Source organism: Struthio camelus, chromosome 4, assembly GCF_040807025.1.
Source record: "Struthio camelus isolate bStrCam1 chromosome 4, bStrCam1.hap1, whole genome shotgun sequence".
Classification (NCBI taxonomy): Eukaryota; Metazoa; Chordata; class Aves; order Struthioniformes; family Struthionidae; genus Struthio; species Struthio camelus.
In genome coordinates this window covers 32,401,903-32,460,202 of record NC_090945.1, presented here as the reverse complement: position 1 = coordinate 32,460,202, position 58,300 = coordinate 32,401,903, and the positions used below count along the sequence as shown (strand labels likewise).

The window sequence follows — 58,300 nt, the reverse complement described above, 5'->3', positions numbered from 1 at the left end:
CTCTTGAAAGTAACACAAATTCAATCAAGGGCAAAATCCTGCTCCTGACAGGCTTGTTCCAGCATAGCATTGCTTCCGTACTCTCATCATATTAACTCCTACGAAATCATTGGTGTTACATCCCCACAATGCTCATGATCTGGATCAGGCTTCCCAGGGTTACCTTACTCTACAAGAAAAAGTAGCACAGCAATTTTAAGGGAAGGTGTGTGTTTGTGGGCGGGTGTGTTTCCCCTGTTCCTGCCCCCTTCCACTTGTTTGTATGTCACTAAGGCGAAATTATACAGGAGACAGAATGAGCTCAGAAAAGATAAGGATTACCCTTGCAAATAAAAGGACTCTTTATTTAATGTAAAATGTAAACTGCTTCAACAGGCTACAGCATGAATAAAATCGTGGGGTAGATAAGAAATGTCAGTAAGTTTGGGTTAAGCTGCTACTAGCCACGGGTCTTGTTAACACAGAAACCTTTAAGTGTGATAAACCTTGCACTTTGAGGAAACAATAAATCTGAAAACTGGTCATAAATCTGTAGGATCTGGAATTCTTCACACATGTAACTCTTTCCTTATCTTTCTATTTATGCCTGGCAACTAGAAATATGTGAAACCTATCATATCTGTAGACTTCAAATTAGGTCCCCTATCCCTGCAAGAATAATGACAGAAACTGGTGAGTCTTGCTTGTGTGCTCCAGCTTAAGTTGATCACTGGTCTAGGGTCAGCAAGGCTCTTCCTTCCTGCCCTCTGGGCAGGGGGTGGCTGTGGGAGAGAGGCACTGTCTACTCTGGCAAGTGCAAACACTGATCCACTTTCTAGAATCGGATTGATCACTTGATCAATGCCTTGCTGTAGCAGGGATCTAAAACCCTGGTGCTGTCCTCCTCTTTCTCTGGCACGCTTTCCTATGTTTTGTACAAAGTATTATAGGGCTTGGGAAAATATTTCGAGCTTGGGCTTGACATTTGCTACGTTGCTACCTGCTGTTGCCTGGGCCTGAACTAAAGATCTGTTCCAGCTATCAGGAGGATTTCAAAATAGCCTTCCTTATTTTGGATCTATTTTAGTCCCCTGCAGAAAGGCAGGGTAGACCAGGAACTGGTCTCCCAAACCTCGTACCTACTCTGTGCTGGGGACTGTGACCCAAAGAGGTGACGCTGTCCAGACTCTACCCTGCTTTTACCATTTCTGATGAAAACACCAGCAATAATCTTTGAGCTTTTGACTGTTTTACAAAGTAGTATTTTTTTTCTCATAAAGGTTTGGTTGCATCTTAGATACAGTCTTAGACAAAAGCAAGACGTTGAAGGGCTTCATAGTTACGGCAGTGAAGCGACTGCTTTTGGACAAACACATGCAACAAAGCATCCAACCCAAACCACCAGTTGGAAATTTCCTTACTCCTGGTGGAGACAGTCAGCTTCAATAATGTGTAAAGCAGCAGCCAGGAACACCCTTTGCAACAGGCTGATGATGAATATCTTATAATCCAATAGTTAGTTTTAGCAAGCACGTGGGTTGGATTTTGGGTTTGATTTCTACACGTTATCTACATTTATTTTGGCTAAGTTTATGCTTACAACTTCCCTGAAAATGCTGAGTTTATAGGTTTATAATCAAATTGTGACATGGTGTGTATCTGAGACAAAGCAGGACATCCGTTAGGAGAAAATTCAGGTCCCTTTTAAGTGCTTTCACCATGTGTCCCCCAGCCCCACTTCGCCTTTAGCCATATACAAAGCAAACTCTTCCATAATGCTTGGTTTCTTACAGATTCATGCCATGTATAGATCTTCCCTTGTCATCTTCCTCTCTGCAGTCCCAGCTGTAGCCCCTGTGGTCCCTGTGACCCTTTTGCTACTGCACCACGAGGCCTTCCTCATGTCCTCCAGTCCCATAGTGCCACCAGTTTTCCACTACGCTCCTACCCCTGCCCCCAAAAACCACAAATACCTTCATTTTTTGCAGGGGGAGGATAGGAGTTGGTTAGCTAAGAAACAGCATTGCTGTGGCTGGTACAGAGAGCTATGTGCATGACTAGATGTCAGGTGGCTGCTGTGGGTTGGAGTTAAAATAGCTGCTTTCTCTGGTGGGCGCACTGGTTAGGGCTCTCTCCTCTGCTCACATACTTGCTTTCCTGAAAGTTAGACGAACTTCATATTGCTGATATCTCTACCCTGTTATAAAATGGAGCTGAAATTAGAAAATAATTTCAAAGGGAAAAGAATGACAGAGACGGATGGAGGCACAGATAGCTAGGTCTCATGAAGCTTGTTTCCTTAGGCTAAAATGTGGCTTACTTTAGTAATACTGGAGAGCAAAAATGGGATGCTTTTCTACAACTGTTTAAGAATGTTATGGAGTCTATCGAAAGTTCAGATAAAAAACCCCAAACTGTGAAAACAAAGAACCATTTCCATTTTCATTTTAGAAATGATCAATACATTTTATTGTTGCTAGATTGCATCATTATTGCTCTATCTCCAGAGTTTTCAGGAAATAGTCTGTATGTCCTGTAAGTCTATCCTAAAAAGAGGAAAAACTATTTACACCTGTAGAATTACTGCTACTTCATTAATAATGATTTACAGAATGGACTGACTGACAGAAGGGTCGTGGGACCTTAACTCCCTTATTTTTTTTCTAGGTCATTTCTGGGTCATTTCTTCTGGGTCATACTTCTGGGTCTGAATCAGTATAATTTTCCCCTTTCATCTGAATGATCAAGGGTAGTAGGCTCAGCATATAGAATTAGATAGGCGACAATCTTTTGAGGACCAGTGTTTAAAAAGCAATGTGGACCACAGCTTTCTATATGCAAAGGGGGCAGAGCAGCATCTGTTGAACTACTGACCCCATGTTATTGCACAGCAGTATCCCAGCAGTAGCAGTTTTGAATTGACTGCAGATCTACCTCAGGAGTGGGGAAAAAGGACCAACCTTTTTTTTTTAGGATAGCTGCATCATTTATAAAACTTCAAAAATTATTCAGTTGAATTGATGCAAACCCTTTAGCGGTCTTTCTTTTTTTCTTTTTAAATAAATATTTTTCAGCTTAGCTTTCTAAGTAACTTAAACCAAAAAGAGGTGTTCTTAAGAGGAATACAGCTTTCCATATGAACAGTTAGTCTATTTTTTTTTCAAATGCCACTGTAATTATCTCAAATCTCTGCAGATAAGCACAGGTCTCTGCAGTTAGAGAGCACTCAGTGAGGTGCTGCTCACGGCCTCAGCTCAGCTCATTAGAAGACAAGGTGAGAAATGGAAGTCATGTAAAGAAATTAGATTAGGGGAAGCAGAAACCTCTTTACCTCAGCATCCAAGCTGAGTGTGGAGTGAAAGTGAGTAAAACAGAGGACGGACTGTGCCAGACGGTGAGAGAACAAACACCAGCATTACAGAAGATCACTTAAATGGCCACCTCTGGAGCACTTGCAAGCTGTGGGACCAGCCCAGTGACTCCATGAAGGAGCTACAGAGAAGGTTTGGTTTATGTGGGCTTTTGTTTGGTTGACAGTGGGCCTATGTTTTGAAAGGAGAAGGTGTCTGCTGCTGTTCTTCATGAAGAAGATCATAGCAAGAGGTTTTCTTTTTCTGAATATTAACGTGGACCCAAGCAAAGAAAAAAAACTGAAAGAGTGAATGCCACAAGTCAAAACTAGTTAAGCACCAGAGACGAAGCTGAGAGCAGTTAATTCCGTCAGGCTGCAGAACTGTATCAATGGCTCAGATTCCCACCCAGCTACTCTTTGTTCCAGTCTATAGTAAGGCAATTTCTGTCAGTCACACTCTAACCTTTTCCTCCCTATATAGTACCATGTTCTCAAATCATGCTTTCTTTTGCTGTAAATAGGCTTCATTTATTTTGCATTTTCAGCTACCATCTCTGATCTAACTCCAAGGCCTATAATAGGTGGACTTCCATCATCCACTCTCTACGGGATTTTAATTTTACATCCTTGTTGACACAGTTTGCATGCTTATCTTTCAAAACATTAAAAGGTCATGTACAAGCAATACTTATATACAAACAACACTGCAATGTACCAGCATTGGAAAGCATTCTATAATTTTTAGCAGCAATCTGGATTCCAATTAACAAATGTTAAGCTTTTTTCCACATAGTGTTTGATACTTCCTTTTAAAGATAGATAAAAGATCTGGAAGTGATATCTCTTATCTTTTAAAGAGCAGACAGATAAGCCAAATTGATATCGCTGAATGTATTCTTAGGAAATCCTGTAACTAGCGACATCCAAGTATACGCCATATTAAAAATCTAGTGGGCTTAGTGTGTGGTAAAACCTTAATTTTGTGAAGACAACATATACGCTATAAAGCGACTGCTAAGTTTATGCCTTGGTAGTGACCACTTATGTAAGAGACTGTGTTACAGATGGTGCCGCTAGCCCCATTTATTATTAACATTGCCTGACACAGTCTGGAAGGGAAGCATCTCTAGTGTTTCCACGCTGCAGGGCACTGACTTGATATTCGTAGGGCTGCCTTTATTGTCAGGGAAATGTTTGTGTCATCCCCAGGGAAAACAGCTGCCCCAGAAGATGGGTTATTTGTACATAGCCTGTAAAAGGAGGTCATGTTCTAAGGCCTAAAGACACCTGAAAGATCTTATTTCCTTAGGAAAGGAAGCTGCTGCCCCAAAGACGCACAGGAAAGAAACATCCTGTTCAAACACTTCATGAATGGTAGCCAGACCTGTTAGACTAACGGTTGGTAATATGCCCAAGGCAGAAACCGAGGACCGGAAGTTAGACTTGGTGGAGATGAGCAGGACTGTCAAGGGAGTGTTAGACCCGGTGGAAACTGAGATGAGGCAGAAGTGTGGTTTTGCACACCGCCGAAGGTGATGGGCACGTGCGGGTGACAGCGCGATGTGTGTGTCGCTGAGGAGCCCTGTGAGAAAGGGAGCGTGTCAGAGCTTCGCCATGCGCAGGCACAAGGGGGCCTGATTGTTTGTGCAGGACACGGTCGGTCCAGCGCTCCTTAGTGATGAGCAAGTGCCTTCGCAATGTGAAGAGTCTTCCCACCACTGTGTTTTCTGTCTGTAACGAAAATGTTGTGCCTCCTGTTCTGCTAAGGCTCTTCTGTTTATTACTGCGCCATGGAAAGAAGGGTATTTGTAACGCTTAAAGCCCTGTATGTGTAAAAGAGGGCACCGATTCTACCCTAAACCTCTCAGATAAGAGTAGATCGAGACAGTTACTCTTGGCAGGTACTTATTTGCGAGCAGACTCCGACAGTAACACATACTTCACTGCGAGGTGACAGGAGACGTCCCCGCAGCGGAGCCCCACAGGCCTTGTCGGGAGGTGGGGGAGGGTGTTTTCCCTCCCCCCCCAACCTCATTCCCCACATACAGCCAACTGACTTTTTTCAGCTCTTAGGAATGCTGCACGCGGCAACTAATACGAAGACCCGACGCACCTTATCACGAGGAAAGGGATGAGGGAGCTCAACGAGGGTGCCCGCACAGCACAGCTCCCCCCCCAACCCTGGCAGCCCCCAACGGTTGCCCCCAACGGTTGCCCCCAACGGTTGCCCCCAACGGTTGCCCCCAACCGCCCTCCTCCCCTCCCACCCTCCCGCGCGCGAAGCAACGGCTTCCCCCGCGCGCACGCGCCAGGCGGCCGCGCATGCCCACAGCGCCCCCGCGCGCCCGGCGGCGCGAGCATGTGCAGAGGCGGCGCAGCGCGGGGAGGGGGGGGGCGGGCAGGTTGCGCCGCGCACCCGCCCCTCCCGCCGCGGGGCGGCCCTGCCTCTGCCCGGGCGGCGCCCCCCGCCGCCGCCGCCGCCTCCTGCTGCGGGGCCGGGGCCGGGGCCGGCACGGGGGCACGGTAAGGGCGCGGCGGCCCGCGCGGGGGCTGACAGGCGGGCGGGGGGCGCGGCGGCGGCAGCAGCCCCGTCCCACACTTTCGGTTTCGTGCGCGGCGCCGGGCGGCGGCCGTTGGGCTCCCCCCCCCCCCCCCCCCCCCCGCCGGCGCTCCGTGGCCGCGGCGTCGGCGGGCGGCTCCCGGCCGCTGTCAGTGTAAACACGGCCCCGCGGCCTGCCGGGCTGAGCCGAGCCGGGCCGCGCCGGGGCCGGGCAGCGGCTTGTTTACGCGGGGCGAAGATGGCAGCGCGGCGCGGTGGTGCGCGGTGTCACGCGTGCCCGCCCCGCGCTGGCGGCGGGTGAGCGGGTCGGCGCCGGGCCGGGCCGGGCCGGGCCTGCCGCCGCCGTCCTGCCGCCCGGTGCCTGGGCTTTATTTCTGTGCCCGGCTGCGTGTCCTGACGTTACTGCCCGCGCCGCTCTCGCAGCGCCCTTGGTAAATAACTCGGGAATCTGGCGTGTTTTTAATCCTGCCGCTGTGAAGTATTGTACTTTGGTAATTCTGGTGTTTGTGTCTTGTCTGCTGCCTTTTGGTAGATGATCTCTGTCGCTCTTCTTTTTTTTTTTTTTTTTTCTGTTTCTCTCCTCAGTTAAATGATTCAGGTTTTCGTTCTGCTTATTCCCTCCTTTACGGCTAGTCACTGCCAGGTTCCCTGTGACTTTTTTTTTTTTAGCCGTTTAATTTATTTGCAAAGACTGTTAAAGCTCACCTGCTATCGATTTAAAAACAGCAGTTTGTGAGGAGCCTTTCATATCTGCTGAGTTCGCCTCTCATTGTGCTCTAAAGTTGTCTTTACTCTCTATGTATGGATAATTATTCCCCTCTGCTGCAATTTAGTCATAAACCTGTTTGGTACTTTCTGAATAATGTATGTGCATCAAACTTTGAGAGCTTCCCAATTAGTCAAGACAAATGCTATGAAATGAAGGTAAGGGTAGGTGTAAGAGTATAAGCGTTAGAGAGTTCTCAAGACTCGTAAAAACAATATTCTAACAAAATTGCAGCAATTTTGGACCACTTTACATAAATATCTGTTACCAAAATAAGTTGAAAACTCCCCTGTTCATTATTTCTCATTCCAAACAAGAAGTCATTTATTCTGTTGAGTAATACAGTCACAGAGCCAGATCTTTCTCTTCTGTTACCACAAAAATTAACTTCATTTCAAGGATCTTAAATTAAATAGAAAACTATGAATCTGGGTATAATGGGTCTGATTCAAGGTCCACTTCCTCCCTCTTCCCCTGCTCCATCTCTGATAGTGGGCAGTGCCAGTTGCTTTCGGAAAGACTTGGGGAACAGGATGTGTACGTTGCATGATACCTCCATTAGCGTACTCTTTCCATCTCGGATTTCAATAATATCTGGTTCAGAAAGTCCCTAAACTTCAGCCTGTGTATATGCATCTTTGTGTTTAATAGTCGTTGAAGCTATCGAGGAGCTTTACCTTCATTAAGTTTTCTAATTTAAATCTTCCAAGTTATGCTGCTAAGTTCAAAAAAAAAAATCCTATGACATGAGTTGCATAGTTTGATTGTGTGCTTCTTCCTTTTGTTTGTTTTTAAACCAGCATCCTCACCATTTTATTTCATCTGCCTCTGGCTCTTTTATTATGTAAAACGATGAATAATTGCTCCCTGCTCTGGCTTGTGGGGGAGTGGAAATGGATGTTAAGGACCAACAGTTGACGTAGTGGGAGGGGCTGTGCTGGTAAGAAGTAGGGGGGTGCTTGTGAGACTTCTCTCAGAGGGAAGACAACGTTTCAGGGAATCTTTACATAGAGAGCCCTGGGAACAGTAGGATGAGATATGGGGAGATCCAGAAGAATGCCACTGAAACCGTGAAGCTTCTTGCAAAAAGTTAATAGTTCTTAAGTGATTACAAGCTTGTGTGTTTTGGGGCTTACCCGCTTTAGCTACTTGAGATTTCAGAGCCAACTTTGGATGTTTGGGTTATCTAATTAAATGTGTGGAAGGAGTTCCTGCAGTTTTCTCTGAGGTTTCTGTTAGTATTGTTGTCTAGTTACTGGACTGGATACATCGTTAGTTTGATCCAATGTAATAATTCCTGTGCATTCAGTAGTACAGTTATTGTCTTGTTATATGGAAACTGCTGGTGTCTGAAGTATGTCCTGGCTAGGACTACTTACCTTGACCGTTCCAAATTTTGATTTCTTTCCCTGTAACATGTAGTGATTCGTATAATTTGAAGTGTTATAAATTGCATGGATTATCTGTCTTGTTTTTCTGAACTTGGAGATACAAATATTTTCTTTATATCACCTTTCTGAGCAGACCCAGTGATTCTTGGGCTGTCTATGAGTTTAAATCTTTTTGCTCCAAGTCAATTCTTGCAGTAAGGTAATTTTTCAGTTTGTAGACTTGTTCCAACTTTCACAAAACTAAATTGGTACTTATAAAAAGGTAAATGAAATTTGCTTCTGCAAAATGCCAGTGTGAATCAGTGTGAAGTATTTTGGGGGAAAATGCCTTATGAAAGAACTTTCAGTGGGTGTAAAATTGTTTTTACAAAGCATGCTGTAGTTTACACGCATCAGAGTGATAGTGATGTATATACTGGTATACTTAAGGTGCTGCCTGTGAAAGAGGACCTTTGCACCCTTAGGAAATCTTTTTACAGTTAATGGGATTCTGCAGTGATCTTGGTGGTGTATTTCTGCATCTGTCACCAATTTTATTCTTAAGTTGACCTTGTTAACTTTTTTGTTAAACTGAAGGAAGTTTAACTTTTTCGTTAAACTGCTACCTTGAAAAAAGTTGTATAGGATGCTACTGCTGGTTGCAGTCCTGCTCTTGCAGTTGCATTTATGTAGGTATCCACGTAAATCCGTCCCCAGAGTTTTGGATGCCAACTGTATAAAAGGGGACATTGTTCCAAGTACTCTTAAGTTCTTCTGACTGCTGTGGGAGCAGCTGCCTCTGAGTGCTGCTGCCCAGTGTTCTGGGTGGTGTTCTTGTTTTCATGTGTGGGTACGTGTATGTGCCCTTTTCTTTTCTTTTTTTAACCCCTTTCAAGCTTTGATTTTTGTTTATAGTTTAAATAAAACTCCACTAAAGCTACTTACAGATATAGAGTTTTGTTTTGAAGCCAATCTTAAATAGTTTTGAGTCTGACCTACTACATGTTATACTCTCTTTCATCCTTTTCAGACTGTTTCTTCAATTATTATTTTTTTAATTCTGTTGAACTGCATGTTAGGTGCTCTGTTAACTTGATAGGTGACTATGCACGGAGGGAATAACTTAAGGTTCTGGTTTTTGTGTGACCACTGGGTATTGGTAGCTGTGATTTGCAGTGTTTTTGACCTTCTCTGGTATTTGTTGAAAATATAATAGGGCTATTTGGCTTTCTTGTGGGCAGACTTTGATACATAATGTATGTCATATAAATATAGTATTAAATATGTGAATAAAATGTTTAGTTTATTCACCTGTAGCCCCTGAAGGCCTATATGCTGTAACTAGATTTCTTGGCATGTGAAAAAAATGTCAAAGACTTGAGGGTTTTTTTTGTGTTAGTGGAGCAGTAAACAGTTAAACTTCTTGCTGTTCAGTCAAAGTACATGGATTCAAGACTATCCTTTTTTGGGGGGGGGGAAGGGAAGCACCTAGACTTATTTTTATGACTTCTATTTTCCCACAAGATATGCATGTATAAATATTAACCGATGATCTTGCAAAAAATTCCTGCTATAAAGACTATTTTAAGTGTTTGGGAACCACTTTCTCTTTGCATTTTCCATGAACAGGAGGAACAGGAGTGGATGTCAGATCTATACTAAAAGGATTTCATCTTTTTCTGGAAATATCTTTTTTCTTTGATGTTATTCCACATTTAGCTTTCGTGTGAATATTGTCTAGAGAATAAGTAAGTTTTTGGCTTTTTTTTTTTTTTTAACCGTTCAGCTGCAAATCAAAAATAGCCTTACCTTGAACCAACTTCTATGCTGGCTAATTGTGTCATGAGGGAGAACTTGGTTTCTTACAAACCTGAATCTTCTCTTATTTGAAGAATCTGAGTAGTTGTGCTCTGGCCGATTTGTCTCATTTAGCCTTGGGAAATGTGAATCTTGGAACTGATCTTTGACAGTAGCTAGGCAGTCTTTCCCTTTTACAGAAGTCAGATTAGTTTGCGGATTGCTAGGGAGAAGAAGAGAAGGAGGGGAATAGACTCAGTATTCTACTGAAATTCAAGGGAGAAATGAAAAGCCTTCTACAAGGACATACTGCTTAATGACAACGAAGAGGGCAAAAACTTAGCTGGTTCATTCAAAAAGGGGTGCGTCAGTGAGAATCTAACATACTCTCAGGTGTATGGGTGGCTTTGTATTGTTATTTTGGTTTGGGTTTTGTTTGTTTGTTTTAACTTGCAGTCTGCTAAACCATGTTGAACTATTGGTCAGCCTGACTGGAACTCCTAATTTCTGCTTGCTGGCAGGTGGGCGCTTGTCCTGCTTGTTTCCCGCCCCCCCCCTTTTTTTTTTTTTTTTATACTTTTATCCTGTCAGGTTGTTGAAGAGGTTACTGAATGATAAAACTGTTAGTATGAAGTTCAGATCTTGCTGTTTAAAGGGTCTTTTATTTGTTCCTTGTCTGGACTGTTCTGTCCTATCAAGTCTAAATATACTAAAGATACTAAATCTTGGCTTTCATTAAAAGAGTATCTTAGTGATTCTCCTGTATATTTTTTTTCCTATAAGGGTCATACTCATTATGAATTTCTGTTGGAACTGGAAAATAAGAATATCTAACAGCATTTATATTTCTGTGTTGTCCTAACTGCACTTCTGTAGGGACGTGATAATTCATATAGAGAGAAATCTCTAGGAGGCTGAGGAATACCATTTGGTTTTAACATACTCTAATTTCCTACACCAAGTTAAGTGTTTTCTGTTGCTATAACTTGGCAGCTGTTTAGCCACCTGTCTGGAATTACAGTACGTTAAGTATGAATATGCAGTATACATGACCTGTTGTATGATTATTTGTATTAATATGCTGCTTAAGAACCAAATTAGATTTATGGTATTCTTAAGCTATGCAGAGGAGCTACCTGAAGCACTGTGTGTTCCTGCATAGATGCAGATCTGAGTCACAGAAATAATGATGTTTTAAAATGATCGAAGGTTATGTTCTCAACTAAAATACAATTTCCATTCCGTGGACTTCACTTTTGGGTTATGACTGCATGGAGGCGTTTTTGATGTGGGTGTACATGGAAGAAGAAATTGGTCTGATTCTAGTAAATGTGATTTTTCTTTTTCCCCTGATTGATTGTTTTAGTGTATTCCTATACAGCCATTTTTCCACTTCATGCATTTCTGAATTTTTATGGCTTCTGAACTAATGTAGGAAGTGATAGCCAGGTAAGGAATAGTGTGTGTGATTTTATTTTATTTTATTTTATTTTTTTTTTAATGGTAAAAGCCTGAAGCAGGACAGGTATATATGGCTCCAAAGATGCTTGTTGGAGACTTTCCAGTTTGAATCTTGTTTAGGGAGGGGAGGAGGTCTGTCAAAATTTACTGCTAACTGTGTAATGAAATCATGGAGAAAAAATAGTAATACTGTATTGGAATTTTTAGTGTTGCAAGTGAAAGATTTTGAGGTATGAATCAAGTTTGTTTGTTTTTTTTATTACAATTTGATTGCCTACCTAAGTGAAAATTTCACATTTTTTTTCTCAATTGCATATATTTTCCTCTCTATTGGATATAATTTGTGCTTAATTCTGATGTTATTGTAACGATGAATAAAGAACAGGAGATAACCTTTAAGTTTTATTTCAAACATTAGGATCTGTTGCATAGAAAATTGCTATCGGAATTTATTCTCCTTTCTGTGTGCAAGATGAAAAATGTGAACGTCTTATTCTGTGGTGTAGGTGTGAGAGTAGGTTTTGTTTGTCCTTTTTTGCAGTAACCTGGCACGGTGTGGTTGCTGATACTTTGTGCTAAATTAATATGGCAACACAAATGAGACTTTTCTGAAAACGCTCTGCGTGCCACACGTGTACATTCACACACAATGCTGAAGGGTCCTCAGTACCTTGAGACATGAAACTTTGTAAACAGTTCTTATATAGTATTGTTTTCTTGACTTTGTTGCTGTGGAGTTGACCTCTGATTGTTGAGAGCAGTGTTAGTAAGATTCATTAGTGTATCTAAGCTATTGTGCCTGTATAGTTTTCCATGTCCAGAGGAAGCCCTGTTAATTGGACTCTAGATAAATTTGAGCTAGCTTATCCCTATGCAGGATTGATTTAATTTAAGCTGGCTGCCCACTATTGAAAGTCAGACTTATTTAGTTTACCAGTTGGGTATTAGTTACAAAAATTTTTTCTTTAGTATGTGTGTCGGGAGATCCCTTTGCACACAGCAAAATCTAGAACGTATTGTTCTACTGCGTTTTCCTGCAGTTCTCCAATTGTGCCAGCTTTCTCAATGTATGGCTTTTATTAAAAAAAGATTGGGTTAAATTCTGACTTCTGTTATAATGCATTGATCTCAGTTGAGTTACTTGAAAGAGTAATTGGTATCATATTGGGTTCTTGTCTCATGTGGAATACGTGCTTTCTGTCGTACAACTAAGAAGCCAAACTTTGCATCTTGAAGTAGTAAAGGACTCCTGACAACCCAGGGTTTATAAGTGCACATTATTTGTCCCTTGGAAAGACAGGATATGAACAATAATATTTATATGGAATAAACAAAATAGCAGCTGTTTAGAAACAACGCTCTGCTAATCTAGCTTGGAAAAAATCACAGAAATGGCGGTTATGTATCTTTGTAAGCTCAGTGAATCCATGGTATACCCCAGTTAAACCAATGGAACTACTTTTTCTTTCTTTTTTTTTTTTTTTTAATCACAAACATTTCCTCTGTAGAAGAAAGGGTGGGACTGCCATAATGCTTCTTATTTCCAAGAGAACTGTAGATAAGAAATTAGGTATGTATTTCTGAGATGTGTGTTTTTATGTATGTGTTGCTTAGGCAGTATGTGTGAAAGCTTTATTTATATTATGAAACTAGTGCTATAAAGAAAAGAGTAATTAAAAAAAACCCTCCTGAGCTGATAGGTTTTTTTAAAGTCACTTTTTTTCCTAACTTGAATGTATATACGTCCGAGAAGTGAATTGGTATTTGACTGCAGTGAGGAATTCATGTTCTTGGACAATGGAAATGATCTAAAGATATTATGTATTTTTAAAATAATGTATGAAATGTAAAAAATTGCAAAGAACCAAAATGAAATTTTATTATCTTAGTATTAAAGGCTGGCATGAGGTTTGTGGTTTATGGCAGTATTTATTGTTAACTTAGGAAGGTCAGCCCGTTCTGTCACATCTGTTGTGCTCGCTGATGCCCTCTTTTGATACAGAAGATGTGGCACAGAGCAGCTTTCTTAAAAGTTGGAAGACTTTTGGGTGTAAACTATGTAAATAACTTAAAATTATTTTGTGTTTCAGCCACCTCTGCCTAGCTGTTTAAGCGGAGCGGATTGTGAATTTGAGCCTTTAACTTCAGGCTGTCAGCATTACTGTCTTTGGGATAGATAACAGCTCTCAAAGCCTCTTCAGGGAATGCACCATGACATCAGCAATGGTTGACACTGGAGGCCCTGGCTTGGAGTTCGACAACAATGGAATAAAAATTCAGAAGGTTAGAAAAATAAATAGTATTTATTAATCAATAAACTTGTTAGCTTTTGTCTTAATTTAAAAGAAAAAGTCACTTTAAACTTACTGTGTAAAATGGGCTGGAGATTGTTGTGTGGGGAGGAAAAGAGTAGCAGATTTGTCAAGGTTTTTTTAATTAGAATCTTTATTATTACAGAGAGGTGGAAGTAGTAGGTTTTGAAGTCTGCAGTACAACTGTAGACTGCGTTTACAAAATTAAATTCTGTATTAAGTATGTCTTCAAAGCTCTCATATGTGTCTTGAGGGAGCATGAGATGAGCAAAACAATAGAAGGGCCTTTTTCAAAGTGCTACTTAATTATTCATATTTTGCGTTATTAACAAAAAAAAATACTACTCTGCTGTAGCTTGTGGTAAACTGAATCTGGCAGGATTCCACTTCTTCAACACTAACAGATTAAATATGCTGTTACAAAAATGTTAATCTTTACCTATGTAGAGATAGACAGATGGGCTTTGAAGTAGCTATTTCTTTTGTGATGGCTTGTGTACTTAATCCAAAACACGAGTGTTCGTAAGATAACAGGTCAGATGTAGGTACACTGCTTACATTGTGTTGATTACATTTCAAGGAGTAGAAGGAGAAAAAATACTTTCTATAGCTGAAAGCCTTAACTAGAAGCTTTGTTCTTTCCAGTATCTTAAAACTGTCCGATGCCTTAAATTTAGACTGTTTAAAGCCAGAAAAATATCTTTGGGATTCAGGAAAGTCCTTTTCGTAGGTGATAAGCTATCTTTTGTTAATTTAATTTTTTTAAACTCTTGCTTTAGGAGAAGAAAATTTCCTTTATTCTTAGTTATTATTATTATTCCATAAAATATATAAGAAAATAAAAGGAAAAGATTGATTTAACCTTCAACAGTGCAATATTTAGAGCTTTTTTTCTTTCTATAGGAAAATGAGCCAATCTCTGAATTCCCAGCAGTGATTGTGGAGCCAGTTCCTAGTGCCAGACTAGAACAGGGTTACGCTGCTCAGGTCCTGGTTTATGATGACGAGACTTACCTGATGCAAGATGTAGCAGAGGAACAAGAAATTGAGACTGAAACTGTGGAAACAGGTAGACTGACTTTAATGTTTTTTCCATGAGGGTTTCTGCACCACTTACTGTTGGAACTCCCTAAGGAATGTGACTTTATATTTACCCACAAGGTAGAGATCCTGACCTGGGATCACATCTTTTCCATCTAAAATCAGCTTTTCTTAGCTTTGGTGGCAACAGGTTTGGGGCCCTGGCAGGAAAAAAATGTCTCCTTAGGTTTAGGATGCTGTGTCACAACCCCTGTGTGCCCTCATGAGTAGAGGAATCTTTGTTTATGTGCTTGTTGCTATATATGCAAGAAGTTAACTACAGTCTAAACATGGAGTTTTTAAAAATCAGATGAGCCAGGAAGCTGGTTAGAATTTGGCTGAGACACATTGTAAAACTAAATAACTGTGGGGCAGCTGGCAGTATAGAATGGGCTGCTCTACTTACCCTATCTTCCAACTCTTTCCCCCCTACCCTCCACCTTGAGCATAATACCCCTTATTATGCGCTCCTGCCTTTTTGGTCTAAGAGAGGTTTTATTGCTGGTTTAGTAGCAGGCCTGCGTGGCTGGGGGAATGGAGTCGAACTGTCCTTTTATGGGCATAAAGCACAAAGGGTTGAAATCAACTCAGCTGTATGGCAAAATCACAATTGACAAAGGAAATGTGGCAGGAAAGCAGGTGTTGAGCTTAGGTGTTGAAGCAGCTGACCCAGTTAGAAATAAGCATGTATCTTTCTGCTCAATTCTCTCCAAATTATATGATTGTGAGTTCTGAACTTTCTGATGAGGACCAAAGTCTGTTTAAATTGTGTTAAGAAACAAAAACTTTGCTCCCATGGGGCCCAAACGACAGCTGACTGCCAGGCTGCTGCTGTGCTGCCGTTGCTGTTGTCCTTCCTGCCTGCTCTCCTGTGCTACTTCTCATGCTTGTTGAATTGTTTTTAACCATTTCAGTATGCTAATTTTGAGGAGGAGAAGCCAGAGAAGCCTTCAACTGTTCAGTATTTTTATTGGGTTAACTTTCTATTGGGTTATCGTGCTGATACAGCTCAGCAAAGGACCTGATGAGCGCCGAGTCTGGGAGTATGTAGACCTGCAGCCAACGGGAGGACGGGTTATCTTGGGAACTCAGTAGTAAAGCGGTGAGACCGCTTGACTAGAACGCCGATTGCTTACGTTTGTATCCGAGGGCTGCATAATCCAGCACAGGAATTCAAGTTCACGATGTCAAGCAGGCAAAAAAGCCTGACCAACTGTTCTTTTCTCTCAACTGTTTAACTTTGTAGTGCAGTAAATATCTAGTTGCATTCCCCTAAGATTATATGAGTTTAAGTTCAAGTTTCTCCCTAAACAGTGGGTGCAATTGTTCATATATTGTAGTCAATCTGGATTTTAATCTCCTCGGTCACTTCATGAAATATGTGCATCAACTTTGTAAGGTATGCACAAACCAATAGTTCAAGTTTTTGGAGAACACCTGCAATTCCAGTTTACTGAAATGTGTTTTGAATTAAGTAAGCTAACTATGAGTTTGACAAACATCATGTAAAGGAAAAACATGAAATGTGTATTTTGCCTTTTTTATATTTATGGTAGTAAAACTTTTAAGTGAGAAGTGAGGGTGTTCTTCCCAAGAAGTTGAGTTTTTGTTTGAAAACTGTAGTGCTCATGCTTTGAAGACTGTTGCATTGAAAAGTGTCAGTTTTTAAACATCAACTGTACCGTTTCTCATGAGTAAGATTTTGATAGCTAAATGACTAACAGAACAACTGTCTTAGAATAAAGAGCTAATGCAAATGAACTCCATATTTTGTAAGGTGTCATTTCTGGCCACAATAACTGGGTAGAAATTACAATTACAAACCTGTAGTTCCTTTATAGGATTTTTTTTTTTTTTTAACTATTGCTCAGAGAAAGAAACATGGCTGCTGAGAAGTCTGGATATTTGAAAATGCCCTCTTAAAAATTGTAAGCCAGTTTATATGATAACCTTAATATTATGAGTTTGGGGCAAGGCATGTTAAGGGATGTCTTGACTGTAGATGGAATTTTGTAAAGATTTTTATGATAACATTCACTTTATGTTCTTAAAAATTTAGTATAGCAACACTTGAAAGATTTGCAAAATTTGACCACATTTAAAACTTTGTCTTAATAGTTTTGATATAAAAACCTCGATGAAAAGATGATCTGTACTCAAAAGCCAGTTTGTAGGAGTGTAGATGAGGCATCTAATCTAATGAAGATTTTTAGGAACTGTTAATGAACATTAGGATTTGCGATTCCAAAAGGTCTCTGGGGAAAGATGCAATCTCCCATTGCCCATCTTTTCCTATACAAATAACAATTAAAAGATGGGAGTATAGCATGTACGCTATTAATCCAGTGCAGTTTTCATACCATAATTTTACCCTACAGTGAAAGATGGTTATGCATAGTATCTGTAACGACTATAGATAAAAGTTGTGCTTGGGTTAGACTGCTCTGATGGAGGCGTCTTCTGGGGGCATGTGTTTTGACCTAGAAGTTCTTGTACTGCCAAGAGTCTTTCTGGATTAATTGCTCTTACAGAGAGGTAAAACAGGTGGTGAGGGAGTATAAAGGCCTCAGGAAGCATTGACTGGTGATGTGCCATTATTAGCAATGAGCTGCAGAAGTGTGAATCTAAGTGTTTTTTGTTTTTTTAATTTTTATTTTTGTAATTAAAAGGAAAAGATGCTGGGCTCTGAGTAGGAAGCAATTTGGTGTTGGAGAGGTGGTGAAAGAGACCATAGTAAATGTTAATCAGAAAGCAGACTAAAAGAGAAACAAGAAGTGCACTAAGTTATTTTCGAAGGAAATGCTGTATAATAATGCTCATTTTAAGAGCTTTTCAAGAAGCTCGTTTTAAGATCCTCATTTAAGATGCTCACTTTTAAGAAGTACATGCCTTAATTATACTAGTGGAACCCTATTTTAATTACATGCAAAAAACTGATTTATATGTTTCTTAGGAAAAGAAATTGTGTTATTATGTTGGTCTCTCAACCGACTTCTGCTTCATAAGTATCAGAATAAAATTTTTCATGTTACTTGATAAATATATAGCTCTTACACCAAGAATGAGGAGAAAGAATATGCTTTGTAGGTGCAGACTCAGTGTATAGTATTGTGGGTTTTAAAAATACATCATGAAGAATCATTGTCAGTATTTGAAATGACACACGTTTACATATCATAATACAGGTATAGTTGTCAGTGTCTCTGCTGTTGGCTGTGGACCTGGTTTTATTTATTTATTTTTTTCTTGTGACAACCTATTTGCAGTTCCACTGATTACTCATCTACATGCTTTATAACTTTTACAAAATATATATTCCAAGAGCCCTGAGCTACTTTACAGCTAGTCTAATTTCGTGTGACGTAGTAAAATGCAACATTTCTAGCCTTCAGAAATGTGGATCAGTACGCTTTGTGATAAACATAATGGGCTAACCCTGATCTGGTAAAAATTTGCTTATGACATTGAAGAGGTAACCTGTACCGTGCGTTGAGCGGTTCTGTTTGTGGTTTGCTATTCTGTGATTGGATTTGAGCCTGTGCATTGCAAGGACTCTGTCAGTGCAGATCCAAGGGCAGAATCAGGGCCTATAATATAGTTTTGTACTAAAAGAGCATATATATTTAAAAACTTTTCATGGTTTCGAAATCATGTTTCAAATAAAATATGCTATATAATCCTTATAAATAACCATATTTATAAATAGTGGTAGAATTCTTAGTTAATTCTAGTGGAGTATGTTTTTTACTTAACAGAATCCTTCTAGCCTGTCTCCCACTGATCTGTCCTGATTCATTCACTGGGGATTATTAATTATAATCAATTATAATGTTTATGATTATAATTAATACAATAATATCCTATTATAATTGTTACAAATAATATGATGATATAATTACTGTAATAATTACAATTCATTATAATAAACCATTTATTAACTATAAAAGTAAAACCTGAGACTCTTCTTCAACAAACGATAAAGTCTTAACAGATCAAGTTATGATTTATCTATTCCATTTCAAAAAAAGCTACCTGTATGCTTGGAGTAGAAAAAATCTTTACCAAGGAGTTTTCTAGGGAAAATGAAATGTAAGAATTCGATCTTGTCAGGTGTCCATATGATGTCCTCAGTGGAAGCAAATAGTGCCCCTTGTAATGTTTTAAAGGCAGAGAATAAACGTTAGATGGGAGTAGTGTTTACACTTTTTTTCCTTTCTCTGTGATAATCGCTCTTAGGAGTGATACCTGTAAACTGCTGGGGACTAAGTTACTGTCTTAACATAAATCAATGTTGCAGTAAAATTTTTATATTGTAAACAATTCATCCCTCTTAATTGGTTTGTGATATCCAAATTTTGTCAGTTTCTATTTCCAGAGTAGTTACCTGCTCTCAAAGTAATTAGCCCTCCAATTTTAGGCTTTATACAGCAAAATATTTGTAGCTCATATAACAGCAAGAAGCTGCTGCCTTTATAGAAGCAACCACCAAAATTAACAGTTTATATTTGTACTGTTTTCCTGTCATGACACGTAATCCTTAACATTGGTGCATATGCTGGCTAATCCAGTCTTTGGGTTTATCAGTCATGCAGTGCTGAAGGTACGCTTGTGATCTGATCTGCTGGTCTTCCACATAAGTGATGCCTAGTTTCTTAGTCAAACAAGGCATTAGATGAATATTTAAGAAGTAGAATAATGCTGTTTTTAAAATGCCACAAGTTATGTGGAGCTACATCATTAAAATTGATCAGTACTTTCTGAACTCCCTTTATGCTGATTTTAAGCTGCTGCCACAGTGCTATTTTTCTTCTGTGTTCTCATACATGATAAATATTCAAAACTAGTGTTATGTGTTGTTGCACACTAGACAGCTATTAAGTAAATGGTGTTATAAGTAAACTTAGTCCCTCTGAGAAGTACACCAAAATTGTGTTGACAATATATACCCTGCTTTAATTGCTTCAGTGAATCTAACTTCCCATATCAATAGCGTTTCTCCCCCCCCCCCTTTTTTTTAATTAATCATCAAAACAGCAAGTACAAGTTTGGGAATATTTTTTCACAACATTAAAATCAAAGAAGAGGAAACAAAAGTACTGCTTTAGAGAAGTTGAGATATCATTCGACTTGTGAACTGTCACCACATTTTTGAATTTTGTGTTCCATCAGAAATCCTCCCTGTGGTGCAAGCTGAAAGTCTGTTTTAATTCTAAAAATGCTATTACCACGGGGGTAGAAGACCTGCATGACAAAATGGGGATCTGAAAATGAGCCCCTCCAGGATTACGATCTGATGGAAAAATATTGAGCTACAAAGACAGCAATGCTGGTATGTTTATCTATAATCTCTTAAGATTTTTTTCCACCAATTGAAACTATCATGTAGACTGATAGCTCTCCTTAAGGAGGGAGGAGATGAATAAACAATGAGATGAGACTTAACTCCTCCCCTAATTTAAACAAATGCATGAAAAAATGTATAATTTAAGGCTCCTTTTCTTTTACAGGCAACATTTTACTACTTGCACTACTACCACTGTGAAAACCAGTTTTGTACATCTGCTTGAAGTTTGTAGTTATTACCTGTTCTTGTTTTGCTTTTATACACCTTCTTTCATTATGATTAAAATTGGTTCCTTTTGACTTTTTTTTATCTGAAATTGGGCCTGTGAACTCTTTTATTTATCTAAGATAAGTTTGCATGAGTTGTTAAGTATTGTATACTTAAAATTCAGTATTGGTTATGGTTAAAACTTTGCATTTGATATGGCATGTGTACATAGGGAATAAACAAAGCAGTATTACCCTTCATTCTGTCCAGACGTTATTTGATTAAACTGCCTCTTGCAAAAAAAATGAGTGAACATCTGGTGTACGTTTTGGTAGCGCTGATGTATCCCATTGATTGAACTTCATTTCCTGACACTGGCAGCTTGATAGCAATTGTAAAAGTGGAGAGCAGATTGTTGTGGAAGACTGTGCTGGCTAGAAACAAGAGTTTGGACAGTCCATAAACTTGCTTAAACTTTCGGCTTAAGTTCGCTCTACCTTCATCAAAGATCCAATATGAAGCCAATTTGCTAGAGGAAAGAAAAAAACCAAAACTATTGCAGAAGCTTGGAGTACTTGCCTTAGTATGAGAATCAGATGCCTGTAACGCATTGGTGGGTTAAGAGTTTGTCCTCTGAATGTGAATTAACTTTATCTTTGACACTATGCTGCAACTGCACTGATGTGAGAGTTCTCTGCCAAGAGCCTCCAATTGCATATGACACTCCTATGCCATTCAGAGCAGTTATGCTAAGGGTATGTACATCTGTTCTCAGTAACATTCTTAATTCAGAAAGAGGATTCAACTGCAACTTAAATTTTGTGTCATCTTTGCTAGCTTGTAAGCACAGGTGTTTCCTTTTCTGAGAAACTAAAGAGAAGAGCCTGTGCAGGTGGTCTATTAATGATGATGTTTTTACCTAGCAGAAATAGCCTGGTTGTGGTGTCCAGCTCTTTCTAGATTTCAGGTTTCTGCTTTGCTGCTTTCAGTGCCACATTTGTGCTGAAAGAACATTGCAAGACTAAGTACTTGGTAATAAAAGCTAATTTAACATGCACTTTTTTTCAGGCCTAACTTTTATTTTCTAAGGCTGTTGTGAAGCTAATTGAATGCCTTGCCAGTATCGGGCATTATGGGTTAGACTTTAATTGGACAGACTTGCAGTCGTCTTTCAGCTCCCAACTTCAGTTCCAACTGGCAGTGGGAAATAGTAGTATGTTACTATGAAGAGTCAGCAACAGCTTTTTCCTAATGTAAGTTGAAATATTTTTTTAGCTTGTATCTTGAAGTTAGAATGCAATAGAGCCTTCTGTCAGAGCCACGTTGGTTTGACTACACAGGGGTTGGTAGTCTTGAGTGATCAAAAACTTGTGACAAACTTGTAAGTAATAATCAATTTTTTTTTAAAGGTGATCGGCCTATTAAGACTGTAGCTGTGATTAACAAATTCTAGGATCACAGTAAAGCTTTGTATATTTGTAAGGACTAAACTTCCTGCTCAAAGCTTCGATGCACTTAAAGAATAGACATTTGTTGTTATCCCAGAAGAATTCTTAAGGAGTTGTAAACGTTAGGTCTTGAACAGGAAAAATACTTAACTGCGATTTAGTTAGAGGTCAGTCTGTTACCGGTCTCACATGCTGCAGATTGTAAGATCAGATAATGTGCTCTGGAAATACCTGATTTATAAAGGTATGCTAGACTATCGTGAAGTTGAAGAACTTCATTATAAGGTGGGGAAGTGCGTATAGATATGTATTTTTGACACAGTTAAGTCTTTCTTGTTCTGCATTCACAAGTAATAATGCTGAAATTTAGACTCCTGCTATTTAGTCTGAATAGCTCCTTTCCTCAGAACGTGCTTTTCTGTGTGGAACTACTGATTGCTGTATGAATGGGGACACCAGGAGACTGAGTCTGCCTAAAGGTGTGGATTGTGACAGACTTGTGGTTTTGGTGGTATTAGACTTTATATGGTGTAATCAAGGCGATAATCTTATGACCCGGCCACCCTTTCCCAGTTTTTCCGTTTTTTCCCCTGCTTCTACCAGGGACGCTTTGTGCTCAGTTTGTTATTACTTTTGCAATTTTCTACTGTAGAATCTGCAGTAGATGCTAATGATTGTGCTGATGTACTGATACAAGAGGCTGCTGCATCCTCTTGGGCATTTTTGGAATATAGCTGTTAAAAAATGCTTCTCTGTATCTTTACCCTTGCAATGCCGTAGTAATTATCAACAGTGTGATAGCCTGCTGTTGAGGACAGCAACTCTTTCCATAATTGCTAGATGTGAGTTTCTTCAGGATCCTGGGGAAAATTGAGTTTTCTGTAACTATTTAAAGTTTGTAGGCAATGTATGTGCTCAGGACAGGCTATCCCTGGAATTCTGAAGTTACTTGAAACTTTTTTGGTGTTCCAGCATAGTCCCTCCGTCATTTCATCTTTTGCAGTTTTTCAAACTTATAAACTTTCATGTGACTGCAGATAATACTCTCTAACAGATTGTTATATGCATTTGGCTACTTAGTTAGCCGAAGTCAAACCACTCGCCTCGGTAACAATAACTGCTTTGTGATACTTGTCTTTTCTGAGGGTAGCGTTGTCATACGAAAATACAACGGGAAACCTCTACGGCTAAAAATAATGAAATACGCATTCTCTTTTCTGGTTCAGAGTTTTCTGTCAGTGATGGGCAGGGAAGGAAAAAAGTGCCCTTGGAAAGTTGTACTTTTAGGTTCTGGAGTTGCAAAGCTTGTAAAACAGCTCTCCGAGGAAAATTAAAATCTGTTACCAGATAGTAAGTTTTCAAGGCATTTGTCAGAATGATTTTGGGAGAGGAAACTTTGCTCAGGAAATTATGGGAGAGGGAACTGACTATTCCTCTCTTGCCACCGAATGCCATATCAGTCTTGAATACCGTGAAGAAAATATCAGAACTCTTTACTTTAGCATGAAACGATACTGACTTCTCCAAATTTCAGCAGTCTTTTGCATGCTTCTAATAGTCTTTCCTCAATATTTCTTGGAATGTATTGCCCTTTAAACTGGAATAAATAAGTATCTTCTTTATTTAAAAGTGCCTCAACAACAATTGTCTTTGAGGCTTTTTTTTCTGATTTACAAATCACTGTTCAAGGAAGTGCCTAAGATGCTTGATGATTCTTCTCCTGCTTACTTCTCAAATCTGCTGAAATCTTCCCCTTTTTCATATTCTGAATTTCTGCGTTAGCTGTCTTGCATGCAGTTAATCACATCCTGCTTCCTCTCTTGAGTTGTCTTTCACTTTTTTTTGGGAATAATCAGTATGAATTTTAACTGGTGCATATTTCAGAGAAAAAGTGAAATTTATTTCCTTTAATGTGAACAAAGTTTTCTGTACTCCTTATCCTGAGGGGGACCTTATCGCATATGAGTTGATAGATATTTTGCTCCTCTGCCTATCCATGTAGGGGGACATAATTTACTCGGGTGTTTCTGTTGTCCAAGTTCCTTCGCTACCGAAGACTCTGACCTGCACAGACCCTGACCTGCACAGGGTCTGTGCCAGCTAAAATGCACTTGCTTTGTATTGTCTTGAAATTACATACAGCCTCTCACTTAACTGCGTTCATGTGTGTCAAAAGCGTAGTTGTGGATAATGGCTTTCCAGCATAATAGAGCGTGTTATATTTTTTTGTTTTCTCTTTTGGGAGGGGGCAGCTAGTAGATTCAGCATGCGATGAGCACATAGGTCTACCTGAAAGAAACCCAACTGTCTTGCCAGCTGAGTCTCTGTGTAGTCTAACATTAAAAAAAGACAGTAGGCTAATAAATATTTTCCTGCCTGACGATAAACTTGCTGGTCAGGGATCGTTCTGTGTTTCTATATAATGTTTTTCTTTTTAATCACACAGAGAAACAGAAGTTAATTTGCAATTTCATGTGGTCCTGTTACATCATAGTAAGTCGTCTTTGGCTCTCTGGGTCTCCCTCCACTCTTTTTCAAAGTCAGTATTGTACCTCTCTTTGGTAGCCTTCTGCCTCAAAAAGGAGGCTTTAAAAGGGAGATTTTAAAAAGTTAAGTGCACCTTTACTCTCTGCCCTATTGACTATGTTTTTTCCTGAAGTTGTAAGATTTTATTAGCATTACAAATCAATTAATGTTCAGCATAAGAGTGGAAATCGTACAGTTTAAACACATGGAAATACAGAACTCCTGGGGAAAATCACATTCCTCCTTAAAGACAGTGTAATATGCTTTAATATTGTACTTTGACAATACTTGTATAATAAGTTGGCTATAGGACAAAATATGATCACTCCACAGATTTATTGCAATTGTTTAGATTGCAGTCTTTAAAGTGCATAGGCTTTAACTTTTTTCAACTGACTGGAGTCCTTTGGGAGTCCAGTGACGATACTCTCTGTCTGATCAGACAGTGAAGAATTACAATAATGCATGCAGCTGTTCCAGTCTGTTCCATGCAAATTGGCAAACATAAAGACTGTGCTAGCAATAGTAAATTAATGCCAGTTAGGAAGGTGGTGTTTAAACCTGCAGCTTGACATTTTATACTTTCTTCTTTAATCCTTTTGGACACACACTCTTGGTCAAAAATTACCTACACAAACAATTTTAAAACAGCTGTTCTGAAAGTCCACATCTCTTAGGCAAAAACTCAGTCTGCTTGCAGGTAGTAAAGGGAACAACTTGGATATGAGTCAAAGGCTTGCTGTTGGCAACTGTGAAAGTTGCAGTCAGTAAACCTCCTCACTGAATTACATGCCTAAGAGTAAGGCAACCAACTATGAGTGCATCTTTTGCAGAGTACAGGAACGTGAACTCTTATTGACACAGGCCCAGATCTTCAAAGGTGTTTAGTGTTTCAGTGCACCCTTTGATCTGGACCTATTCTGCCAAACCATTTTACGTGTATCTTACTGCTGTGGACCTAACCACTCGAAGAGAAGCGTGGGTAAATGTTCGTGCACAAGAATAATTCTAATTGTTAGCAACAGCAGGCACTCAAGGCTAATAGTGACATAATACATACCCAGTACTGAAATAATTTAATGTATGTAAGCTGAATCTGCAGCATTGTTCTCCCCAAATTTACTCTGTGAGGCTTCCATTTCAACTTGAGTTTTTCTTTTTCTTTTAAATAAACTACTATGATGTTTCAGTGCGCATTTAAGAATGTGCCCATTCCAAATGTCTTTGCTTGTCCTTGGGCTTGTCTCCACTAGAAGAATTTCTGCTGGAGAATACAGCAGAGTCCCCTAGTGGAAATATGCTGACGGAAGGAATTTTTCCAACATCCCTATTCCACCTCTCGGAATAACATAAGCTGACAGGAGCGCTCTGCTGTTGGCAAAGCTGTATCTACACGAGAGCCGTTTGCCGTCACAGTTGGCTAGAGAGCGCCTTTTTTGTCCATGCTCCTGGCTGCAAAGAGCTCTGCTGGCAAAACTTTAGCACAGACCTAGCCTTAGATATCACAGCTTGAATGTGAAAATGAACAATCTCCCTTGCAGGTCTCATTCATAATCTGATGAGATAATGAACAGCTGTTACTCCTTAGAGCGAGAAATAAATGAGTGCAGTCTATGCGAGTTATCTAAGTGTATATAAATGTTGTCATTAAGTTGCTGTTGAAAAGCTTGAGAGTTGTGGTGGGAATATGATCTGTCAAAAGTATTTGAGGTACTGAGTTTACTGGTTCAGGTGATTTTGTGATTTCTATGCTGGGGGGTGGGGAGATGCTTCTAACTACTACTTCTCTAGAGCCTAGGACTACTAAAATTGAGGGTGGAAGAGGGACCCCTTTTTATTGGAGTGATGCATCTTTGGTGCCCTCACTCCACTCTGGTGTGGCGTGCGGACACTGCTGCGTGCAGGGGCATCTCACTTTTGGAACACAAAGGGGCTGCTCGATCTGTCTAAGGCCCAGGATGATTTAAAAAGACAGGTCATGTCAGGTGTGTGGGGCATTAATGAAGGCGTCTCGAGGTGTGATCTCTATGCCTAGCTCCGTTCATGATGTACTTTGCTGCTCTTGGTGTCTCAGCTGCTTGCGTGCAGCTATCCAGGTTTCCCCCGGAGCAGTGCAGGGACGCGACCGGCCGGAGAGAGCAGTGCGTTTCCCTGAGGAGCGGCTGTGCGTGGCTGCTGCTGGGCTCTGCAGGCGCAGGAAGCGCCGTTACTGGAGCAGGTTGTCCTTCAGAGGCGAGGGAGCACAAGGATAATCCGTTCCTTCAAAAAACCAAAGTGACCCCCGCCAAAATCCGCCCGAGGCTAGACGTGGCGAGCGCTGGGGCCTCTTGCTAATTGGCAAGAGGCAGCGAGCGGTCCCCTGCGGGGGCGGCGGCTGGACGGCGCTCGGAGGAGCCGGGAGGTTTCTCCCAGGCCCGCGGCGGGAGCGGGCAGCGCCAGCGCCGCCGCCGAGCAAACTTCTCGGCGCGCCCCGGCGGCGGCGGGGGGGCCCGGCGGCTCCCGGCCCGCGGGCGGCCCCGCGCGGCGGCGGCGGCGGCGGCGCGGCACTTCCTGTCTGGGGCCGGCGGCGGAAGGATCGCGCGCGCCGCCCCGCAGGAAGCGCTCCCGCCGCCGCGCCGCGCCGTGCCGTGGCGCTGCCGGTGCTGCTGCCGCTGCCGCCCGCGGGAGCGCGCCCCGCCGCGCGCCCCCGCCCGCCCGCCGGCCCCGCGCGCGCGGCGCGCCCCCGCCGCTCAATGTGAAGCCGCTCCGGCCGCGTAAACATGGCGACCTCCGTGCATGAGGGGCCCACCAACCAGCTCGACCTGCTCATCCGCGCCGGTAAGCCAAGCCGCCGCCGCGCAGCCGCCCCGCCCCGCGCCGCGGGCACCGCCGCCCGCCCGCCGCCGCGCACGCCTGGCTGCGGCGGCGGCGGCCGGGAAGTAATGGAGGGCGATCAGGAAGTGATCGCCGGCGGCGCGGCGCGGCGGGCCCGGGCACCTGCCCCCTGCCCCGGCGGCGCGGGAAGTAGCGGCGGGGCGGGCGGGCAACCAGGAAGTGCGCGTGGCGGTGGTGGCGGCGGCTGTCTGGCTGTCCGCCCGTCCCGACCCGACCCGACCCGACCCTCTCCTCCCGCCGCCGCCGCCACGCTGTCCGCGCAGGCAGGCCCCGCACCGCCGCGCCGGGGCGCTGCAGCCCCTCCCCCACCCGGTGCCCTTTTAAACTCCCCGGTGGCGGCGGGGGGCGGGGCGGCGGCGGGGCCGCGGCCCACGTGTGCGGCGGGGGGGGGGCGGCGCGGCGCCCCTCCCCCACCCGCGCGCCGTAGCGGAAGCGCCGCGCTCCCCCGGGGCGGCGGGCGCGGGGGAGTGACGGGCGCCGCGCGCCAATGAGCGGGCGCCGCCGGCGGGAGCCGGGGCGCGGGGCGGGGCGGCGGCGGGCGGCGGCCAATGGGCGCGCGGCGGGCGGGCGGCTCGGCGCGGGCGCGGGCGCGGCGCTGGCAGCGGCGCGTAAACACGGAAGCGGCGGCGCGGCGCGGTGGCGCCCCACGTGGGCGGGGCGGGGCGGCCCACGTGGGCGGGGCGGGGCCGCCCCACGCGCCCGCCGGTGGTGCTCACTGGGTTTTCCTTAAGCGCGGCACTTGCCCGGGTTAATTATTGACAACGTTATACTGCTCTCAAACGCAAGGAGAGGCAACGCAAAATCTGGAGTCCGGCACAAAAGCCTTTATTGGCCGTGATTTTTTGTCTCTGCAGCACGGGTCTGCTTTTTTTTTTAAGCGGTCGTTGGAGTCATACGTAGAAGTACAGTCTGTAGTATTGAAGGTAGCAAATTGCACACCTGATGTGTACAGGCTAGCAAATTGAATGTATACCTTAGTTTTAGTTTTGTATTATGTTTGATGGCTACATGATGTTAGCTTCACATGGGTGCGAATTGTAGAAACGTGCTCCGGAACTGAAAACGCAGAATACGTCATGAGCGTTCAACGTTCTTCTGTGCGCAGTGAAAAAGAGAGTTTAACTTCATCAGTAGAACTCGCTTGCTACCCACCAAAATATTCTGTGTAAAACGGTCATCTGAAATCTCTGATTTCTGTAGGTCTTGTTGCTGCAGGAGGTTTCAGTTAGTCAGTTTTTACTTTTGATTGTCAATGGGTAGAGAACTTCGAAGTAGTTGGTTGTTGTCTCAACCGCTCCTTAAGTCGCTCTAACGAGACTGCTTGTGGTCATCTGAGCCAACTCTTAGATAAGTAAGAACTGACCTTTGTATTGCTTTTTCTAATGTCCTTAGCCTGGCTAACTTAATGGTATTTCCTTTTCTTTTGATATTTGCATTCCAGTGTGGGATATGGATACTTACACGCATCTACTATTCCCATCATCATACTGTCAGGACACCATATCTGTTTACTTACTTGTGTATGTATGTAGATGGTATTGTGTGGGTTTAAGAGAGGAATCCTTTATCCTGAGGGATTGCGCTGAATATGCCTTGTTTCTTTCTATATCTCATGGCCTCAATGTTGAGAAAACTTCAGTGTTTGATAGCTATGGGAGGAAAGCTGGGGGGGCAAAGTTGTTCCCACTTAAGGTTGTCTTAATTCCTGGTTGTAAAAGCAACTCTTATGTGACTTTAAAAAGATAGGCTTTTAAAAAATAATAATTCAAAAAATCTCTCAATATTGGCCTGATAACGTGAAGCACAGCAGGAAGCAGGTATTTTAAGATAACTGCTCTTGTCTTTGTTATCAGTTGCCGGTATGCAGTGGGATTATTTATCACCCTTACAGTCTCTTTGCCTGAAAATCTTTGGAACTAGCAAAGCCTGACGAGGGACTTCAGAGTATTCACAAAACCAAGGAATTGCCCTTCAGCTGCTGAGCGAATCAGTGGGCTAAAAATATGCCCTTTTCCAGTGACTTGCTGTGTATAGAAGGATTCTAGGTATTACATGTAGTGGCAATTAAAATAAGACTTAAGCACTGGTACTGCCTTACGCTACTGCTTATTGTGGTCTTTAAAATGCTGAGCTAAAGCAAGCATGTGAACGCCAGCAAACTTCAAAGAAGTGTGTTAGAAGTGTGTAATGTATAGTTATTCTTGACTGACTTCCATGCTTGGAATTGTGAATTCTTCGTTACAGCATTGCTCTAGTTGCCTGATAGTATTAAAGGCTAAGCTATTGTAAATCAGGTGCCACAGTTAAGTGTTGACCTTGTAAATGCAGGCGGTCATAGCCCTTCAGATAAAGACAGGGGGCTGTACTGCAGTTTTGAAAAGTAACGCTGACAATTTCAGTCCATTTTTCCACTCTCTGATGGCTCCCTTTAGTTGGTTTTGTTACTCTTCTTTCATGTTAAAACTAGGAGCATTGTTACAAAATTGATACAATGCCAGTATTCTGTTCTGTAGTGCTGAAGTACAGCCCTGTCAGACTTAATTACCAAGTTTGGTATTTTGTAACAGCTGTTGAGAGCCTTGAATAATCTACTGTACACACTTTGTTTAGAAAGATGGAAGTGGAGCTAGAAGACATTAGGTCAACACTGAAGAGAGACATCGGCTAGCCTAGTAAACTGCCTGCTTTTTAGAAGTCAAAATTATTTTCTTTTCCAGTGGAAAGATGCTTTTTTATAAGGTGGTCCTTAAGTTTTCTGCACAAAACAGATTAGAAGGCTTAAGAGTTTTTATAAACTGTTTTAAGAAATGCCGAAGAATCAGATTGCTTCATAAAAGGAGCAAAGCAAGATTAAATTTTAGGGTTAAAAGACCCGAAAGGGAAAAAGTGGTCATGTTAGCTCTAAAGTGTTCTGGATTGGTAAGCTTCAGTTCTCATCCTCCTCAGTTACCAAAGTTTGGAAAACTTAACTGTCATTTAGTGACCTATTTTGCTTGTTTTGGGCAAGCAGTAGTTCTTCCTATCTTCCTAAATTGTCTCTGTAAGGCAAGAGAGTTAAATCTGAAGTTGTTTACTCAAGCAATAGAATTGTTTTTAGTTTTGGGAGTCTTTAATGTGTACACAGTGGTGCCGTGGTTCACAGTGTAAAGGTAATAGAAAATTTCTGAATCAGACGTTTTTGAGGTAATGGTCACAATATGTAATGATAACGTAATGATAAACCTTATTTCTTGGTTTAAAAAATTGTTGCCCACTATGAAACTGTGCTTGAGTATCACAACCTTGGATGTGCTGAAAGATGATGAAGATTGCTGTGATGATACAAGCTTGTACAATGAAAGGCACTGCATAGCAAATACCATTTAATGATTTTCCGCAGTGGAGTCTTTTAACTGAAGCTAGCTTTTTTATTGAAGAACCCTGCTCGTTTGGTTTTCCTTCTTCCCTTGTGATTATCTTGAGCAGTACTGCAAATTGTCATGATACAAGTGCAATGTAATTGATGTTACTTCTTTATCTAACTGATGATGCTTCTTTATCTAGTTGTCTTCAAGAACAGCCTACTGGATTTTGCTTGTCCATCCGCTGTTTCAGAGAACGCTTCTGGCTTGTTCCCCCTTTCCTTCACGATCTTCTTCTAGCTCTGTTTTTCCACCACTATGTATAGCTTGTGAATGGGCACTTGGACTTGCTATGCTCCACTGCTTAGACGTTTTCTAGAGTGGCGAAATGACATTTTCTGTAAAATTTCATATTGAGAGATGAATTTACACTCTTCTTTTCCAAATGTGTTGGTGCAGTAATGTTGCCGCAGCACAACTGAAAACTGTCGCCATGCTGACTGGGTAGACTAATGCTTCTAAGACCAAAACCCTGGAATGGCTACAGAGCAGGCGTAACTAGTTGGGAAGACTTCAAATTTGGTGATAGCCCTCATTTTAACGAGTGCTTTAATAGATGTCTTTCTGGCAACATTAGGTTAGTTTAACTGTTGTGATCGACAGACAGCATGTGTTTTGTTCCAGCCAAAGCAGAAGTGTTGTTATCTCTTTTTCTTTCGTGTTTTTTAAATGGCAATTTTAGTGGGGTCTGAAGTATAAAATGTTGAAAAAGCATCTGTGCAGTTCATATTTGCATGTGTCAGAAGGTATCTGAAGAACGGGTAATTCTTTTTTTCTCAGAGGTGGCATGGTTACGTTGATCAAAGATCAGGTGGCTCCTTTGCACGCTCGCTCCGTTGGAAAGGAGTCGCAGCCGCCTTTGATGCTGGGGGGTTGCGTCTCCTTGCAGCCTGCTCTGGCTCCTAATCAGGACAGCATAACGTTGGAAAGATACAAAGCTGACTTTAAACCATCGTTTTGCCTTCTTCCTGCTCTGTGCCAAGTACCTCTTATTTGTGGTGCAGCATCTAGACTGTTCCATACAGGAAATGCTTTACAACCTTGGATGTGAGGTAGAAAAGTTGTGCATGTTTATAAGCAGTTAGGTGTGGATGGCTTTGGTAAGCTAATTCAGTAATTTATTACTTGAATTCCTCAACAGTTGTTTCGGTTTCTTTACAGAAGTCGTTTATATGCAGAACGTGATATTTTCAAGGAAACAAGCTAACTAGTTATGCCCAAAATGGTAACCAGCAGAAACAAAACGGAAAATTGTACAGCTCTCCATTAAGGATGGTGAGGGGGAAAGGCTTTGTTGAGCCTCTTTAAATCTTTTTTATACTCTAGTTCAATAACGCGCTTAATGCTGACTTGGGATTTCTGGTTTCAGTATTGGTGCAGAAATAACGTATTTATAAAGGCTAACTGAATATCGTTTCTGTATTCTGATGATCAGTGGAAAGTTTCATGTGGTAGATGAGGGGAAACTTTGTCAGCGACTTCTGTACAGCTGAAGCTCCCCTTTAGAAAGGAGAATGTTTAGGTGGAGGATTTGCTGCAAGGCCGTCGGCTTCAGTGGAGGCGTTGGGTGCCTGGCTCGGCCCGGCCCCGAATGGGCGTAGGGGCAGCACCCCGGAGCTGCCGCTGGGGCAGGGGGTCTTGGGGGCAGAAGACTCTTCTACCGAGTGCCACCGCTTGCCTGGGAAGGGAGCCTGGAATAGAGACCCAGCCTTTTAGCACGGTTCTCTATGCTCAGATAGGCTTTTATTCTTCCCCGCTGCAGCAGGAAAGCGGTGGTGGGATGTCAGCGTTATCAGGCCTCTGCTGTCCCGCAAGATAAAGCCCCTCAATGGTGTCCGAGAGCAGGGCTGAGGCAGAAGCCTCAGCAGCCAGCTGGTGGGCAGCTGGGCTGTTTCAGCCAGGCGTCTCGTTCACCCAGGATTTTGCATTTGTGTGTCGTCTTGATTTTGTTCGCTTTTGCCTTCTGGTGTATGTGTTTAGTTTACTGGCTAGTAGGTTTTTGGTAATTTTTAATCCTTGCTTTTCGACAGGATTAAACTGGAATATGGTAGAGAGACTTTTTCCCCTGCATACCCACATGTCTCTTGTGTTTTCTTCTGGCAAAAAACTAATGCTTAGTACTATTTTCTCTGCTTTTTGCTAAAGAAATGTCAGGTTATTTCTTAGACGTTTTCAGTAACAGGATAGGTGCCTTGAAGTTCCCGTAGAGAATTATACTGAATCCTCTTTAGTGCAGTGACGCCGGAGATAGGTGACCCTGCTTACGCTAAAGATAGATTTACTCAGATGTTGGCTGCCTTGCTGGAACAGTTCAGCTTTGAGCAGATTGCCATAAATGGAAAGAGCAACTGGAGAGAGACGAGTACCTTGGGGAGAGTGTACATGATGTGCAACAGGTGTTCCTGGAGTCGCCGGTTCTGAAAACCTTTTCAAGGGTGAGGACTGTAGAGTTGGCCTTGAATAGGATTATAGTTTTAATTGAAAATTTGGATTTTTTTTTTTTTTAATGCTCCCACTGTGTACAAGTTGCTGTAATCTGCCCTCTAACAAAATTTAAATGTGTTCTTTTCTCGAGGTTATTTTCAATTATTTTTGAGTCATAACTTGGTTTTTTTAAACTTTCAGAACTTAAAAGAATCCAGAGGATTTTGCGTTCTTTCCTCAGCTATCGCTTAAAAAGTCTCTGCATAGTGTGGTGAATGCTTTGCGTTTTGTTTTCAACAAACAAGCCTCCTAAACCCAACTTGCAGATATATTTAATGTCAGGAAATGAGACCGGATATCTCTAGTTTGCAAGCTAATCTTGTATTTATATTTTTCTATCCAAATAGACTGAAAATCTGAAGAGAGGTGACCTTTAGATTTCAATGGGATATTACTTGGAGATGGGACTACTTCTCTCCACCACTGTGTTAATTTTTAGCCATCTTCATTATAATCTCGTTTGTTCTTGTTAAAGTGAAGGCAGAAGACAAGTCCCCAAAGTGTGCTTCCATAAGCTCTTGATCACTAGGAGAAGTGGGGAGCTCGGATGCAAACCAGAAATCTAGCCTACAAAATGGTGGTGTTGGTTCTGCTTGTCGTGTCTGTCTGTACCCTCCTGTCAACAGAAACGTTTAAGGTGTAAAGACACGAGTCAGTTTTGGGGTCTTGATGTTTAAGATTGGCTAGTGCTGTTGTACAGCAGTACCTGTGGACTTTGTTATATAAATAATCTGGTCTCCTTATATTTTGTATTATTTTACAGTGGAAGCATCAGTCCATGGAAGTAATGTACACTGCACAGATAAGACAATTGAAGCTGCAGAGGCCTTGCTTCATATGGAGTCTCCTACCTGCCTGAGAGATGCCAGGAGTCCTGGTACGTCAAGCACAGTTCCTGCTCCATGAGCAGTTTCTCCCTCCACCAGTTTGTACAACAAGTGAATGGGAAACCTTCTTGTGTATAGAGCTGTATGTGATTTAAAACATTTGCTTGCTTATTCCGAAGCTGCTGGTCCGCTTGAATTTTGTGTGAATGCCTCATCCTGTAACAAGCATACTTTAGATGATTTCATTTCTCTGAGAGAGGTTGTTGGATATAAGTACTTGAACTATTATTACACATCTGAAATGGACTCATTATTTTATATTGCTAAAACAAACAGTTAATTTAAGGAAAAATGGTATCTCTATCTGTTTTTCTATTTTAGTGCATTTAAATATTCTCTCAATGTTGCAAAGTATTATGAGTTTAAAAAATGAAAATTAATATTGATGATTCCTTTAACTTGCTGTTGCTTTTGAAGTTACTTAACTTACGTTGGCTAGAATAACGTTCAAACTGTAACTTGAAAGCCACAAAATAGGAAATGGAGGTTGAAGTGGATTCCATTCAGTTGTTTGGTCATTTAGGATCAGAGATTGAGCTCTAATTTGTTTAATTTAAAGTTGAGTTTAATTCTAAAGAATACTGCTCTATGATACCTGTTTGTCCTATTCCTAACAATACTCACGGGTATGTGCATGTTTTGGATGTGGATTGATTTTCTAGGTGACAGATTGTTAGTACTGAGTCTTGCTAGGCTGTTTAATATGCTTTATTTAAAATAATTTCATGTAAGTATGATAAAATAGTTAGGTAGAAACTTTGTCATATACTCTTATTTGGTTTTTTTCCCCCTCCCCCACATAGTGGAAGTTTTTGTCCCTCCTTGTGTGTCAACCCCAGAATTTATCCATGCTGCCATGAGACCTGATGTGATCACAGAAACTGTGGTAGAGGTATCAACAGAGGAATCTGAACCGATGGATGCATCTCCTGTTCCGACATCCCCTGATATCCATGAACCAATGAAAAAGAAAAAAGGTATACGTGGCTCTTCGTAGCAGCAATCTCAAAATCTATTTCTGATGTGCCCCGCTGTGGATGGTGCGGTTGATACTGGTGCAGATAGGTTAGATTATCTGATTTTTCTACTCCTATAATAATGCAACGTAAATGAACTCTGAAATGGGAGCTCTTAGAGAATGAATGTGCAACAAAACAGAGAAAACGACAAGCAGAAGGATGCGGTTCACCAAACCATAAAGGAAAAGGGTTTTTTTGTGTTGTTTTTCTGTTTGTTTTTATTAAGCAAGATTTGGGGAATGGAGGGAAGGTAAAGAAGGCTTCAAAGAGGACGTGGGGGAGGGAAGTAAGTGTTTGTTTCCTGAAAAATGAATATATTTGTAGAGGGGGTGGTCTCAGGGATTTTTTTTTTTTTTTTGAGGAAAAGGCAGGATTTCATCCTGCCTTTGGATGTCCTTTGGACATTTGGATCTTGCTAATAGGCACGAACAATTACTCCTGGATCATCTTATGTCTTACGTCCAATTTCAAGTATTTCAAATGCTAGAAGTCCAGGCAACTATGAGAAGAAATAACATCTGCTGAGAACATCAGAAGTTATGTAGGGGGTAAGAACTGTAATATGTGTATTATCAGGAGGTGCTTCACTGAATGGTGTTTGTGGTGGGACCCTGGAGTCGTAGCAAGAAACACCAGACCTCTTCTCTTCCTTGGGCCGAAGTTCTCAGCTTATGTCATTTTTCTAAGATGCTACAACCAAACTGGTGGTAGCTTCCCCATACTGGTTTTATTAACTAATGGTTTTCTGCAGTGAATATATTTTATAGAATGTTCTTAACTACTGCAGCCTTGAGGAGAAAAAGCATTTTGTGAGAGCCAGTTCTACAATAAATTCTGCATATGCCACAATAGTTATACTTCAATTACTTTATTGCTATCCAGTAGCAAATGAAAAGTCAAATCTAGAACACTCTGCATATTACACCTTCATTGTCCAAATGTCAGCATTGTCGAAGCTAAGTTGTGTTCTTTAAGCTGCCTTTGCCAGCTCACAGGATTACGAGGCAGAGGGATTTTGCGTGTGTATGTGCATGCACGTGCTGATTACTTGAATGGGTTGGGTGGCTGTTAATGGAAAAAACCTTGAATAACCTTGAGGCAGTCGACAGTGGTTGTACACGCTTTGGGATTTTCTGCTTATGGAACGTCTCTTCCTGCTTTCAGTTTTGCCAGCTTTGTTGCCCCGTTTCTCTATGCATTTGATGATTTAGCTGTTGCCTTCTGCAAAGTAACTAAGCAAGCTGTGGTGTCCACAGTGGTGTTTTTAAGATAGGAGCTTGAAAGTACTTCAAGGAATCCCTGCTTTTGCCTAGGGGGATGCTGCTATGTTCTTACAGCATTCTGAAAACTTCTAAAGTCCCTTACTGCCCCAGCTGAGGGAGAGCTTCAGTGTCAGCAGGCTATTTTTATTTTTTTTTTATTTTTTTTTGGAGGTGGGGGAATTTGATAGTAATGGGGTAGCGTTTATCGCAGTGTTTTTCTTTGACTGTGACTAAACAGCCAGTGATACTCCCCCAGTGTGTGACTCTTGTAGTTACTCTAGAAGTAAGTAACTTTTGGACTCTACAAGAAGCTTTTGGACAGTAAATACTCACTGTGAACTATAACTCCATTTTCTTACTGCAATTGTTAATTAATCTGCAGCTTTATAAATGTTAACTTACAAACCCATAAATCAGTTTACAAGATAAACACAGTATCTTCCTGGTAAGAGAGGTATCTTATTTGTCTGATTGGCATGTTTTGAAGGACAAACTATTCAGAGCAGTGCTTGAGATCTAAGTGTTGAGCAGCCAAATGAGATTGCTGTTAAAGGCTGGCAGCGGCTGAGGTTTCTCTCTGGTCTAGCAGCCTTTTTAAAGGCACCAATATAATTCCCATAACCCTAGGAATATTGTTTTATGAGAGCTTCCAGACATGCAACGATGGAGTATTTGCTTGTAATTTAGGAAAAAAAATGCAAGGTAGTGGCAAAACAGTGTAAATCTAAGCTCTACTAGGATTCGATTTCAAATGAACCCGTATAAAAATGGATATGCAGACTCGGATACCCAGACAACTGTAGCTCTACTGCAAATGACATTAGGCAAGAACATCACGATGAAAAAGTTGTAGTGGCTGTGGGCATGCGCTGGATTAAACTATTTGTTTGTTTTTCCACTCCCTGCTTGAATGGTCATCGCTGGCAGGTTATGTTACAGGGCTGTGCTCACCATGTTCTGAAATGTTGTGAAGGATATTTTGTATGTATTTTTTTTCCCATTACAGAGGGTCCAAATGCCTGCTTTTTAAGTATAAAAGGTCATTCAGCCATAGTTATGGAGCCATAACTTTAGTCTTTGTAACTAATGACTGTTAAAATCCAGTATTTAATGAAGAGTGTTGTTCATCAGGCAAAATTAGTGCTCTTATGCCTGAGGCAGGAGAGTTAAATCGTTGCTGTTTTCCCTTAACTGCAAGCAGGAGCACGGACTGTTTACAGTCAGCTGCCGAGGGGTGTGATCCTCTTCCCTGCTTGGGCCTGTTTACCTTGAGGTCACCGAAGTGTAAAAGGATCAAGAAGCCGCAGGTCCTGCCGGGAGAGGATTTCCCTGGCACAGGAGCTCAGGCAGCTCAAAGCCTGCCTCTGGGGAGTCTCCCTCCTAAGCCGCCTTGCAGGAGGGCAGGGGGCAGGAGGCGTGCGGGAGCTGCCTGGCGGGAGGCGTGCGGCGGGCAGGAGGCGTGCGGAGGCCCCAGCAGTGCGCGGGGGTCCGGGCGGGCCTGCGCTCAGCGGGCAGCGTAGCTGAAATGAACAGATGCAGTGTTTGTGGTTAGCTTCAAGTGATACTTAGGTTTACATCACATAAAGGAGTGTTTGATGCATTGGCGATTTCAGAATAGTTTCTACTCTGAAAACGTATTTTCCTCGTTACTTGCTTCGTAATGAAAGGACGGTGATCCTGTCAGTAGGATATGTTCACAAGGGGACACATGGGTAGAGTTTTTTTTTTTTTTAAAGACTGTTTTTCCTATACGTGCAAAAAAGTACAGTTTTGGTTGTAAATTTTCTTAGGAAAACTGGTGCTTAGATTAACACACACATACTAGAATATCAAAAACAAAGCAGGAGGAGTAATACATTCCATAGTAAAACAGACACTGAAGTGAAAGCGTGCAAATATGTTTGGCGATTACATCACCTAACGTTAGCTCATCTGAAACGGAACTAAATCTGCTTATGAAATAAGCAAACAAATGAGGAATTACGTTGAATATATAGTAGTAGTAATCTAGGAATTTAAATTTATCCATTCCCTTAGCAAGGAAGTGGCAAAAAAAAATTGTATGATCTGCTTCTTTCAGGAGAGTCAAACTGTGAAATACTTTGATTCTGTGTATGTTTAATACTTTTTATATTTTCTTTTTATGTGCAGCTGGCCGTAAACCAAAGACCCAACAATCAGCTATTTCCGATGGGTCTCCGGATCTGGGTATAAAGAAGAAACCTAGAGAAGGCAAAGGTATATTGTTCTCTTTATTGAATCTTGAAGCTTATGCAGTGTATTTATATTGTATATGTTACTGGAAAAATACAGATCTTGGAAAGTTTGGGGGCTGAGTTCCCGCTGACTTTGTTAGAGCTTTAATTTTATTTCAAGTCTTCAGACTTGGTTATACAGGATGTAGCACAAGGTTGTGCGCAACCACTCTATAAGTGCCTGATAATGCACTCTGCAGTTAGTAAGCTTTCTGCATTCTCATCTTCATTGGAGTTATATTTATTGGGTCATGCTGTCTCTTGTGGTGCATGTCAGCTTGTTGCTAGATACATAATTTGTTAAGCTGCCACTGAAAGGCCTGTTGTCAAGTAGAAGCAGCTTATAAACGTTTTTAATGATGGTGGCTGAAAACATATTTTCTTAATTGATTCACAAACTTCAGTTGGAATATGTTGCTTGACTAATAGATTCAGTTTGGCATAAAGGGAAACAAAAATGATGGTCTGCTTCTTTAGTGATTGAGTGAGGAGCTTTTGCAGGAGGGCTATACTTTCCTGATGTTTCTTTTGATGAATAGTCTGTCCTTTTTTGGTCTCCAAGCTGCTGCCCTTCACACAGCAGACAGCCCAGTGCTTGTAAACCTTTGCTCACAGGTTGCCGTTGAAGTGGAGTACAGTGTATCAGCTCTTCCTCTGGTCATCAGTGAAGAACGTGGATCTCTTTTTCCCTTTACTGCACAAAAAGCTGTTTGGTGATGTTCCTACATCTAGGCGAGACACCGTTTTGGTGACTTTTAGGACCAGCCTAACGGCTGAGGGAGTGTGCAGTTGTCAGCCTGAGCACTACTATTTTGGGATTCATCGGAAACCAAGACTTTTGTTGTTTACATAATTCTTCATCAGGGTATAGCTCTTGAGTCATCATGTTTGTGTGTAGGCCAAGGAAGAATGAGACTGACATTGTGCAGGTGTTAGCTTATGAAAATGAATACAAAAAGTAACTGTAAACTTCTCTGTATCGGCCACTATTACTTCTTCGGTTTTGGGTGTAGCAGTGGACCTTAATGATGATCACAGATCTCTACATCTGGTGTGCTTAAAAGTACATCTGGTTTGATTTTCTTTTTTCTTTTTTTCTTTTTTTTCAGTATTCTTAAAGGCTTCTTAGCCATCTTCCTAACTGGTTTCATGATTACAGCTTTCCGTTATCTGAAGAGTACTTGCGAAATGTGCTAGTTCCTAGTTTGCTGCACCGTGATTCTTAAAAAGGAGGCCTGCATTTCTCTCATCTAGTTTTTGTCTCTTATTAGCAATTTCTCTCTGTAGCTATTTGGTTTATGAGGTAGGAGATGTTACTGACTTTTTTAAACTTCTGCTGGCCATTTAAATGATCTGTTTATGTCTCTTGTCCTCACAAGGTATCTCATTACATATTTTAAACTACAGCTAGCATAAAGCAGATTTTTTTTTCTTAATGTAGGCTAGCTTAATGTCCTACAAAATGTCTTATAACTGGATTTCTTTTTCTGTTGTTTATTTTAAAAATTACTTGCAAATATAAGCTACTTTTCCAAAAAGGATGCTGCATGTAAAAACAGGAACTATTCCTAGAGCGCAGTACCATCAGTGGAGTTAAGTCATGGGGGAGAGACATGACAGCTGATTGTGCACCTTTGGGAAGGGGATTGCTCTTTGTCCTTGTGGATACTCATTCCCAGGTGCATCCCTGATGCTTTCTGGTGCAAAGAAAGCAGCTGTAAATCTGATGTAGTTGGCCTCTTGCGTTCCTTATGCAAGAGGAACTGAGTATGTATCGTTACTATTAAGTGGAATAGAAGTACTGTCATTGCTTCCAGCACAGAGGAATAGCAGTTTAGGCTTGGTTTCTTTTTCCGTATTGTTTTTTCCTGCTTTGCTTTAATACTGCTTTGCTTTAATACTGGAGGCAGATAGCATAAAGCTGCCGGGGATTTTCCCTTCAGTTGGAGGGAGCAAAGTTGGCCTTAAGCCTCTCCGCATAGATGCTGGTACCAATGTGACAGATTGTTGACACGCAGAGTACCTTGTATCATTCACATACTTTCTGGCCGTTAATCCTTCTATTTTGAGACTGCAGCTAACATTCTTAAATAGCTGGCAGTTGTAATGATCAACTAACCACCAAAATTGTGTTTCTATGTGCGCAATCTATTCTGTATTGAAGCTAAAATAGGTAATAATCATGTCTAGCTCCTCAGTGCCGGCTTACAGCAATCAGTTAGCTTGAGACCTTTCAGAGAGGAGATGACAACTGTATATTATTAAAGAAGACTTCTGTCTTCCTAGCAAGGTGCAATGCATGTTTATGTCTACCAGACTGGACTTTCTAACGCTTAAGGGTGGCATGAACGTAAATCTGTTCAGATAATATGTTTTACAACCATGTCTTTTTCTTCCTCAGGTGCCTGTATGCTTGGGTTCATTGAATTAGGAAAGTTTGTGTTTTTAGGAGAAAGGATTTTGAAAATGATTCAAAATTGTATTAAGCATTTCTAAAATCAGCTTTGTGTTAATGCATGGTAGCTACAGCTGGCTGGCACAGCAGTATAACGGTAATATCATTGGGTCTTCTGGCATGGTACGTGGTTTCTAAGTAGTCTAGCTATTCCCCACTCCTCCTGTGGAAAAAACCTGCTATTTGGGTCAATGTAGACTACGATGGAAAAGGAAGAACTGTTGAGTCAGCAGCACTGTTCCTGCAGAAGAGTGAAGCACTTTAGGGAATGTTTTTTTCTTGAAGTTCCTGTTCACTTCCTGATGCTGAAGTTCACTTTTAATTCTGCAGAGAATCTGTTGCAGATCTATAGCATTTGGCAGTGAACCCAGAAGTTCTATTTCTGATGAGCTAAAGAAAAAAACAAACTGGATTACTTCCAAGGAATACTCTGCAAATTAATATTTTTTCTGTGGTAAACGTCTTACTGATCTGAGAACTTACTGATCTTTTTGTCAGGTGCAGTTACGAGGAGTTGTAACACTTAGCATGCAACAAACAGTACATTGAGCCAGGAAGCGTAAGCTTATTCTGACTTGAGAAATGAAATGAGAGGAATGATATTAAAAAGTTGCAAGAGTATATTTTGTCAAAATTATCCTTTCCTTCCTTAAGATACAGAGTTGAGATTATCTAGGATGATTCCTGGGTTCTCTTCTTGACTATTTCCTCATATAGGTCAAAATCAAATGTCTCTGAAATCCACTGGAAGGTGGATTTTTGGTAGCTCTTGGGTTAGTACCTACTGTTTATTGGACCACTTAGTAAAATACGTTTATTCTCTCTATATGAGGTGGTCTTCCGGAAGATGGAAACTCTTAACTTGTCTCTTTTGAGGCTTTTCAAGAACAGCTGACTTCTTGGAGTGTGTGACAGCACTCTTTAACCTGTCTTAATATATTTGTAATTGTCTTCATCATGGCTTAACAAATGCTGTGCTGGGCCACCATATCTCAGGAATTAATGATCTTCTTGCACTTTTTTATTTAGACCTCGGCATCCAATGGGTTTGGAAGCATGGTCAAGTGAAGAATGGGGAGTAAAATTTTGAGGTTATTTTAACTCTTTTAGCTGTGTCTCCGTTCTTCCTTCTCAGATCTCTTTAGGAATCCTTTCTAACGATACAAATTGGAATGTGATGGGGTTTGTTTGTTTGTTTTTGTTTTTTCCTGCATCTCTACCCCTCTTCCTAGATGCAGATGGTATAGCCATAGTCCAAACATCCTCCCTCTTGTTTTGTTTCATGTCATCCTGCTATTCATCACCATAAATCTCATCTCGAGACTCCTCTGGTGGAAATGGTGTACCTCTGGAGTATCTGAGAAGCACATTGAATTCTTCTCTAGGCCGACTTCATTCTGCACTGTTATGTCCCTTGTTACAGAAAGGTCCTTGGCATTTTTACCATAGGAACGCTTGTAGGATGTAATTGGAATGGCTTGGCACCTGGAAGAGCGCTGGTCACTCTGCGACATCTATTTGGGAAGGGTCAGAACAGGGAGGGTGTCACCAAAAAATGTGAGAGTCTCTGATACTGATGTCCTGTCAAAGTAAGCGGGAGGTTATCGTACAGTGCAAGGAGCCTTATCACAGTTTGAGATGGTTTGTTGTTGACGGTAGTATGTACTATTAAATATTTTTAACCCCCTGTCCTTCACCATCTTAAAATGCACTGGCATTTCAATTCCCTGATAAGAGAACATGAGAAATTTTTTTCTGAGTTCCTATCTTGTCCCTGCTGAGGAGCTGTAGGTTGTAGTGACTTGGTGCTCCCTTCCACACTTTATTTGAAGAACTGAGAGTGGGCGCTGTGTTGAAGAGGCTCCTGTGCTATACAGCCGAACACTTGGATTATCTTCTTTCAGAATGTAAATATTTATGGAAGTTTTACGCAACTTTTATCAGAACGCATACTTGCCCGTTGCTTTAAATACCATCCTCTGTGTAGCATTTGCTTTTAATATAGGTCATTCAGCGTTACTTATGTATGGAGAGTTTGCTGGTAGTAAAAGTAGATTTCTAATATCTAAATGCTTTCTAATTGTCAGGAAATACAACGTACTTATGGGAATTTCTTCTGGACCTTCTCCAGGACAAAAATACTTGTCCTCGATATATTAAATGGACTCAGCGAGAGAAGGGCATCTTTAAACTTGTGGACTCAAAAGCTGTCTCCAAACTATGGGGAAAACACAAAAACAAACCTGACATGAACTATGAGACTATGGGAAGAGCCCTGAGGTAAGCTCCATTAATACTTAAATTGTCTACTGTAATTTTAAATCTAATTCTTATTGTTACCTGTAGAAATAATAAAATGTCTGAGATTTTAAAATTTTATATACTTGCTGACTTGGCTGTTTATGAGGCATCAGAGCGTTGCAGTTCCTCTTGCTTTTTATGTCACCAGTTAATTTGCTATTTAAAATTGCAAGTCCGTGTTTAAAAAGTCAGAGGTTTTTTTCAGCTAGATGCTTGAAATACTTTGCCAATATGTTCTGACAGCTTCTTTCCACTGCTTCTCATATTGTAGGTATTACTGTGGTTACTTTGGATTTTCTTGTTAGCGTAGAAAGAGTTTTTCTTTAAAAACTATCACTGTGTCAGTTACTACTTATTTGTACTTGCAGATATTACTATCAAAGAGGAATCCTTGCAAAAGTTGAGGGACAGAGGCTTGTTTATCAGTTTAAGGAGATGCCGAAAAACATAGTTGTCATAGATGATGACAAAAGTGAATCCTGCAATGAAGATTTGTCGATGCCTACAGATGAAAAGTCATTGGAGAGAGTGTCATTATCTGCTGAAAACCTTTTAAAAGCTGCAACCTCTGCCCGTGGGGGGAAAAATTCCTCTCAGTTAAGCTGTACCAGAACAGAAAAAACAGTCACCAGAGTTGTGAACATTGCCTCCCCAGTGCATGATACGTCGTCGTCTCGTCCCTCAACTACCACTACTACTGTCCCAGCATCAACAGCTCCCAGGTTGGTATTACTGTAGCTGGGGCTTGTAATGTGCTGAATTTTTTGGTTAAGAGCTGTTTTACAGTTTGTGGTTTTATGCTTTAAATGTTGGAAGTCATTTATGATTTGCAATCAACAGTGTAACGTGGCACAATCCTGTGAAAGTCTAGTCAATTGTCTGTCAATGTGCTTGCCCTCAAGCATATTTTAAAATTATGTGGGGGGGGGGGGGGAAAGAGATATGAATGCTAAACTTCTGACCTCCAATTGCTAGATGCACAGAAAGGTGTTTTTTTTTTTTTTTTTTAAACAGCCGAGTAAAATTCTGTAAATGCTAAATTTCGTCTGTCCTTGTTTTGTCTGTCCTGTCCAGCCCTAATGACGTCCCGTGTTTTGGCTTAAATACATCTTTTTTTATTATTATTATTTTGCAGGACTGTACGTGTGGCAATGCAAGTGCCTGTTGTAATGACCTCTCTGGGACAGAAAATTTCAACCGTGGCAGTACAGTCAGTCAATGCAGGGTCACCATTAATAACCAACACAAGTCCAACAACAGCAACAACTCCAAAGGTAGTAATCCAGACAATCCCTACTGTGATGCCAACCTCTGCTGAAAATGGAGACAAAATCACAATGCAGCCTGCCAAAATCATTACTATCCCTGCCACACAACTTACGCAGTGTCAGTTGCAAACAAAAACGGGCCTCACTGGGTCAGGGAGTATTAATATCGTTGGAACACCCTTGGCTGTAAGAGCACTAACCCCGGTGTCTATAGCTCATGGGACACCAGTAATGAGACTATCGGTGCCCGCTCAGCAGGCATCTGGCCAGACTCCTCCCAGGGTTATTAGTGCAGTTATAAAAAGTCCAGAAGTTAAATCAGACACAGCAGCTTTAAAACAGGAACGTGAAGTGAAAACACTGCAACTTGTACAAGAAGAGAAGCCAGCAGACGGAGGCAAGACTGTGACCCATGTTGTAGTAGTTAGTACACCCTCAGCCATTGCTCTTCCTGTAACAATGAAAACAGAAGGAATCATAACGTGCGAGAAATGAAGAACAGGTCGCTTCCAACATGGACTTCTAGACTGCTATTGTTTTGAGTATACTGACATAATTTGGGGGAGGGAAGTGGATGTGATCACCAAGTAGAAAAGGAGAGTTTTGAAATGTTAATAAACATGCGTATGTTGAAGACTTACTGGAAAAAAAATTATTTTCCCGTGTTTCAGTGGGATTGGAACCACATTGATATGCTGACAGAAACTGCCTCTTCCAGTTGGGAAACAGCTGAACCTGTGGAGAAGGAAAGTTAGAGGGACTGAAAAGGGACCAAACAGTTCACTACGTTATCAAGTTACACTAAGATCTGGAACACTAAGAGTTGTGTGAGAGGTTTTGCCTTGGTTTAATTTTCAGGGGGAGAGGAAAGTCTCTTTGTTACAAATGGCAAATTTGATGCATTTTATATGCATACCAGCAATTACTACTGTGTGCCCACAGTACTCAACTGGTGCTATGTGAAAAACTCTTGCTACTAGGTATTCTAGAATGTGAAATAAAGGAGAAGATTAAAGAGCTTCTAAAACAAGACAGAGACCTAGAGGGATTTTTGTATCATACAGCTTAAGCAGATTTAAAATGAAAGCCTTAGACTGATTTTCAGTTATCTTTCTTGAAATAAGCTAATGGCTTGTTTGTGTAAAGCTTTTTTATTAAGACAAATTTTTTAAAAATCTTGTACCTAGCACAGTATTGTTATAGAATTACATGTAACATATTTTGTATGGTAGTCTGTCTAAATTTCTTAATTGTGGACAAAATAGCGGCAGGCTTTTGGCCTTTTGCTATAACATGCCTGTGTCTCTCACTTAGCCTTGACATCTGTGCATACATTTCAGTTTCAGCTCTACTCTTGTCACTTGAAAGGTCACACCCAGCATGAACTTTTGTCAGGTAGTTTTAAACCTGTAAATTTTTTTAGTTGAAGTTAAGAGGGAAGTACCAGTGTTCAGAATGAACTATAATAGTTTGTATATTCAACATTTGAAGTATATTCTATTTTGTTGTACTCTTGTTTCAAAGTGTATTCAAGTAGGTTTTACTGAAATATAGAAATGAAATTTAATTGTTTGGTCTGCTTTTTTTCTCTCTGTTTCAATCTGTTGACCCACTTTTCTGCTTCTTTGAAATCTTCCAGGCATTCAGCCTAAGGTAGCTGATATACTGTGGAAATTTGGAACTTCTCACTACTCCAAATAGCTGACTCCCAACTCCTCCACACAGTGTACTGAAATAGTTATCATTGAAGTATCTGAGCAGCTTGCAGTAGCTGGTGAGGTAACTTCTGACAAGGGTCCAGTTCTCTTACCCTTTTTTCAGGATGGTGAACATTCACAGTGTTCTTGCCCTGAGGCTATTCACATGAGTACTTGTGGCGAGACTTGAGTTGCTTGAGAAGTTGCTGCCCCCAGCTGAGAGGTGATCACTTTGTGTGCACTCCCGATGGTTTTAATGCAAAGAACACCAGGTTTGCTTAAATCATGCTGAGAGTCGATACGAACTTGCGCTATGGGAAGTAGTTAGTTGTCCTCCAGCTACACCTTAGATTCTTACAGCTGCACCGCAAAGACAAGGTGGAAATGAAGAGACTTGGGTACTCTAGTGTACTCTTCTCTGTGGCTATCTGATAGAGGCGGGCAGAAAGTACTGGTAGGTAGAAGCTCTGAAAAAGGAGAAATACTGAGTTATGCTGCTGGTCCTTTATCACTGACACTTCCAACTGTTAAAACTTTGGATTCAGCATAGATGCATGATCTTAGGTAGATGTTAATTTCTCAATGGAGTAAGTATCTAAATGGATTTTCTATTTATAGTTGCACTTAAGTTACTTCAGGGTGAAGTGAGGGTGAGAACACACAGTACACTAATTTCTCCATAGTTACAGTCCATGTGCAAGAGCTTGCCTTAAAATAGATGCAAGGGAGCTTACCCTGTTTTCATCTAGGTCCCCAGACAGTTACACAGCAGTCATGACAAAAGCAGCACATCAGTTTGCAAGTACCCAGATGCGCAGTGGCACCCCCAGTTCTTTGCAAAATGTTCTGGAAATTCTTTGTAGGAGGGACTCTCAGGTAATCTTGAAGTAATTCAAGCCTAAATGACTGCTTAAGTACCTCATACTTGGCGGAACAGTTTTCACAGAAATCTGGAACTGAGATCTTAAGTAATGATAAAGAAGGCCAAAATTAAGTGCTTGTACTGAAGTTAATGTTTTCCTTTTACCTATCATATTGAAAAGTGAGTTACCTGCGGAGTCTTAGCAGTAAGCCTCATTCTTCCCTTCACATGGTAAGAAAGGTGGGAAGAGCTCCATACAGCCAAGTCAGCCTGTGGGGAATTTTAAATGTCTTTGGAAAAAAAGGTTCCTTTTTATACTCTCCAAGCAGGGAGGAAGAGTTTAAGAACAAATGAATGCACAAGCTGCAGCAGGAGAAAAACATCTGATGCAGAAGCTAGAAATCCTTTCTACCAGCAGTTAATGTAAAGAAGCAAAGATTCTTACAGGGTGATTCTGGACCTGAGAATAGATGACAAATACTCCTTCACTGGAGGAAACGTGGGAGAAGGAAGAGGATTTGTGCTACCAAAAAAGAGGTAGGACAAAAAAGGGGGGAGGGTGAGGGGGAAGGACGTGGGCAACCTGTTGACTGACTCAGTAGTTTGTGAGGCAGCTCTCCTGGAGAAAAGGAAATGGAGCTGTATGAAGAGAGGCAGGCAGGCAATCCATGCTGTGGAGGTACAACAAATAATTGGAGCTGGAAGACCAAAAAAAAAAAAAAAAAAGTAGCATTTTTAAACACATGTGTATGAGTCTTTTCTGTAAGAGATCCTTTTCCAAATGGCTGTTACTTGATCATATATGAAAGAGACTGTATCTTAGAGCATGAAACGCGTATCGCTGGAGTATTTGTAAGTTAAGACCTTTCCCACACCTAATTTAGATACACTGGAAGTCTAGTGTGGGCAAAGTTATCTTTCTGGAAATAGATAAGGATCTCCAGCAGGTGACCTTCTCTTAAGTTAGAGCCAGGACTTCATGTAATGGCAAACATGACAGAAACGGGGGCTCACATCTCTGCTCCTTAGAAGGCTGGCAATGCGCAGCCATGCCCTGAGGCGCTGCTGTGGCCGCCCCTACTGCATCCTGCCACAGAAGTGGTGATGGTGCTGTGGCTCTCTCCGCTGGCCGCAAGGCGAGCGGCACGTGTACGGGCTGCCAGAGAACATTTATCAGAAGCGCGTTAAGCGCTGTGCGAATCTCGGTTGGAATGGGGACACACGAACTGAAATGGAAACGGTACTTTCCAGGCTTCAAACAGCAAAGTCCCCTTTCGGTTATATATGTTTCTAGGTATGCCTCTGCACTTCCCGTTCTTAAATTCAGCTCCTAGTTATAAATATAGACAGGCTTTGGGTCACAATCAGATAGTGATTTCAGTGTATCTGCTTAAGCAGGGCTCTTCTGTGGGGGTGGGTGTGGGTGTGGGTGTGGGTGTGGGTGTGGGTGGATGTTTCCTGTGAGCTGCTCTGAGATGAGTTCCTCCTCAGAAGTGGTATATAATGTAGGTAACAATCCATACATCTGACAGGACGCAATCTCTCACTGAGGATTTCTATGGCTGAGTTTCAGAAGAGAAAAATTCCTACCTGTAACTACAATTCTTAGGTCCTTTTATAGGCCCCTTCAAGCCTGTTCTTCAACACGCTGCCTTATGCTGACGTAGTTAATTGCTGCTTGGCAAGGAATGTTGTTGCTGGTGGTGTTGGGAGGATGTGACCTCAGGAAGAGGGAGCTTTGGTCAGCTGTGTAAAATCTGAAAGACAGAAAGGGGCACTAACGGGAACAGTAACGATTAGTGTCTAGCTATGTTGCTAGACTTCTGCAGCCACTTTGAAAATCTGTTCCTCTGACCATGTGTAAAAGCAGGACTAACATCTATTGCTGGTGGATTGTGTAGAAGAGTCCAGGCTCGAGTCATCTTTGGCAAGTAAGAACTTTTCTAGTGTGGAGTGAGCATGCTTTATACAGCAGGCATTAAGACATGGATTGCCATGGTACCACGGATTTTATATAAATATAAGTATATAAAACTTTTTTTCAAATTATCCCTGTCTTATGTTATAGGAGGGACATGAAATGGCTATGTAATCCACAGGAGAGACTCTTAACTGTGAATGGCAACTCGGAATAAAGATCTTGGTATCGGATTTTTCTAGGCTGTGACAATAACACTGGTCTAAAAGTTGAAAGGGAATCCTATCCACAAGACAGCTATTTTTGTTTCTCTCTGATGGTTAAAGTCTATCTTGCTGTGCAAGTCTGGCGCAAGTGTTTGTGTTTTTTTGGCAAAAATTATTGCTAGCATCTCACACTTAGCATTAAGGTGAGATAGAGGTTCTGTGCCTTGACACAACTCAAGAACTGATTTGGGTGAAGCACGCTGCTGGGAAGGCTTAGTTCTTGGGATCGTCCACTAATTGATCTCATCAACTTTTGGGTGTCAGAGAATTACATCCAAGCCGATCCGGGATCAGTGAGCCAGAGGCAGGCCGATAGCTGATGAGAAGCAAGAAAGTGGAGGGCTGCCTGAAGCCTCAGTTCTTACTCACCATGACATGTGCAGCAGCGATCTCAGTTAAGCAGGAAGATTGTCACAGCCAGAACGAGCTAAATTCAATTTCTTCCTCATAGAGACAGTTCACACAGGAGGTATTAAGATTATTAAGTGGGAAAGATCGGAGTGACAGTATCTACTTCCAATCTAATGGTTCTCCAAGGGAGAGACTATTTTAATGAGCCTGCAGCAGCTTCTACCTTTCAGCAATTTAAATAAGTAGGTCATTTCTTCCTTCAGCTAGCTTGAGAGTGAGGGGAAAAGTGTCACTGCTAAAGCTAATACAGCTTTTATTCAACATTCGAGGAAAGGTTCTGTTGAGATCTTTTTAGCCTTAGAATACTTACAGGGCACCATTTTTATTGTAAGAGTCATGCTGCCACATAGAAAAAAAATAAAGCTTCCTGCTTCTTTCTCAGAAAATGATTATTTACTAATAATTATAGCAAGCAGAAGCATTTCACTGCTGCAGACCTGCCTCTTGCAGAATAAAACAAAGCAAGGGCAATGTTTCACTTAAGCTTTCCAAAAGAGTGAGTCTGTAAAATACGTTTTACAGTGAGAGTGGAAATAAAAGGCTGGAACTGACTGGGACGTTACCAGTCAATTGCTGAGTCTTGTCTGCCTTTAAACTATTAAAATACAGCAGGAAGAGTTGCACTCCTGCACTCTAGTAGGGATGTGTGATTTCCTGAGTATACTATTAAGAGTTGCCCTGGGATGAGAAGCTACCCCAGCATCTTCACATTTCTTCTCCCCCTCCCTGCCTTCAAAATTGGCCTTTAAGAACATGAAGCAGTCAAAATTGATTATCAGGCATCCAGAGTGAAATAAGAATCTCAGCCCTTTTTCGCTTTAGAAAAACTCTAGAGTGATGGCAAAGTCATAGAAATCATGCTGTATGCCTGCAATTTGGTTTCTTTCACATGAGAGTTCGTGTTGAAAGTAAGGGTCTGAGCCAAATGGTGTAAGAATCTTTCGGGTACCAAATATCACCACTCTGTGGGAGCGATGGGGGGAATCTTTTAGCTGCTTTAGTTTGGCTTCTGCTGGTTTATTAGTAAACAAAGTTCACCACTATCAGTGCCTTGGCAGCTGTGAAACAGTAGCACATTAACACACACCCTTGGGTAGCCTTAGGAAAACGGAGCTGCTTTGCACAACTAAAAGGGAAAGGAAGGTGGTGTTTTTTTTTTTTTTTTTAATATGGCTCTGAGTACACAATATTATCCTTGCACTCCAGTCATAGGTTTCTACTACAACTGTAATTTCTTCTGGAAACTGCCAAAAGGGATAAACGTAAGCTCTAGCTTGGTGTGACTTTCTACAGTAGATGAGCAAGTAGTTCACTTATTAAAGGTAACACATAGGTCTACGTTGCAGTGCTGCTTTTAGAAGTGGTTTGGTACAGATGCCTAGATACCTCCATTAAAAGGCAATTTTATTAGTCCTCCTCCTGCTAAAGACCTTTGAGGGAGATCATAACAGCAGACTTAACCTAAAGAAGCACTGCATGTCATCCTTCAGCAAGCAACGGTGAACACTGAGTGCTGTGAGAAGGGAGCTGTCTTGATTTAGGTGCTATGAAAAGCCTGTGACAGGGATGCTCAAAGGTCTGCCATCCTGTGGGGCAATAGGAATTTTTGGCTTCCAGGGCCAGAATAGAGATTTGTTCTTCTTGAAGACACAGCTGAAGGAGGCTCCAGGTGGTAGTATTTAATGCTACATTTGCCTAGTAGAAATATTTAGCCAGGAAATCAGGCCCCTTGGTTGTGGAATCCTTTCTCTCTGGGGAATTTTAAATCCCCCTTTGCTAGAGGAGCCCTGCATCCCAGGCAGAGGGACCCGAGCAGGTCATCACCTCTCCCTGCCAAGGTGAGGAACCCATGCAGAGAGTGCTACAGCTGCCCAGCACTTCACTCACATTTGCCTGAAAGGGGTGGGGGGAACTTGGGACTTGCAGCTGCCAAACTCTGTCTTTCACCTACCAACACAAATACAGCAACTTGTAGGTGATGTAAAGAATGTACCACTACCACTTTCTTCCTCTTCAAATTGTTTTGCAAGGAAGTGACAAATACATGGGCCAGCTCTGGTAAGCATGCTCCAGCAGCCCCCTCCACGAGGAATACATACAATGCTGGGGGGTAATTCAGCAGTGGATTTTTGGCCTGCTTTGTAACTCCAGGCAACTGTTAGAAAGAGAAATACTTACACAGTAAAATTTAAAGTCCAGGCTTCATCTTCAGCTGCTGGAGAAAGCAGCTCAACTTCTCTAAAGGTATACAAGTTAAGAGAAGAAAACTTGCCACGAGAGAAAAGCAGCCATGACAATTGGTTGAAGGATTAGGACTACGTGGTGAGGAAAAAGGTCTGGAAGGGGTAGTTTGTTGGCAGTATTACCCCTAATTTGAGGCTAAATCAGAGACTAGTTGAGACGGATTAACTATTCAGGAAATGGAAATAAAACAAACAGCAGTAGAGACATTACTTTCTTTTAAAAGACTTTTATTAATAAAACACCTGGGAACACTATGGGCCTCACTTTACATGGAAGTACTGCTTTATTTGCTCTGCCTCATCTTCCCCAACTGTCTAGCATCAGCCCTACTCCAACCACAGTCTCTTCCCTCCTCTCCCTTCCCCCTTTTCCTGCACAGTGCCATGTTTACAATCCATATATCCCAGGGCTACGTCACGGCCAAGAGCACCCCTCCAAATACACGTCCCTCTGCTAACGCAGCTCTGGCGTAGCCTCGGCGCTTCGTCGGGGGACCTGTCTGGGCTCCCAGGCACTGCTCCTGTATGATTTCAAGTCAGATACAGGATCACCAGCTTTTCTCAATAAATTAATGTTATCTTGTAACAGGTTCCAGTGTAGCATTAGATTCTGAAGATAGACAAAAGAACGGTTTACAACAGGAAGATTGGCCCTCTACTGAAACGGGAAGGCTGACTGACCAGACTACAAATTCAAACCATTCAGAAAAGTAAGACTCGAAGCAGACAAGAAAACTCTACCTGCTAGGTGTGTCCACTGAAGGGAGGTACAGAAGAAACAAGATACCAGTTACTGTGTACACTATGGGCTCTATGTCTGTACTAGACACATGCATGTTCTTCTGGAAATGTGAGGCTATTCCTATAGGATGTACTGCAGTGAGCCTCCATTTTCTCACCTGCTCTTACTGGAGGGGGCCTTCCTCATGCTGTGCTTTGGAAAGCTATTATCCATTCATTTTTAGCAAAACTTTCATCTCAAGTCACTTTAAAAAAATGAGAAGACAATGCTCGTATGAGCTTGGAATTGTTCGTGTCTAAAATACATTCACCTTCCTTCATACTGCAAACGATAAAAAAACTTACTGAGTAGTCAAGCCTCATTCCCTTTGGTACTTGTACAAGCTTAACATGAAATAAATAAAATTAGCATGCTGTCAGGGCAAGTTGTTTTACATACACGAGTGATTTTTAATTTAAACATGGAGAGCCTCCACATTCATTAGAGGATTAAAGCCTTGGACACAGGGGTTAGCGAAAGGAGAAACTTACTTTCCTTCCTCCTTTCAAACCCTGATGTGGCAAGGACACACACAACAAGAACGCTGCCTCCTCCTTCCTTCCTTCCTCCCTCCCTCCCGTGGAGGCTTCAGATTAACAAGCTCTGAATGGCAAGTGTAATTCCAAACGAGTGCCTGAAAAAAGTGTTTAGTCAACAGTATTTCCTCACCTTAAATAGTTTCCAGCTTCAAAAGTTCTCTTTAAAATAAAGTGGTGAATTAAGACACTGCAATACCAGGCAGCATTCCAGCAAATTATAACAGCCTGTCAGGGTCTTGATTAAAACTAAAGTCACACACCAAAGACAGGTGATCTGAAGGGTAATTGAACGATGGCAGCCTGTTGGGCCCAATTTGCTCTTCAGTCAGCAAGCCCAGAGCTGAGTTCACATTCAAGGCATGCTGCGAATACCAGATGTAATCCAGTGTGTGCCGGCACTCGCCCGAGGGCCGGATCTTCCAGGTGGTGTACGGCGGCTCCGACTGCCCATCGGGGCTCAGCAGCTTGTACGCACTGTTTAAATTGAGGCTGGAGTTTGAAAACTCTTTGTAGACTTCCTCGGTTGGCTCCGCGTTGAAGTCCCCGCAGATTATCAGAGGGATCTTTGCTCCTTGGGTAATATTCTTCAGGTTCTGGAGAAGATCACAGCCTTGCGCAGACCGAAACCTCTCCCAGCCGGTACGAGCTTTCAGGTGAGTGACAGCAATGCAGAACACTCTTCCAGTTTCATGGCACTTCAGCGTTTGAGCTATGGCCACTTGGTTGGTTTTCAGCTTCATTGCAGTTAGCCGAATATTAGCACTGTTGATGAGCTCAAAGCGGTCCTTCAGGAAAAACAAGGCGCAGCCATCCGGCCCGTTGTTCTGCTCCACATCTAGGCACGGGGACCACGGCTTTGGGAAGAAAGTACACTGGTAGCCCAGCCGGCTGAGGAGCGGCTCGAAGGTGTCGAAGTAGTGGTCGACTTCTTGCAGGCACAAGATATCGGGTTTGTACGCAAGGATTTCCTCCAGGATGAGGCACTTCCTTTCTTCCCATTTCAGAGCTTCCATGGGGCACTGAACAAAGTTGTCTTTGCCTTCTCCGAGAGCTGAAATTGGCAGGGGGTGGGGGAAAGGGGGAGAGGAAAAGAGAAGCTGTCAGTAGCTAAAATAGGCCGTCTTCCTCCAGGTTTTGGAGAGGCCAGAGGCACGGCTCTGCTCTCAGCAGCCGGCTGCCATCTCACAGCAGCCAGCGGCTGCTTGCAGCCCAGCACTGCCGCTGGTGCCACACGGTTTCTGGGTGCTCAGAGCACCTGGAAACGAGCTGGCTGCTCTGTTACTGCTGCTGTGGGTTTGTGCTATCCCGAAACTCCTGCTCTGAAACACTGCCACAACCGCCCCACTCCGTCACCAAGTTTTATTCCACACAGTCGTGAGACAGCAACAGCACTGTGTTCATCCCCTTTTTCCACGGGGCACAAAGTTACAATGGGAAGCAACATAAGCCTTTTGCAACACACTTTGCTTTCTCTATGAAGTGTGCGTACACCAGTTCACATGCAGGGGATGGGATCTGCAGGAATAATGCCAACTTTAAGGCTGCCTGGGTTAGCCAAAGAGAACCCATTTTCAGAGCACTGAAGTCCCTCCAAAAAAGCTAAAATCCTTTCACAGATACATGTTTAATTAGACCCCTTCCCTCTCTCCAAAAGGAACTACGCTTTGGCAAGTCCTTCTCCATGTGGTTGCCGCAGCTTAACTAAGAGGAAATGCGGTACTATAGGAGTGACTTAACTGCAGAGTGTGAAGACAGTCCCTAAGCGGGGCATTTCCCTCCGAAAAAAGACTACGGTAAGGCTGTTACGTGAGTCAGCTTTCAATCCTGACTGTAGGGCTCAGTAACAATTATTTTGAAGTGTAAAGAATTAAGAAATCCCCTAACTGATCTGCATTTTTGAATAGTTCACCAGTAAGTTACAAGAAAACACGAGCAGAGAAGCTTTCAAAAGACTTACAGAAGGGCAAGAGGGCAAATCTATTTTCTGTGGGTTAACAACTATTTAAAAGTGACGGGGGCCAGCTTTTTGGATATACCATGTTCAATTACAGTAGGGATTCAGAGCTACGTTTGGCTTCATGGTTGTAAGAGACCTTCTTCCTTTCTTTCCTGCAGGATGGAAGGAAAGCCACTATTTCAAGCGCAGAAAAGGTTCCCCCTGCCCTGATCAATTATGCCTTACGTAATCCATGCCGCTCCCTTTGACCTCCCAAATCCCAGCCGTTTCTAGCTACACGGACGTAGCTGCACCTAAAAGGGATCACAGGCTACCGGTTTTCGTCTCCGCATCCGAGCGCGAGGTCGCGACTCGAGCTGGTAGGCGGCTCCTACCTTGGGCGAGGATGTTCCACTGCATGACCCTGATGGGGCGGTGGCCGCTGGCGGCGCTTGCCTTCAGGTCCACAAAGTCCCGCTGAAACCGGGGCGGGCGCTTCTGCAGCACCATCTGGCATTCCTCCAGCAGGTCCTTGGGGTCGATGGGGTCCAGCTGCGCTGGGTCGGGCTGCCCCAAGCAGTCCCGGTGCTGGGGCACGGCGCTGCTGCTCAGCGTCCTGGCGAGCGCGCTGTACAGCCGGCTGCTGCTGTTGCCCATGGGACACCCTGCAGAGGGAAAACCACCCTTAGAAACGTCTGCCCCGACTTCTCCCCACGCTCACGGGCCGCAGCAGCTCTTGCCCGAGTCAGAAATGCAATGAAATGGGTGCAGAGATGGGGCTAATTCTGTCCAGTCTCGTTATCGGTTTGCTTTATTAGCAGACACTGCTAGCCTCTGCAGCATAGCAACGGCCTTGTTTAAGGCATCATGCAGGTTCTTCTCCAAGAGCAAAAAAATCTTTCATCCAGAGTAGCAGGGCCACAATTATTTTCTACAATGCATGCAGAAATTGGAATAAAGCGTACTTTTTTTCCCCTCCTCCCCCACTACGGAGGGCCCAGTAGGTAAACGTACGCTGCCTGCCCATCACTTCACAAGCAGCGTTTGTCTTTACCTGAGACTGCACCTAGCATGGCCCAGCACCTATGCCTATTTTGGATGCCTGCAGGCTGAGGGCCTGCAGAGCAGCAAAGCAAGCAGCATGACTCATTCCCTCAGGTTAATATTTAATAGGAATCACCTGTTAGCAGTTAACTTGCCCTTAAAGCAGCAACACTTCCATAAAAGCTGAGCAGCCAGCTATTTCTGCAGGCTTAGACCTTGGGATGAAGAGCAGAGTCTCCCAAATCCCCCTCGGTGCCCCTACCCTCGCTCACCTCACCTCAGCCCCCCTTCTCACCTGCAAGCACAAGCTTGCTTGCCTCCAAAGGCTCCACCTTGCCCTGTGCTTCCTGGCCCCCAAGGCGTTTCATGCTCACTGAAGCACACATCCTGCAAGCAAGTGGCTGCTCCCTGCCCCGCCGGCCAGCGCTCGCCCCGCAGCCCCACCGGTGGCCGCTGCAAGCTGCCCCAGGCCCTGGGGCGCCTGCGGAGGGGCTCGCCTGGCAGGGCAGGTCCTCGCTCCTGCCACAAGGTCAGGGGGCCAACAGCAAAGGTATAAACATATTTTTCTTTTAAGCAGATCCTGCGTCACAGGGCAGCAGGACCTCGTTTCTTCCCCCTCCAGCCAGGGCAGCATTTTGGGTAAGGGTGCTCTGAGCACCCCGGCCCGCAGTTTGAATTCACGCTCCACGAAAGCGCCCTCTTCTCCGTCCTTCACCTCCGTCCCCCCTGAGCACCCGCCCCAGCGACGGCCCCAGCAGCCTCCCCCACAGAGGTTGTGTTTCCCCCTTTCCACGCTTTGCTTTCTGCCCAGCCAACCTGAGCGCGAACTAAGTCTTCAGATTTGTCTAGAGGGGAAGATAAAAGCCCCAACAATTCAACAAACATACTTAGAAGGACAGCAAGACAAAAGAAAACCTGCAGCTGGCGACTTACCTTTGGAAAAACAGATGCTTTTAAAGACTTTAATCAGAATATTTTGCTTTAAAAAAATACACGTTTCAGTGTCTAAGACGTGCAAACCGGTGGAGTAGTGCCTTTGAACCATTCTAAGTCAGTCTTACCCCAGGAATTTAAATGGAATATAGGAAGTCTCTTCGCTCCCCCCCAGGCTCCATTCACTAGTTTAAATGGAAAGTTTCTCAAGCTGAAATGTGAGCTTGGGCTCACAAGCATCAGCATCTTTCTAGGAGAGGCCGCTCAAAGCGTTTCAGTTCTTGCAAACTTTTGATAGTTTTAAACTGCTGTCAAGAGGCCTCGCAGGGCTAAAGTAGAAGAAATTCCTGTTTTTGTCAGGAAAACGGGCACAAACACTCTGCAGGACTGTGCGCAGCTGCCGGGGCAGGGAAGCAGGCAGAGGCACGCGCTGCGCCGCTGACGCAGGTAGCGGGTGCTGGGTGCGTAAAGGTCAGCTTTCCACACCCCCAGAAGAGCAAAGCCACGCAGCCCCCCACCGTGAGTGAAATCAGCTGAGTTGGATGACACCACAGGGAGCTCTTCACCCACTCTGGGGGGGTCGTTACAGCCCCTCGTTAAACACTGCAACTTCAGGGAAGTATCGAGCTGCTTCCTGCTACCCCGAGGATCCCTCGGTGGCTGAGCCTTGCCCAGCTCCCCCCGGCCGCGGAGGGTCGCTCTGTCCCCCAGCGCAGAGCCCTCGCCCTCCCTTCTGGGGCAGGACCCCCTGCACAGCCAGGCTGTGCCCAGAGAGGCTGGGCCTTCCCCAGGGCACCTGCCAGGCCAGGGGCTGGGGATGAGCAAGGCTCATGCTAGGCTCCAGAGGACAAACAGAAAGAGCACGGGAAGCTTTCTGCTCCAGAGAGCTATTAGCTAGAGCTTAGGCTGTTTATTACTTGGCCTGAACTGAGGCCAGGGGGAAGGGAGGAACTTCAGAGGGAACAAGCTCGGTGCAATGAAACAGGAAGCCGAAAGTCCACCTCAAAGCTCTAAGCAGCATAGATGCGTTACAGGACAAACACCTACACATCTAAGCTCAGCCATGCACCTGCTAACCTCTGAACAAGGCCACAGTACTGTCCAAGGCCTGTCTTCCCTCAAGACACACAGGGCTTTCTCGAGCACAGCGTTGCTGGCACTTTAGAGTCAGGCATAACCTAGCCTGCCACAAGGATGCTACCACCCAGCTGCAGCAGGGATCAGGTGGCTTTTAAAGCTGGTAGTGCTTCAGAGAGGAGGCA

General features: G+C 42.6%; 2 protein-coding genes across 9 annotated transcripts in view; one reads left to right on the top strand and one right to left on the bottom strand.

Annotated features, from left to right (window-relative positions):
- Positions 1-5,765: 5,765 nt before the first annotated feature.
- ELF2 (E74 like ETS transcription factor 2) lies at positions 5,766-45,975 on the top strand. Of its 6 annotated transcripts, none has more exons than XM_068942081.1 (9): positions 5,766-5,854; positions 13,376-13,568; positions 14,501-14,666; positions 33,725-33,838; positions 34,652-34,825; positions 38,281-38,367; positions 42,927-43,119; positions 43,509-43,862; positions 44,276-45,975. In XM_068942081.1, the coding sequence occupies exons 2-9, from the start codon at positions 13,497-13,499 to the stop codon at positions 44,901-44,903; spliced, it is 1,788 nt and encodes a 595-aa protein (XP_068798182.1). In that variant the 5' UTR covers positions 5,766-5,854; positions 13,376-13,496; the 3' UTR covers positions 44,904-45,975. The 6 variants fall into 6 exon arrangements, with proteins under 6 accessions (XP_068798182.1, XP_009687604.1, XP_009687605.1 ...); XM_009689309.2 differs by lacking the exon at positions 5,766-5,854 and adding an exon at positions 6,085-6,322; XM_009689310.2 differs by lacking the exon at positions 5,766-5,854 and adding an exon at positions 19,847-20,006.
- A 6,041-nt stretch (positions 45,976-52,016) lies between these two features.
- NOCT (nocturnin) overlaps positions 52,017-58,300 on the bottom strand; it is a 10,271-nt gene continuing 3,987 nt past the window's right edge. The window contains exons 1-3 of one of the 3 annotated variants that reach the window (XM_068942078.1): positions 56,401-56,585; positions 55,457-55,726; positions 52,017-54,176 (exon numbers count right to left, since the gene is read on the bottom strand). In XM_068942078.1, the coding sequence (XP_068798179.1) occupies positions 53,341-54,176; positions 55,457-55,726; positions 56,401-56,491 (1,197 nt within the window). In that variant the 5' untranslated portion in view covers positions 56,492-56,585 and the 3' untranslated portion in view covers positions 52,017-53,340. Of the gene's footprint in view, positions 54,177-55,456; positions 55,727-56,115; positions 56,222-56,400; positions 56,586-58,300 lie in introns of those variants that run through there. The other 2 variants (XM_068942080.1, XM_068942077.1) reach the window with 2 other exon arrangements.

Excerpts from the sequence above, each read along its gene's own strand:
- ELF2 (XM_068942081.1), top strand. The coding sequence starts at position 13,497 with ATGACATCAGCAATGGTTGACACTGGAGGCCCTGGCTTGGAGTTCGAC. Across the intron at positions 43,120-43,508 it reads ACTATGGGAAGAGCCCTGAG|ATATTACTATCAAAGAGGAA; the intron begins GTAAGCTCCATT and ends TTGTACTTGCAG. Across the intron at positions 43,863-44,275 it reads CCAGCATCAACAGCTCCCAG|GACTGTACGTGTGGCAATGC; the intron begins GTTGGTATTACT and ends ATTATTTTGCAG.